The 61,558-nt window shown below is 41.8% G+C and overlaps 1 protein-coding gene and 1 long non-coding RNA gene across 2 annotated transcripts; both read left to right on the top strand.

The window, feature by feature from the left end:
* The first annotated feature begins 325 nt into the window (after window positions 1–325).
* LOC109212546 (E3 ubiquitin-protein ligase ATL6-like) lies at window positions 326–1,176 on the top strand. The gene has a single exon (XM_019376196.1). It carries the CDS (start codon window positions 504–506, stop codon window positions 936–938), a length of 435 nt encoding a protein of 144 aa, XP_019231741.1. The 5' UTR covers window positions 326–503; the 3' UTR covers window positions 939–1,176.
* Window positions 1,177–42,606: 41,430 nt separating this feature from the next.
* Window positions 42,607–43,834, top strand: LOC109212551. Its single transcript, XR_002065885.1, has 2 exons — window positions 42,607–42,742; window positions 43,307–43,834. It is a non-coding gene; the product is annotated as an uncharacterized LOC109212551 (long non-coding RNA).
* The last annotated feature ends 17,724 nt before the right edge of the window (window positions 43,835–61,558 follow it).

Genomic DNA, 61,558 nt, shown 5'->3' with positions numbered 1-61,558 from the left:
GGGGAGGGGGGCACAGGGGACCGATATTGTGAGGGACATTTGGATTCGAATGAAGGGACGAAAGAATGGACGAGAATGTAACCATGTTTTGTAAATGGGATATAAGTGGGGGAAAAAAACAAATAGGGATACATCTTTTATATGTCATATTCATCTATTTCCCCAATGAAAACAAATCTTAATAAGTACTCCATCCTGATTTAAATGGAGAGTTTGAATTTTGAAAGTCAAATAAATATGTAAATTTTATTTCAAATAACTTAAATTTTTTATGTCTAAATATATAGTCAAAATTAAGAAGTTTCCTTACTCACGTGAGGGAGTAGTATTTTATGGGCAACCATATCCATCCATTTAATTTCATCTGCAATTTGAAAGCCGTACTTGGAACCTTTATGTGTATTAAATGTCAACGTACTCCCATTATAGAGAGAGTATTGTAGTGTCGGCAATAACGTGCTCCGGAAACACACACACAGAGAGCACGATTACAGAATAAGGGCATGGATTTTCGTTTTGAGCCATTAGCGACAGTCACAGCCGCCGCCACCACCCTATTCTTGATTTGCACTATCAAATTCCGGTGGTTCCGCCCTGATAATCACCTACCGCCGCCGTTCTCCGTAGAGGCTAACTACGATGGAGGTAGTTCCTGTGCGGTGTGCCTCAACGACGTGAGCGGCGGCGACATGTGCCGGAAACTGCCGAAATGCGACCATGTTTTTCACTTGGAATGCGTCGACGCTTGGCTACAGTCTAATTGGACGTGCCCACTTTGCAGAAGGCAAATTACAGATGATACTCCTAAGCAACAACGTGAAAACACCATCTTCTCTTTACTATTTTCCCGCTGTGAAGATTTTCTGGCCAAGATTAATGCTCATGCCGAACAACTCATGACGGTTTTGTTCGACAGCGGAGTTTTTGTCCATCCTTGAATTTTTATTCGGGTTTTAAAGTTAAAGGTCCTAAAGTTGTCGCCATTGAGGCCAAAAGAAGAAAGAGGAGCTCTAATGGCTTATATTAGCTTAACAATAATTGTAATAAATCATGTAATGGGGTGTGACTCTTTTGTACTACTCCTAAGAAAGTAGTGAAAAGTGATGAAGAAAATAATGTAATTGTAGTCATAATTGGGAAGCATTATCATATTTGATCAGTTTTTTTCTTTCTTTCTTGGATTTGTCTTCTAATTGTCAAGTTCTATTCATATTTTTTTTCACGAATTACTACTTTTCAAAAGCTCAAGTCGCAACTTTCTGCTTGTAGTTATGTTAATTTGAGCTAATCCCAGCAATTAATGATCAACTCAGAGGTTGTTTGAGGACAAGTTGTTGGTATTAGTTATGTTGAGATTAGTTATTCTCGTATTATTTCTTATTGACTGTGTGGTTGTTGACCCTTATAATCGGATAACAATTAAAGTTATAAGTAGTTTTAAGGATATGTGATTTCACTAGCACCAATTGATAAATACAATGATTAATAGCAGAAATAAACAACAAAGTAAACCAAACCAGTATTGAAATGCAATTCAGCCCTCGAGCTGGGTCGCCCTCGAACTGAGTGGGTAAGAGTAGAGTTATGAAACCAACTGATGAACAAGAGAATATAAGAGAAAAGAGTATTGTATTGCTTTTATATGCGTGAATGTAAGATGGTTACAAAATGATAGGACCCTCTTTACATAATAGAGGAATCCTATTTATGGTACAATTCTAATTACGAAAGTAAATCCCAAGATGGGCTAAATAACCACTTTTGATTTGATCCATTCCGAGATTTTCGCCCCGATCCTCGGCCAATCACGGATATCTCGCCCTTTCGTTATTATGTTATCTTCGATTTTGCTCGATGTCTATCCTTCTCGATCTGCACCGGTCTCGACCTCGACAGGTTCTCCGAATCCCAAACTTGGCGCCTTATCCTCGTTTCCCAGTCTGATGTGCTACGGGGCCGGTCCTCGATCCATCCCCGGTCTCGGTCAATTAGCAAAATCATGCGGGCATAGTCCCCTCATTTTTTGGAGTGCAATGACAAGAAATGACTTGAGTTTTTGAACTTTACCCCGATTTATCATGACGTCATCACCGTGACGTAAGTGCCCGAGATGACCGAAACGTCCCATCAATGCAGTTCCCCAGGTCATTAATGTGTGTCAGTTGATGGTCGGCCACTAGTCATTTCGAACCGTCGCCCGTGAAACCCATAAGTATGCCCTTTTTCCACTTTTCAAACATTACTTTGAAGCTCTCTTGTGCTAATCTTCAAAAACCCTTTGCATTCTTCAAGTTCATCTGCAAATCTTCAAGTTTCATTGATAACTTCTTTCTAAAGCACCAAATACTATCACCGTCTTCCTTCTTTAATCTCAACCACATGGCGAAAACATCTAAAAATGTTCCACAGAAGGAAAAAACTTCCTCGTCTAAGCCGGTCGGCGAACAACCAGCGGCGGAGCCGCGCCCTGAAGAATTTTTTCCTCCACCTTGCGTCCTTGACTCCGACTTCAAAGTCAAAAAGACCCCCTCGGTTCCGGGCCGATGTGAGCCAATGTCGAGGTACATGTGCACAATCACCAGTGGCCTTTTAAACCAAGTCAAAAAGGATTGCAACTGGGTAGACAAGCACGTGGTGGTGCCCTTGCCTGAAGAGTCAATCACTACGTATGTGGAGGGGTTTCTGAGTGTTTACACCTACCCTCTCACATTGGGTCCTCTAGATCCAATAATCTTGAACTTCTACAATAAATACGAGGTCACCCTCGGCCAGATTCATCCTTCTTTTTAGAGGATAGTGATATTGCTTCGATTATTTGTGAGCAAAGTCGAGGGGATTGCCTTCACCCTCGACCATCTCATTCGCCTGTATAGCCACCATCTTTATCTAGGAGGGCTAACAAAGCTTCAACGTCGGTCTTCAAAGGCAAATTTCTTGAGCATAGATGAGGACAAGGACCGGGAATGGATGGGCCGGTTTGTCCGAGTAAAGACCTCGGACCTGATCCCGGCTGAAAGCATGTCATTTCCAGAGAAATGGAATATGAAATGTGAGTATAACTCCACCTTTTATCCTCTGTTTATTATCTCCGCTTTTTCATCCTTTCTTACTGGCATTTTATTGGTGCAGCCGTTGCCTGGATGCCGGGTGCGATTCCCCATCAAGAGAACTAGGTCAGGAGCCTGGTGTCGACATCGACACACGCTGAGCGCGCATGGCGCGAATTGTTGAGAGGTCGATGGGAAGCTCGAAACCACGGTAAGTTTTCCTATAATCTGATAACTCCGACTCTTTCGCAGGCCTTTGGAAGGACATGCCAATGAGGGCCCCATCAGGTGATGAAGAAAACCTTCCCCAATCGTTTGCTCAGAAACAGAAGAAATAGCGGAAAAGGAGAGAGGCTTCGAGGTCCACGACGTTGGACGAGCAAAAGCCTAGAAAGAGGCGGACCCGTAGGGGGAATGTCATCGCTTTGACAATGGACTCGGTCCTCTGGCTTCGAGATGATCCCGAAGAGGGTGAACAGGAAGAAGAAAAGGATGATGATTCAGGGCTGATAGCCCGTACACGAGCTAGCACGAGGCTCGGAAAGCTTCGGAACCAGTGGAAATCGATGCTGACCGGTCTAGGCCCGATGAGGTCGAGGAGGAGACTCTGCCCAAGTCCCCGAGCCGAAAGGAATCGAAGGCGTTATGCCTCAGGGAAAAGAGGCCAATAAAGAGTCAATGGATGCCGGCGTAGAGAACGAGCTCGAGACTCCCCAAGATGGCGGCAGTGCTTCAAAAGATCCTCGGGGGGCCAATAGAGAGTGGGGATTCCCCCTTATTTCCTTCAGCCTCCGATTCTTTAATACGTGATGCTCAAGCCGTGGAAACTGATTGTGGGGAAGGATCTCACGGAGAGGAGGATCTCTTCTGTGGTTTATTTGCCGGGATAGAAGACGTCACCGGTTTGGGTGAGCCCGAGGTTCCGAGAGAAAGCTCGGGTGAGGATTCCTCAAGTTCCAAACTGATCGATTAATTCCCGTATCCCAGTGTAGATCCCGGGTGCAAACAAACCATCATGATCGCGGTCCCGGAAGATGCTCGTGTTCTTGGTGCCCCCGTAGGGGTGGCCAGCTACCTCCGGGGTTTGGTCACATAAGAGGATCGAGCACACATGGACGTGGTGGGAGCGCCTTGTCTTTTCAACGAACCCAACAAGCTTTAAACTAGGTAATCTCCGATTCTTCTATCCATTTTTGTACTTAGGTTTTTCTCCCTTAGTATAATTTTTCCCTTCTATGCTTACAGGCTTCGGTGCTTCATCATGAGGCTTTCCTCCGATTCTGAGGAGAACTGAGCTGTTATGAGACTGATATCCAGGGGCTCACCGAGGAGAAGAATGCCTTTAAACTTTTCAGTGAGCAAAAAGAAGAAGAAATCAAGGGCCCCAAAGCTGAACTGGGCGCTGCTAAAAAAGAACAGAGCGAACTGAACGAGCAGGTAATAAAAGTCTTAGAAGCTCATGGCTTCAGTTCGGGAGTGGTGGCTAACAATTCGATCTCACAAGTCCAGCAACTGCACGAGACGATCGAGCAACTCCTTGGAGTGGTAAATGCGGTAAAGGCGGAAACCATAGCGTGGAAGAAAAATATGGACCGCCTTGCCTCAGAGAAAGAGACTGCTCGAGCTCAATTATCCTCGGCTGAGAGCCAGCTCCAAGGCATGAAAGAGAAGCACTTGGCACAAGCCAAGAAAATTGAGGAGCTCCAGGCTCGGTTGGTCACGGAACTTGCAGTGGCAAACTCTAAGGCTGAGATGGCTAAGGCCGATACTGAGGCAATCGTGGCCACCTACCGATTTGACGCTGAATCCGCTCAAGATTGAGTAAAGGAGGTTGTTGATACTTCTCAGACTCGAGCATACTGGGTTGCCGAGCTGGCCAAGTGCCAGTCTCGAAGGGAGACTCTCGAGGAGATTCACGCTCGTGGCTTTGACCTCGCTGCCGAGATCAAAGATGCAAAAGAGCTTGAAGCTGAAGCCAAAGCATTGGTCTCTTCTGATGATGATGATTCTGGGAGCATGAGTGGATCCGAGAGCGGAGAAGACCCCGAGGGTGAAGATGTTTCTCCTGGAGAAGATTCAGTACTTAGGATCTTTTTGGATTTTTTTGCATAGATTTCTGATCGGGCCATGTTGCCCTTGTAAATAACTTTGACATATATAAATATTTCTTGCTTATGAAATTTGTGATTTATTTGTGTTCTATGAAATTAATATTCATAGGTTCGAGATTCAGGTAACTTGGACCGAAACCGAACTAGTTTCGAGTAAGTGCTTGCCCGAATTCGAAATAGGGTAACCCTTAGGTTTTAATTGAGTGAAGATGATCCTTCGAACTTAAAACGAACGATGTCCCTTAGGCTTTCATATTAGGCCGATGTGGCATTGGTAGAAAGATTGGCCTTTTCCCCTTTTCCGCTTAAAAAGTTCATTGTTAATTATACAAAATTTGTTATGCCTTAGCACAAAATAAGGAATTGTTTGAGAGTTCGAACAATTTTGTATTCATTTGGGTTCTCGAGGCTTGATATCATCAAAACCCTTTGTCACTTTGCCGAGGGTAGCCTTTTTAACCGGTTTATAAGAATATTCAAAGGCCTATTTTATTACAGAATTCGAACGTCTCCGAACCATGTCAATTTGGCTGTAGCCTTTAGTTTGGGATTTGCCTCTTGGGCTCGTTTTCGCGTTATACTTCGAGCTTGTCCAAAGTGTCAGTTCCCGAATAGGGTGACCATGGCCTATAAAAATTGAGGGTTGCCTTTTTAAGGTCTTATAATCTTGAGATTTTAATGATCTCGTCTATTTTTCAGACGGCAGTCCCCGAGTGGGGGGTTAATTGTTCGAACTTCGGTTGCGATCGGCCCATAAGCCTGTTTACTTAATAGATCGAGTATGAAATTGTGAAATAGAAAATTTTTCTAAGGCATGAGATATTGGCAAGGAAAAATACTTCTTTCAATAGATGATTATACATGTGTACATGTTTGATGTTAGGGCTCGAGTGACCTATATGGGCACGGTTCATTCGACCGTTTGGCCCTTACACAATTTTCCTATCAAAACCCCGCTATTATGAAGTAATTTCCTTTCAACAAAGTTCACGTTCAAGGGTAATGCCTCCCAGTATTCGAGGTTGATTGTAAAGAAGCCTCGGATAATGTTGAATTGTTCTAAGTTAGCACAATCAATGGTTGCCTCGTTAAAAACCTCGTCGAAAAACCCAATTGGGACAAAATCGGTCTAAGGGAAAAAGAGTGCAACGCGTGCTTTCAGGCCTAAAGACTTCGTGCTGAAGGATCCATCGCCATTTCTGATCGAACACCTGCAATCGGTTAGCTTAAAATATAAATGAAAATAGAGGAGGTCGCACCTTAGCAGTAGTATCGCTTTAGGAGTGATACATTCCAATTGTTTGGTAGTTGCTCGCCGTTCATCGTGCCGAGTTTATAGGATCCTTTCCCGATAATATCGAGGACCTGATATGGTCCCTCCCAATTTGGACCCAGTTTTCCTTCATTCAGGTTTCGAGTGTTTGGGGTGACTTTTCTCAGCACCAAGTCCCCAATTTTAAAGTGTCGAAGGTTGGCTCTTCGGTTGTAGTACCTTTCGATCCGCTGTTTTTGTGCGGCCAATCGAACACGTGCGGCCTCGCGCCTTTCATCCAACAATTCTAGGCTCGTATTCATGGCCTCGTTATTCGGTTCTTCTGTTGCATATCGAAACCTGAGGCTAGGTTCCCCTACCTCGACCGGGATAAGGCTTCGGCACCATAGACCAAAGAGAACGGCGTTTCCCCTGTACCGGATTTCGATGTCATGCGGTACGCCCAAAGAACCTCGGGCAATATCTTTCTCCATTTTCCCTTAGCGTCAGTCAATCTTTTCTTAAGATTTTAAATGATAGTTTTGTTGGTTGATTCGGCTTGTCCGTTCCCGCTAGGATGGTATGACATCGGTAAAATCCTTTTAATCTTGTGATCCTCGAGAAATTTAGTCACTTTGCTGCCGACAAATTGCTTTTCGTTATCGCATACAATCTCACCGGGCATCCCGAATCGACATATAATATGGCCCCAAATGAAGTCTATGACTTATTTTTCTCTAACTTTCTCGAAGGTCTGTGCTTCAACCCACTTAGAAAAATAATCAGTCATAAACAAAATAAACTGAGCTTTACCTGGGGCCGATGGTAAAGGGCCGATGATGTCCATTCCCCATTTCATGAATGGCCATGGGGATAAGACTGAGTGAAGCTCTCCCCGGGCTGGTGAATCATCAGCGCATACCTTTGACATTTATCACACTTGCGAACGAACTCTTCGGTATCCTTTTCCATATCAACCCAATAGTACCCTCCTCTGATGACTTTGTGAACCAGTGATTCGGCACCAGCGTGATTCCCACAAGTGCCTTCGTGAATTTCCCGTAGGACGTAGTCGGTGTCTCCTGGCCCCAAACATATTGCCAATGGCCCATCGAATGTCCTCCTGAGTAGCGTTCCATCTTCGGCCTAAGTGAACCGGGCTGCCTTTGTACGTAGAGCCCTTGACTCCTTCAGATCTGATGGGAGCTTCTCGTTCTTTAAGTATTTAATGTACTTATTTCTCCATTCCCAAGTCAAATTTATTTCGGCGTGGCCTTCTTCGATTACTGATCTCGAGAGTTGTACGACGATCCCCGAGTTAAGCTCCCCATTTTCGACCGATGACCTCAAGTTTGCAAGGGCATCGACCTTGTTGTTTTGTTCTCGAGGTATGTGTTGTAGGTTCCATTCCTTAAATCGATGTAAAGTTACCTGTAGCTTGTCCAAGTATCTCCGCATTCGATCTTCTTGGACTTCGAAAGTTCTGTTGACTTGGTTTACCACAGTAGGGAATCATATTTGGCCTCGATGACCTCTGTTCCCAGCCTTTTAGCCAGTTCGAGACATGCAATCATGGCCTCATACTCGGCCTCATTTTTAGTTAACTTCGAAGTGTTGATATACTGTCTAATTATGTTACCCGTGGGTGGCTTCAAAATGATGCCCAGCCCGGACCCTTTCACGTTCGAAGCACCGTCCATGAAGAGGGTCCATCCCCCCGATGATGTACCCGATTTTAGTAGCAGTTCCTTTTGGACCTCGGGTACGAGGGCTGGCATAATGTTAGCCATGAAGTCCGCCAAGATTTAGGACTTGATGGCTGTTCGGGGTTGATAGTCAATATCGTACCCGCTGAGTTCCACGGCCCATTTAGCCAATCACCCCGAAAGTTCGGGTTTATGCAAAATATTACGAAGGGGATAGGTAGTTATAACACATATTGGGTGACATTGGAAATATGGTTTTAATTTCTTAGAGGCGCTTATTAAATCAAGCGCTAATTTCTAAGTGTGGATATCGGGTCTCGGCCTCACCTAAGGTCCGACTAGCATAGTAAGCATGGAATTGCGTACCTTACTCTTCTCTAACTAGGACCTCACTTACTGCTATTTCTGATACCGCCAAGCATAAGTAGAGTCGCTCGTCCGCTTTCGGGGTGTGAAGCAGTGGGGGGCTTGATAGGTATCGTTTTAGTTCTTCTAAGGCTTGTTAGCATTTTGGGGTCCATGCAAAGTTGCTCTTCTTCTTAAGTAGTGAGAAAAACCGGTGACTTCTATCTGAGCACCTCGAGATGAATCGCCCTAGGGCGGCTATGCGCTTGGTCAGCCTCTGCACGGCCTTCACAATATCTACGACTTTGATATCCTCGATAGCTTTGATTTTATCGGGGTTGATCTCGATCCCCCGATTGGACACCTGAAGCCGAGAAACTTGCTAGAGCGGACCCCGAATGCACACTTTTCTGGGTTGAGCTTCATGTTGTACCTCCTTAGTATATCGAAAGTCTCCTGCAAATGTTTCAAATGGTCCTCTGCTCGCAGGGACTTAACTAGCATGTCATCAATATAAACTTCCATAGATTTCCCTATTTGTTCTTCGAACATTCGATTTACTAGGCGTTGATAAGTTGCACCAGCATTTTTTAATCCGAACGGCATTACGTTATTAATAATAGGTGCCGTATTTAGTGATAAACGAAGTCTTTTCCTAATCCTCTGGGTTCATCTATATTTGATTGTACCCAGAGTAGGCATCGAGAAAACTGATAATCTCGTGGCCGCCCGTGGCATCAATCATGCGATCGATGTTCGGCAAAGGAAAAGAATCCTTAGGACAGGCCTTGTTCAAGTCCTTATAGTCTATGCACATTCTAAGTTTATTTCTCTTCTTAGGGACTACCACTACGTTTGCTAACCATTCGGGATATTTTACTTCCCGAATGGACCCTATTTTGAGAAGTTTGGTTACCTCGTCCTTGATAAATGTATGCTTAACCTCGGACTGGGGTCTTCTTTTTTGCTTTACTAGACGGAACTTCGGGTCCAAGCTTAGTCGATAGGTGGTGATCTTTGGTGGAATCCCTGTCATATCGAGATGGTACCAAGAAACAAATCTATGTTATCTAAAAGGAATTGAATAAGTTTTTTTCCTGAGCTCGGGAGTTAACCCCGTGCCCAGGTATATCTTTCGATCGGGCAGATGCTCGATCAGTATGACTTGTTCCAGCTCCTCGACCGTCGACTTAGTTCCGTCAGAATCATTGGGGATTATGAAGGTTTGAGGTATCATATAATCATCATCTTCAATAATTTCTTGTTCCTCCGATCGGGCTGAGGCCGGTGACTGTGGTTGCTATTTGACTTCCTACTTTCCCTTCGATTCTGATCCCTTCGTTGATGAAAGCGCCGATACCGGTATCACTTCATCGATTGCAAAAATTTCTTTGGAGGTGGGTTGTTCACCGTACACCATTTTGACTCCTTTCGATGGTTGGAACTTCAGGACTTGATGAAAGGCCGAGGGCACTGCCCTCATGTTATGGATCCAAGACCTTCCTAGCAATATGTTGTACCTCATATCACCCTCGATCACATGGAACTTCGTTTCTTGGATGGTCCCGGCCACATTTACTGGAAAAATGATTTCCCCTTTGGTGATCTCACTTGCCATGTTGAAGCCGTTAAGTACTCGAGTTGCAGGCACAATTTGATGTTGTAGGCCGAGCTGCTCTACAACCCTTGATCGAATAATGTTTGCCGAGCTACCTGGATCAATCAACACACGTTTAACTTGAATTTTATTCATAAGGATAGATATTACCAGTGCGTTGTTGTGAGGTTGTTCGATCCCTTCTGCATCCTTATAACGACCCGGCCAGTTGTTTTGGGAATTTACACCCCGATCCCCTATTAATTGCTTTCCCCGTGTTTATTTTTGCTATTGTGAGTTGCTGGGAGGATTTGTGTGGAGTTTCGGAGTGTTTTGGGGCACATAGTCCCTAAATGAGAGCTTAAGCTTTAGAATTTGGATCGTAGTCGAAACAGTGTGAAGACGGCCTCATAACGGAAGTCTGTGGATTCCGTTAGCTCGGTTAAGTGATTTCGGATTTAGGGGCGTGTTCGGATTATGTTTTGGAGGTCCGTAGCTTATTTAGGCTTGAAATGGCGAAAGTTGAATTTTTGAAGTTTCCGGATCGATAGTGAAATTTTGATATCGGGGTCGGAATCCAATTCCGAAAGTTGGAGTAGTTCCGTAGTGTTGAATGTGACTTGTGTGCAAAATTTGGGGTCAATCGGACTTGGTTTGGTTGGTTTTATCATCGGATGTAGAATTCTTAAGATTTCAAGTTCATTAGGCTTGGATTGGAGGATGAATCGTGGTTTTAGCGTTGTCTGATGTGATTTGAGGATTGGACTAAGTTCGTATGATGTTTTAGGATTGGTTGGTATGTTTGGTTAAGGTCCCGGGGGCCTCGGGTGAGTTTCGGATGCTTAACGGAAATTGAATTTGGACTTAGGCTGTTTTGATTTTTGTTGCTTCTGGTTTTTTCGCACCTGCGGTGAGGAGCCCGCAGGTGCGGCCCGCAGAAGCGAGGAAGGAGGCTGCAGGTGCGATTTGAGCATTAATGGCTAGTGACCGCAGATGCGGTTATAGGACCCTAGAAGTGGAGCGCATCTGCGGAGAAGAGAGCGCAGGTGCAGTATCTGCTCGTCTAATGAAATCTCGCAGGTGCGAGTCCCCAGCCGCAGAAGTGAGACCGCAGGTGCGGTCCCTTGATCGCAGAAGCGAAAATCACTGGGCAAAATATGAAAATCGAGGGTTTGAGTTCATAACTTGGAAAACCAAATTTGGAGCTCGGGGTAGGGCGATTCTGTGGGGTTTTTGAAGAGAAATCATTGGGTAATGATTCCTAATCCCTTTTTGGTTGTATTCCATTAATCTAAGCTTAGTTTTGTCATCTAATTTCGGATTTGGGGTGAAAAATTGGGTGAATTGAGGAAAAGTTCCCCAACCAAGTTTTTGGGTTTTGATTGGGTTTTAGTTGTCGGAATTGAGTGATTTTTGGACGAGTATTCTCGTGAGTGATTGGGTGTTCTAAATTGGTAACTTTTACCCGATTCCGAGACGTGGGCCCGGGGAGGATTTTTGTGCGTTCTTGTATTTTCTTGCCTTAGCTTCGATTTCTTTAGCTAAATTAGTTGTTTGTAGTTGTATTTACGTTATGATATTGATTTGATTAGATTTGGGCCACACGGAGTTGGATACTCGTGGCAAGAGCATGATTTCGGATTGATTTTTGAGCTGGTTCGAGGTAAGTGGCTTGCCTAACCTTGTGTGGGGGAACTCCCCTTAGGATTTGGTACTGTTGTTGTTATATGAATGCCATGTACGTGAGGTGACGAGTGCGTACACGTGCTAATTGTTGGAAAACCCCGTTTTCACTAAGTAAATAATTGTGTTTCCTTTTTGTTGAATACTACTTGTAAGTGAAAGCCTACTGTTTAGCTTAGGTAAGCATGCTTAAGTGATTTAATTGTTCTATCTGCTTAAACTGTTTACTTGAGATTTGTGCAGCATGTTTAGAATAGAAATATCTGTTTTATTGGTACGAACTTGGATAGAACTGTAGCTTCTTTCTCGAGACTATTGTGTGTTTACTTTGGGACTACGGGACGATATCCCGAGAGATCCCCCTGCATGTTTACTTTGGGACTACAGATCGGTATTCCGGGAGATCCCCCTGCACATTTAAATTTGGGACTACGGGACAATATCCCGGGAGATCCCCCTGTACTAGATATTTATGTTTGGGACTACGGATCGGTATTCCGTGAGATACCCTTCACATTTATGTTTGGGGCTACGGGACGTTATCCTGGGAGACTCCCTTTCCCTGCTGTTATCTCTGTATATATACACACTCTCTCTCTCTCTCTCTCTCTCTATATATATATATATATAACCAGTAGGGCCCTGACCTTCCTCGTCACTACTCGACCGAGGTTAGGCTCAGCACTTACTGGGTACCGCCGTAGTGTACTCATGCCCTTTCCTACACATGTTTTTTGTGTGCGGATCCAGGTTCTTCTGCTCAGCTGTTCTACCAGTGAGGCGGGCGATATCAGAGACTTCAAGGTATATATGCCGCGTTCGCAGACCTAGAAGTCCCTCTCCATTCTTCCTTTAGCCTTAGACTTCCTGTATTTACTTTTGATTAGACATTTTGGAGTTAGAACGGAGTGTAGTTTCTGTAGCTTGTGATTTCATGAGATTCCGGGTTTTGGGAGTTTTGTTTTAGTTTTGAGAGTGTGTATTGTATATGCCGAGCGGCATTCTAAACTTCTTTATTATATTTTACTCGTAACTTGCTAGTTTTGTATTTTATTTTTCCTTTTTCCGCAATTTGCTAGGCTTACATAATCGTAGAGACTAGGTGCCGTCACGATAGTTCATGGAGGGAGAACTTGGGTCGTGACATGTTGGTATCAGAGCTTTAGGTTCATAGGAGTCATGAATCACAAGCCAGTTTATTAGAGTCTCGCGGATCGGTGCGGAGACGTCTGTACTTATCTACGAGAGGATATGTAACTGTTAGGAAAATTCCACTTCATTTGATTTCCTTGTCATGCGAGATTTTGATATCACAATTCTAAATCTCTGTCTTCTATTCTCTCACAGATGGTGAGGACACGTGCTACCGAAGATGACCAGGCACCCGTGCCCCCTGCTAGAGCCGTTAGAGGTCGGGGCTGGGGTAGAGGCTGAGGACGCGCACGTGGTGCTGCCAGAGCACCCACGCAAGCGTCCACATAGGAGCCACCAGCCGCTCCAGCCGGAGCCCAGGCACCTGATATGCCTACTGCTACTACTACTCCAGCTCTCCAGGAGACTCTTGCACAGTTCATGAGTATGTACACCACTCTAGCTCAGGCGGGGTTGCTTCCCCTTGCTGCAGCCACATCTCATGCCGGGGGAGGAGCGCAGACTCCCGCCGCCCACACTCCTGAGCAGGGAGTATAGGTCGGCCAGGTCCCAGAGGTTATACCGGTACCGCCTGCAGCCCCAGTTCAGCCCGAGGATAGGGCAGTAGCTTTAGAGGAGGAGCAGAGGAGGCTTGAGATGTTCAAGAAGTACCAGCCTCCTACATTCGGTGGTCTAGCATCGGAGGATGCCTAGGGATTTCTGGAGGAGTGCTATCGTATCCTCCGCACTATGGGTATATCAGGATCGAGTGGGGTTTATTTCACTGCCTTCCAGCTTCGAGGAGCAGCCTATCAGTGGTGGCGTACTTTTGAGATGGACAGTCCAGCTGAGGCAGCTTCCCTGTCATGGACTCAGTTTTCCGATATATTCTTGAGAGAGTATGTCCCTCAGAGCCTCAGGGATGCATGGCGCACAGAGTTTGACATTTGCGCCAGGGTACTATAACTGTTTCGGAATATGCTGTCTGCTTCACTGACTTGGCTAGGCATGCACCAGCCTTAGTTTCTACGGTTTGCGAGAGAGTTCGCCGGTTTATTGAGGGTCTTATTCCCAGCATCAGATCTAGCATGGCCCGGGAGTTGGAGATGGATATCTCTTATCAGCAGGTGGTGAGTATTGCTAGGAAAGTATAGGGCATGCACGCTCGGGATAGAGAGGAGAGGGAGGCCAAGAGGTCTCGAGAGTCGGGTCATTATTGTGGTGCCCGTACCCTAGCTGCAGTTCGTCATGGTAGGGGTTATATGAGTCACCCCATTCAATCAGCTCTTCCAGCAGCCAGTGGTATTCCAGCTTCTCCTAGACCTCAGGAGCCTTATTGTGCACCTCCAGTATCTAGTGCGCCTCCTGCACGGGGTGCTTTCAGTGGTCAGTCCAGCAGACTTGGCCCGAGCCAGTCACAGCCGCCACGTCCTCCTAGAGCTTTTTTTGAGTGTGGCGACACACGTCATATGGTGAGAGATTGCCCCAGACTTAGGAGGGGTGCACCTCCACAGACTTCTCAGCCACAGCGTGCCCCGCAGAGTTCCCAAGCTATGGTTACAACACCAGTTGCTACCCCACCCGCTCAGCCAGCTAGAGGTGGAGGTCGGGGAGGTAGAGGTCTCCCTAGAGGGGGAGGGCAGGCCAGATATTATGCTCTTCCTGCCCGTACTGAGGCTGTTGCCTCTGATTCTGTCATCACAGGTATTGTTCCGGTCTGTCATAGAGATGCATCGGTTCTATTCGATCCAGGCTCCACTTATTCTTATATGTCCTCTTATTTTGCCCCGCATTTGGGCATATCTCAGGATTCTTTGAGTTCCCCAGTTTATGTTTCTACTCCTGTGGGAGATTTTCTTGTTGTGGACGGCGTTCATCGGTCGTATTTGATTGCTCTTAGTGATTTTGAGACTAGAGCCGATTTATTATTGCTCAGAATGGTAGATTTTGATGTTATCTTGGGCATGGACTGGTTGTCGCCCCATTATGCTATTCTTGATTGCCACGCCAAAATCGTGACGCTGGCTATGCCAGGTGCACCGCGAGTAGAGTGGAGGGGTACTTTAGATCACACTCCTAGTAGAGTTATTTCATTTCTTAAAGCTCAGCGAATGGTTGAGAAGGGGTGTGACACGTATCTAGCTTATGTGAGAGATGTCAGTATTGAGACCCCTACAGTTGATTCAGTCCCAGTAGTACGGGATTTCCCTGATGTCTTTCCAGCTGATCTTCCAGGTATGCCGCCCGACAGAGATATTGATTTCGGCATTGATTTGTTGCCAGGCACTCAACCCATTTCTATTCTTCCGTACCGTATGGCTCCTCCTGAGTTGAAGGAGAAATTGCAGGAATTGCTTAACAAAGGTTTTATTCAGCCCAGTGTATCACATTGGGGTGCTCCTGTCTTGTTCATGAAGAAAAAGGATGGTTCTATGTGTATGTGCATTGATTATCGCCAGTTGAACAGAGTTACAGTGAAGAATCGGTATCCTTTGCCTCGTATTGATGATCTGTTTGACCAGTTATAGGGTGCACGAGTGTTTTCGAAGATTGACTTGTGTTCAGGTTATCATCAGTTAAAGATTCGGGAGCCAGACATCCCGAAGACTGCCTTCAGGACTCGGTATGGTCATTACGAGTTCCTTGGTATGTCATTTGGGCTGACCAATACCCCAACAACCTTCATGCATTTGATGCACAGTGTATTCCGGCCATATCTTGACTCGTTCATCATTGTCTTTATTGATGACATTCTGGTATACTCCCGAAGTCAGGAAGATCATGAGCAGCACCTGAGGACAGTGCTTCAGACTTTGAGAGAAGTTGTATGCAAAGTTCTCGAAATATGAGTTCTAGTTGGATTCCGTGGCATTCTTGGGTCACGTGGTATCGAGTGAGGGGATAAAGGTGGATCCGAAGAAGGTGGAAGCAGTGCAGAGTTGGCCCAGACCATCCTCAGCTACAGAGATCCCAAGTTTTCTTAGCTTGGCAGGTTACTACCGTCGGTTTGTTGAGGGATTTTCATCTATTGCAGCACCTATGACCAGGCTGACCCAGAAGGGTGCTCCGTTCAGGTGAACGGATGAGTGTGAGGAGAGCTTTCAGAAGCTCAAGACAGCTTTGACTACAACCCCGGTATTGTTATTGCCTACATGTTCAGGGTCTTATACTGTCTATTGTGATGCCTCGAGGATTGGCCTTGGAGCGATATTGATGCAGGACAGTAGGGTGATTGCCTACGCGTCCAGACAGCTGAAGGCGCATGAGAAGAATTATCCTGTCCATGATCTCGAGTTAGCTGCTATTGTTCATGCCTATAAGATCTGGCGTCATTATTTGTACGGCGTGCCTTGCGAGATCTATACTGACCACCAGAGTTTGCAGCATCTGTTCAAACAGAAGGACCTTAATTTGCGCCAGAGGAGGTGGCTAGAGCTGCTGAAGGACTATGATATCACTATCTTGTATCACCTGGGCAAGGCCAATGTGGTGGCCGATGCTTTGAGTCACCGGGCAGAGAGTTTGGGGAATTTGGCTTATCTTCCAGCAGTAGAGAGGCCTATGGCGATGGATGTTCAGGCCTTAGCCAGCCAGTTTGTGAGACTGGACCTTTCGGAGCCCAGTCGGGTCCTTGCTTGTGTGGTTTCTCGGTCTTCCTTGCTTGATCGTACCCGAGAGTGTCGGTTTGAGACCCTCATTTGCTTGTCCTCAAGGACAAGGTTCTCCATGGTGATGCTAGAAATGTGACCCTTGGTGATGACGGGGTATTGAGGATGCAGGGTCGGGTATGTGTACCCAATGTTGATGGGCTTCGAGAGTTGATTCTAGATGAGGCCCACAGTTCGCGGTATTCCATCCATCCGGGTGTCGTGAAGATGTACCAGGATTTGAGGCAACACTATTGGTGGAGGCGGATGAAGAAGGATATAGTTGGGTTTGTAGCTCGGTGCCTTAATTGTCAGCAGGTGAAGTATGAGCACCAGAGACCGAGTGGCTTGCTCCAGCAGATAGAGATTTCGGAGTGGAAGTGGGAGCGTATCACCATGGACTTCGTAGTTGGGCTCCCACGGACTTTGAGGAAGTTCGATGCCATTTGGGTGATTGTGGATCGGCTAACCAAGTCCGCGCACTTCATTCCTGTGTGTACTACCTATTCTTCGGAGCGGTTGGCGGAGATTTATATCTGGGAGATTGTTCGTCTGCATGGTATTCCAGTTTCCATCATTTCAGATAGAGGTACTCAATTCACATCACGATTCTGGAGGACCATACGGCATAGATTGGGTACTCGGGTGGAGTTGAGCACAACATTTCACCCCCAGACGGACGGACAGTCCGAGCGCACTATTCAGATTCTTGAGGATATGCTCCGTGCGTGTGTGATCGAGTTTGGAGGTTCTTCGGATCAGTTCTTGCCACTAGCGGAGTTCGCCTACAACAACAATTATCAGTGCATTCAGATGGCACCGTACGAGGCTTTTTATGGTAGGCGGTGTAGATCCCCGGTGGGTTGGTTTGAGCCGGGCGAGGCTAGATTATTGGGCACAGACTTGGTTTAGAACGCTTTGGAGAAGGTTAAGCTGATTCAGGATAGACTTCGCACAGCCCAGTCCAGACAGAAGAGTTATGCGGACCGGAAGGTTCGTGATGTTTCCTATATGGTTGGAGAGCGGGTCTTGCTTCGGTTTTCGCCTATGAAGGGCGTTATGAGATTTGGGAAGAAGGGGAAATTGAGTCCGAGGTTTATTGGTCCCTTTGAGGTATTGCGACGTATTGGGGAGGTTGCTTATGAGCTCGCCTTACCTCCCAGCCTGGTAGGAGTTCATCTGGTATTTCATGTTTCGATGCTCTGGAGGTATGATGGTGATCCATCGCACGTGTTGGATTTCAGTTCAGTCCAGCTGGACAAGGATCTATCTTATGTTGAGGAGCCAGTGGCTATATTGGACAAGAAGGTTCGAAGGCTGAGGTCAAAGAATATTGCATCAGTAAAGGTTCAGTGGCGGGGTCAGCCAGTCGAGGAGGTAACTTGAGAGACCGAGCAGGATATGCGCAGCCGTTACCCTCATCTTTTCACCACTTCAGGTATGTCTCTATGCTCGTTCGAGGATGAACGAATGTTTCAAGAGGGGGAGGATGTAACGACCCGGCCGGTTGTTTTGAGAATTTATGCCCTGATCCCCTATTAATTGCTTTCCCCGTGTTTATTTCTGCTATTGTGAGTTGCCGGGAGGATTCGTATGGAGTTTCAGAGTGTTTTGGGACACTTAGTCCCTAAATGAGAGCTTAAGCTTTAGAATTTGGATTGTAGTCGGAACAGTATGAAGACGGCCTCGGAATGGAATTCCGTCGATTCCGTTAGCTCCATTGAGTGATTTCGGGTTTAGGGGCGTGTTCGGATTGTGTTTTGGAGGTCCGTAGCTTATTTAGGCTTGAAATGCCAAAAGTTGAATTTTTGAAGTTTCCGGATTGATAGTGAAATTTTGATATCCGTAGTGTTGAATGTGACTTGTGTGCAAAATTTGGGGTCAATCGGACTTGGTTTGGTTGGTTTTGACATCCGATGTAGAATTCTTAAGATTTCAAGTTCATTTGGCTTGGATTGGAGGGTGAATCGTGGTTTTAGCGTTGTTTGATGTGATTTGAGGATTGGACTAAGTTCGTACGATGTTTTAGGATTGGTTGGTATGTTTGGTTGAGGTCCCGGGGGCCTCGAGTGAGTTTCGGATGCTTAACGGAAGTTGAATTTGGACTTAGGCTGTTCTGAAGTTTGCTGCTTCTGGTATTTTCGCACCTGCGGTGAGGAGCCCACAGGTGCGGCCCGCAGAAGCGAGGAAGGAGGTCGCAGGTGCGATTTGGGCATTAATGGCCGATGACTGCAGATACGGTTATAGGACCGCAGAAGCGGACCGCATCTGCGGAGAAGAGAGCGCAGGTGCGGTATCTGCCCGTTTAATGAAATCTCACAGGTGCGAATCCCTAGCCGCAGAAGTGAGACCGCAGGTGCGGTCCCTTAATCGCAGAAGCGGAAATCGCTGGGCAGAAATATGAAAATCGAGGGTTTGAGTTCATAACTTGGAAAATCAAATTTGGAGCACGGGGTAGGGCGATTTTGTGGGGTTTTTGAAGAGAAGATCATTCGGTAATGATTCCTAATCCCTTTTTGGTTGTATTCCATTAATCTAAGCTTAGTTTTGTCATTTAATTTTGGATTTGGGGTGAAAAATTGGGTGAATAGAGGAAAAGTTCCCCAACCAAGTTTTTGGATTTTGATTGGGTTTTAGCTGTCGGAATTGAGTGATTTTTGGACGAGTGTTCTCGTAAGTGAATGGGTGTTCTAAATTGGTAACTTTTACCCAATTCCGAGACGTGGGCCCGGGGAGGAGTTTTGGGCTTCTTGTATTTTCTTGCCTTAGCTTTGATTTCTTAATTTTCTTTAGCTGAATTAGTTGTTTGTAGTTGTATTTACGTTATGATATTGATTTGATTAGATTTGGGCCACTCGGAGTTGGATACTCATGGCAAGAGCGTGATTTTGGATTGATTTTTGAGCTGGTTCGAGGTAAGTGGCTTGCCTAACCTTGTGTTGGGAACTCCCCTTAGGATTTGGTACTGTTGTTGTTATATGAATGTCGTGTACGTGAGGTGACGAGTGCGTACACGTGCTAATTGTTGGAAAACCCCGTTTTCACTAAGTAAATAATTGTGTTTCCTTTTTGTTGAATACTACTTGTAATTGAAAGCCTACTGTTTAGCTTAGGAAAGCATGATTAAGTGATTTAACTGTTCTATCTGCTTAAACTATTTACTTGAATTCTATGCAGCATGTTTAGAATAGAAATATTTGTTTTATTGGTACGAACTTGGATAGAACTTGTAGCTTCTTTCTGGAGACTGTTGTATGTTTACTTTGGGACTACAGGATAATATCCCGGGAGATCCCCCTGCATGTTTACTTTGGACTACGGATCGGTATTGCGGGAGATCCCCCTACACATTTATATTTGGGACTACGGGACGATATCCCGGGAGATCCCCCTATACAGGATATTTATGTTTGGGACTACGGATCGGTATTCCGGGAGATCCCCTGCACATTTATGTTTGGGGCTACGGGACGTTATCCTGGGAGACCCCCTGTTGTTATCTCTGTGTATTGCGTTGTTTCTTCCTGTGATTTTATCCTTATTGACTGTTAGCATCTTTAATTATACTGTCTCATTTTATGTTATTTACCTTGTTATATATATATAACCAGTAGGGCCCTGACCTTCCTCGTGACTACTCAACCGAGGTTAGGCTCGGCACTTACTGGGTACCGCCATGGTGTACTCATGCCGTTTCCTACACATGTTTTTCATGTGCAGATCCAGGTTCTTCTGCTCAGCCGTTCAACCAGTGAGGCGGGCGATATCAGAGACTTCGAGGTATATCTGCCGCGTTCGCAGACCTAGAAGTCCCTCTCTATTCTTCCTTTAGCCTTAGACTTCCCTTATTTACTTTTGATTAGTCATTTTGGAGTTAGAACGGTGTGTAGTTTCTGTAGCTTGTGATTTCATGAGATTCCGGGTTTTGGGAGTTTTGTTTTAGTTTTGAGAGTGTGTATTGTATATGCCGAGCGGCATTCTAAACTCCTTTATTATATTTTACTCGTAACTTGCTAGTTTTGTATTTTATTTTTCCTTTTTCCGCAATTTGCTAGGCTTACATAATCGTAGAGACTAGGTGCCGTCACGATAGTTCATGGAGGGAGAACTTGGGTCGTGACAAGTTGGTATCAGAGCTTTAGGTTCATAGGAGTCATGAATCACAAGCCAGTTTATTAGAGTCTCGCGGATCGGTACGGAGACGTCTGTACTTATCTACGAGAGGATATGTAACTGTTAGGAAAATTCCACTTCATTTGATTTCCTTGTCGTGCGAGATTTTGATATCACAATTCTAAACCTCTGTCTTCTATTCTCTCACATATGGTGAGGACACGTGCTACCGGAGATGACCAGGTACCCGTGCCCCCTGCCAAAGCCGTTAGAGGTCGGGGCTGGGGTAGAGGCTGAGGACGCGCACGTGGTGCAGCCAGAGCACCCATGCAAGCTGCCACATAGGAGCCACCAGCCGCTCCAGCCGGAGCCCAGGCACCTGATACGCCTACTGCTACTACTACTCGAGCTCTCCAGGAGACTCTTGCACAGTTCATGAGTATGTACACCACTCTAGCTCAGGCGGGGTTGCTTCCCCTTGCTGGAGTTAGAACACTGTGTAGTTTCTATAGCTTGTGATTTCATGAGATTCCGGGTTTTGGGAGTTTTATTTTAGTTTTGAGAATGTGTATTGTATATCCCGAGCGGCATTCTAAACTCCTTTATTATATTTTACTCGTAACTTGCTAGTTTTGTATTTTATTTTTCCTTTTCCCGCAATTTGCTAGGCTTACCTAGTCGTAGAGACTAGGTGCCGTCACGATAGTTCGTGGAGGGAGAACTTGGGTCGTGACAATCTTCGTCGTTGAAAGACAAGGTCTCTTCTGGTAAGTAGTCCCGAGTCCGTTTTTCTCTTGTGATCGTCACCTTGGTGCATTTGAATACCGGTTCCTGAGGAATATCGACCACTCCAACGATCATGTGAATCACATGCTTTGGCTGTTCTTGCTCATTCTGTCTGTTTGAATCTCTGTTTTTTAAGTGGTTCTTGGCCCGATCACTTAAGAATTCTCGAAGGTGCCCCTCGTTAAACAACCGGGCTACTTCCTCCCTTAGTTGTCTGCAATCTTCTGTTTTATGGCCATGGTTGCCATGATACTTGCATATTTGGTTTGGGTTTCTCTAGCCCGGATGTCTGCTGAGGTCGAGGCCACCTGGTATCTTTGATATGCCCAATGGCCGATTCTGTGGCAGAAGCATCTACGCTGAAGTTATATTCTGACAATCGAGGTGCTTCTTTAGACCCGGTATCCCTATCGAAACCACTCTTGATCATGAGCCCTCGGGAGCTCTATCCCCGATCATTCCTTCTATCATCCCGAACGTGGTTGCACCCAGGCCCGTTATTTCTTCGGTCTCCACCGTATGGCTGATATCGGTCTCTGTTCGATCGTGGTTCCCGGTCGACGTCCCTTTTAACTCTGTCCACGGTCCTGTTGGGATAAATCGCACCGATTAGAGTCCCCTGTTGGCCATCTTTGACCGATATCGATTATGTACATCATACGAAGTGACGCCTGGATATTCGATCAAATTCTGCTTTAATTGTTGCGAAGTTATTGAACTCCGTTCATTGAGACCTTGAGTGAACGCTTGAACAGCCCAATCATCGGAGACCGGTGGCAAATCCATCCGTTCGATTTGAAATCACGATACGAATTCCCTGAGCATCTCGTTGTCTTTTTGCGATACGTTGAATAAGTCCGGCTTTCTAGTTGCAACCTTAATGGCTCCAGCGTGCGCCTTTACAAAGGAATCTACAAGCATAGCAAATGAATCAATAGAGTTAGGTGGTAAATTATGATACCATATCATAGCACCCTTTGATAGAGTTTCCCCGAATTTCTACAGTAACACGGATTCAATTTCATCATCTTTCAAGTCATTTACCTTAATAGCGCACGTATAAAAGGCAAAGTGTTCGCTTGGATCTGTCGTCCCGTTATACTTCGGAATCTCGGGCATACGAAACTTCTTTGGGATTGGCTTTGGAGCCGCACTTGGGGGGAAAGGCTTTTGGACAAACTTTTTGGAATCAAGTCCTTTCAGTACTGGTGGTGCCCCCGGAATTTGGTCGACCCTGGAGTTATAAGTTTCCACTTTCTTGTCATTTTCCTCGATCTTCTTTTCCCCTATCTCGACCCGTTTGGTCATTTCCTCGAGCATTTTTATGATGGAGGGATTAGTCTCCGGTTCTCCTTCATTCGATCTCTTTGGCACTGATTCGGCCCTATGAACAACTTCCAGTGATGGCTCGAGCTCGATCCTACTTGGTGCACGATTCTGATTTTGGAGTTGTGCTAGTGCAGCTTGTTGAGTCTTTAACATCTCGAATATCATTCGAAGGATAATTCCTCCTTATTCACCGCTCTGTGTGTTCTGATCGGGTGTTCGAGCATCTCTACAGATGCTATTTTCAGGGTCGGCACCCAAATTCCTATTAATGGCAATATGGGAGCTGACATCGACTGGGTCTATGGCCGGCGGTCCATCGGGGTTGACTAGAGGTGCTCCGTTTCCCGGGGCGGCTATGTTTTCGTTCTCGCCATGAAGACCAAGACCATTGTCTGTGTGAGTGGGTGCTACTTGAGAGTTTGACATGTGATTCCTGAAATCAAAGACACTTACGAGAACAAGTGTAAATCAGTGTGTGTTATGAGAACTAATACCAGGCAATCACTATTATCCTTAGCCCCACGGTGGGTGCCAAACTGTTGACCCTTAAAATCGGATAACAATTAAACTTATAAGTGATTTTAAGGATATGTGATTTCACCTAGCACCAATTGATAAATACAATGCATAGCAGAAATAAACAACAAAGTAAAGCACACCAGTATTGAAATGCAATTCAGCCCTCGAGCTGGGTCGCCCTCGAACTGAGTGGGTAAGAGTAGAGTTATGAAACCAACTGATGAACTAGAGAATATAAGAGAAAAGAGTATTGTATTGCTTTGATATGAGTGAATGTAAGATGGTTACAAAATGATTATGACCCTCTTTATATAGTAGAGGAATCCTATTTATGGTACAATTCTAATTACGGAAGTAAATCCATGAAGGGCTAAATAACCGCTCTTGATTTGATCCATTCTGAGATTTTTGCCCTGATCCCCGGCCAATCACGGATATCTCGCCCTTTCGTTATTATGTTATCTTCGATTTTGCTCGATGTTTACCCTTCTCGATCTGCATCGGTCACGACCTCGACAGGTTCTCCGAATCCCGAACTTGGCGCCTTATCCTCATTTCCCGGTCTGATGTGCTACGGGGCCGGTCCTCGATCCATCCCCGGTCTCGGTCAATTAGCAAAATCGGACGGGCCCAATTTTAACCGTATACAGTGGTATATTTTATTAATTCTAGAATTGTCAATTTTATTATTTTATCTTGGAATATATAATTTATTCATGAATTACTATTCCATTCTCTAATAGGTACTATAAGTTATCTTGATACTATTTTAAATCGTAAAATAACTTATCTCAAAATTAATAACCAAATAAAAGACAAGGTGATACTAAATTTTTATCGCAAAATTATTTTACTCTCCATCGTACCAAACGACCCCTGATGCCAATAATTGTAGAACATTGACAGGAAAGAGAGGTGGGCATTGACCTTTTGACCTTTTCTTTTGGTGATTGATATCTAAACCTTTTTGTTTTGTTCGTTGTAACTATAATGTAGTGCCAGGATAAGACGTGCTTATTAGCAACCAAAAAAGAAAAGAGAGAGGAGAAGACATGTCCCTAGTCCAATTCAAAAATATCTAATTACACATATGCTCCTTTAATGTTGCCAATACATTAATATGATGTAAATTATATACAATCGGCTATAACAAGTTTCATTTTAGTTTTTGGATTATCATATTAGACTTGATAGGAATAATTTATCTATTGTTGTAGCCTAAAATTTCTATTGTTATAGTCTAAATTTTATTTGACAGTGTCAATGAACATAACTTAAACTCTCAAGTAAAGGCAAATTTTTGGAGATTCTAGCACGATTTATGTTAACAACTAAATTTTAGCTATCATTCGGACATATTATATTTTTTAAAAAAAAAATTAAAAATATTATTTTTCATGAATATAAGTTTTTGAAAATGAAATTGAAATTTTTTTTATGAATAAAGACAGACTTGACCAATTAAATAGGTTTTCGATCTTTTTATTTTAGAAAAAGTTCAAGATTACATAGTATACACTTAATATTTAATGATTACGAAAATTACTTAAAGCGCTTTAAAATAATAAGAGTGATGAAAATGAGATAAGGATATACCGTCTTAATTAGAGTTTTAACAATTAATTTAACTTAATCTTTTTTTAAATTTTGTGGAAGGTAAATAAGAATGAAACTCTGCTTAAAAATTTCAAATTTAGATTAAAGTTACAGTTATCTCAAATCTTTTATTAATATTTCTCATATCTGATTATTGTTACTTTAATAATATGAATGTACTTTAAAATTTAAATGATAAAAATGATACGCCAAGAAAGTACTCAAGTAATGATGCTGATGGATAATTAAATACAATTTGAGAACGGTACAATTGACTTTTTATATATACAGTCAGATCTCTCTATAACACATTCCTATAAAATAGTTATTCACTATAAAAGGCAAGTTTTTCGCATAACCGATTTTTAAAGTTATATTTTACCTCTTTATAGCATTTTTTTTACCTATAATAGCAACAACCATATTTATAGTAGAACGCTCTTCGTAAAATTACCTCCCTATAACAGCCATATAGAATTTTTAAGATTACTAATAATAATTCTAAAATATGCAAACAGTCTTTTCCATTAAACAAAGTCTCTGTCTTGCATAAGATACAAGATTTGAAGATTTGCACGTGATATCTTTTCCATTAGACAAATTTAAAAAAATATTTAGATAAAAAAATTTAACTATTAAGCTCTTAGATTGTCTTCGAGGGAAAGCTATTGGATACTTTTTTGCTGAAATTTTGAACACGAATCTTCGCCAAGTCAAGCATTATATCGATATTAAGAGAAAGAAATCTACAAAACAAGCTACAGTCAGAAAGTGCTTCCATCAATCTTGAAAGAATTTATATTTCTAGGTAGCTTTAAAATATCTGCCTTAGAGTTTAAACTTTTATACGTTTAGTTGTGAATTCGTTAATAATGTATTAGCTTTTTTCAATATTTAACTAGTGAAATATGCATATCTTTTAAGATTTTAAATTTAAATAATTTTCATATCTTTTATATGTAACATTAAAAAAGGAAAAATAATTAATTTTTGGGTAATTTTTATCTATAACAGCCAAATATTTAAACATGAAATGTCGTTATAGGTGTATAACAGTCATTCGCTATATAAAAAAAAATCAAAACATATCGAAACAAACGAGGCTGTTATAGAGAGGGTTGACTGAATTTCCATCTTTTTCTCTCCTTCCCCTTCTTTCGCCCCAAAGTTAATCCAAACAACATTAAACTCACACTTCTTTCGGAATTAAAATGTGATTCTTGTCACGATCCGGATTTCCCACCCTCGGGAGTCGTGATGGCGCCTACTAGTGAAAGCTAGGCAAGCCAATCAACTGAATTATTTGCCTTGTTTCTATTTTTTTTTAAATTCGTTAACAGTTATAAAACAACAGTTAATAATCAACAAAATTTAACAAGCGGAAGATTTAATTTCACGTTTTAATAATACTGCTAATACCATTCCATAACAAATCTACCAAAGACTGGTGTCACAACTTCACAGACCGCCTAAGATTACTACAAATAAAGGTCTGAAAGAAATAATACAACACTGTCTCTGGAAATACAAGAAGGAAACAGGAATAATAGATAGAAGGAGACGCCAAGGCCTGCGGACGCCTGCAGGACTACCNCGAAGTAGTGACGAGGCTAGGACCAGACTACCAATTAAACCTATGCAGTTAAATCAATATACAACGAAAAATAAAAGCAGAATGTACAGTTACGGATGGGAGGGGGAAAACATGTTGCGGGGACATACGAAAATAGCAGAAGGACAACAAGTAAATATAAGGATCACCACAGTTCGATTGAAGATAGACAGGGGGAATCATGCTGCGGGGTACAACAAGTATCACAGAAAACCAACAATTTAATGTAGAGAAATCCATAACTCAGTTATCAATAAAAATCGGGAAATCAAAGACAAGTGCACGGCATCACCCTTCGTGCTTTAACACTCTCTTACCAACACAATGCACGGCATCATCCTTCGTACTTTAACACTCTCTCACAAATATCATACACGACATCACCCTTCGTGCTTTACACTCTTCCTCACCCAAGCAACAATCACAGAGCAATTTGGGCAAGGGAATAAATAACATCACAATAAAATCAAGTAACAATAGGAAATCAGTAAGTAAATGTAAAGAACACCATAACTCAATTATCAGTATAATCAGGAAAATCAAGGACAAGTACACGGCATCACCCTTCGTGCTTTTACTCTTATCCTCACCATGAAAATCAATATAATTGGCACGACATCACCCTTCGTGCTTTTACCTCACATAATCACTCATATAAAGGCACAGAATTGTACATCGTGCGGCACGGCATCACCCTTCGTGCTTTACACTCTTCCTCACAAAAACAATGCACGACATCACCCTTCGTGCTTTAACACTCTTCCTCACCCAAACAACAATCACAAACAATAAGGGCAAGGAAATAAATGAAACCACAATAATATCACAATAAAATCCCGGCAAGGGAACAATACCAAAAAAAAATAACAACATCCCGGCAAGGGAACAATATTAAATGCAACAACGTCCCGGCAAGGGAACAATATCATAATCCTCTTCTCTTTTTCACATTTACTTCACAACTCGATTCACAATTTGAGCCAATACTCCATAAGGTTCAGTTGCCAATTATTCTTTCATAATTCGCTTCACAACTTGGGCCAAAGCTCTTCACTGTTCAAATACCAATATTCTTTCCACAAACCTTGCTCAACAATAGCAATCATCACATTACACGTGAACAATACAAATGGAGTCACATTAATCATAACATAAGACTCACGGGCATGCTTGACACCAACGTATAGATACTCGTCACCATGCCTATACGTCGTACTCAACAAATAACACATAGCAAATAGGACGCAACTCCTAATCCCTCAAGCTAAGGTTAGACCAAACACTTACCTCGATGTCTCGAACACAATTCAAGCCTCAACTATCGCTTTACCTCTTGATTCCACCACCAATTCGCTCGTATCTAGCCACAAGTTACTTAATTATATCAATAAATGCTAAATGAATCAATTCTAATGCATGGAAATAAGTTTTCTAAAGTTTTTCCAAAAAAGTCAAAAATCGACCCCGGGCCCACATGGTCAAAACCCGAGGTTCGAACCAAAACCCGATTACCCATTCACCCACGAACTCAAATATATAATTTGTTTTGAAATCGGACCTCAAATCGAGGTCCAAATCCTTAAAATTTGAAAAACCTAGGTTCTACCCAAAATACCCATTTTCCCCCATGAAAACCTTTGATTTTGAGTTGAAAACATGTGAAAAGATGTTAAAGATTGAAGAAAACGAGTTAGAAATGACTTACAATTGATTTGGAAGAGAAGTTGTCTTTGAAAAATCGCCCAAGAATGTTTTGCTTTTGAAAGAGTGTGAAAAATGGTTCAAATGCGTCTAAGTCATGAATTTACAGGTGTGATGACCTTAAAGGTCATCACTTGTTTTAAAAGTAAATTCTGCATTCCGCCTTAAAAACTTCTTTTTGTCTCACCTCGATTTGCGTGCGCAGTCCGGGTGCGTAGCCGGAAAGCCTATATGTGAAAAATCTGTGAAAATTGGTGAATTTTGACTTTAAAATGAATTAAGTTGACTTCGGTCAACATTTTAGGTAAACGGACCCGGACCCGTGATTTGACGGTCCCGGAGGGTCCGTAGGAAAATATGGGACTTAGGCGTATGCCCGGAATCGAATTCCGAAGTCCCAAGCCCGAGAAATGAATTTTTAAAGAAAATTGTTTTCTGAAATTATTTATGAGATTTGGAAATGAATTGTGATTAGAACTTGATGGTGTCGGGCCCGTATTTTGGTTCCGGCGCCCAGTACAGGTCTTATATGTGATTTATGATAAGTGTGTGAAATTTGGTAAGAAACGGACTTGAAACGACGTGAATCAGATCGTTTTTGAGAAAATTGGAAATTTGAAGTTCTTAAGAAAATTTCATGATTTTGATGCTAAATTCATAGTTGTTGATGTTATTTTAGTGATTTGAATGCACGAGCGAGTCCGTATGATGTTTTTAGGTTGGTGTGCATGTTTGGTTTGGAGCCCCGAGGGCTCGGGTGAGTTTTGGATAGGCCACCGGGTGAAATTTTGGACTTAAGGAATTGCAGGCCTGCAGGCTTCGCATTTGCGAAGCCTGTCTCGCAAATGCGAGTTCACAAATGTGAAGGCCTCGTCGCAAATGCGATCAAAGGCCCAGGCCGGCTACCTCGCAATTGCGAGGAAATCCATCGCAAATGCGATGCCTCCCCTCCTAGCCAGTAGTCGCAAATGCGACGCAATCTTCGCAATTCCCTTCTCGCAAATGCGAGAGGTTGTTCGCAATTCCCAACCTAGCAGAGGTCGGGGTTCGCAATTGCAAACCCTGTTCGCAATTCCCATAACTGCAACCTGCAAATTTTTATACTTAGCCGAAAATCAACCATTTTTCACATCTCTTCCAAACATAAACTCCCTAGGGTGATTTTTCAAGAACAACTCTTCTTCAAAATCGATTGTAAGTCAATTTTAACTCGTTTTCTTCAATCATTAACATCTTTTAACATAATTTCAACTTAAAACCAATGATTTTCATGGGGGAAATTGGGTGTTTTGGGTAGAACCTAGGTTTTTCTAAAATTGGGGATTTGGACCTCGATTTGAGGTCCGATTTTAAAACAAATTATATATTTGGGTTCGTGGGGGAATCGGTAATCGGGTTTTGGTTCGAACCTCGGGTTTTGACCATGTGGTCCCGGGGGCGATTTTTGACTTTTTGGGTAAAACTTTAGAAAACTCATTTTCATGCATTAGAATTGATTCATTTAGCGTTTATTGATGTAATTAAGTAACTTGTGACTAGATACGAGCGAATTAGTGGTGGAATCAAGGGGTAAAGCGATAATTGAGACGTGAATTGTGTTCGTGGAATCGAGGTAAGTGTTTGGTCTAACCTTAACTTGAGGGATTAGGAGTTGTGTCCTATTTGCTATGTGTGATTTGTTGAGTTCGACGTATAGACATGGTGACGAGTATCTATACGTTGGTGTCAAGCATGCTCGTGAGTCTTATATTATGATTATTATGACTCCGTTTGTATTGTTTATGCCCTTTTGTGATGATTTCCATTGTTGGGCAAAGTTTGTGGAAGAAATGGTAATATTTGAACATTGAGGAGCGTTGGCTCAAGTTGTAAAGTGAATTGTGAAAGAATAATTAGCAATTGAACCTTATAGAGCATTGGCTCAAATTGTGAATCGAGTTGTGAAGTAAATGTGAAAATGAGAAGAGGATTATGGTATTGTTCCCTTGCCGGGACGTTGTTGCTTTTAATATTGTTCCCTTGCCGGGATGTTGTTGTTTTGATGTTGTTCCCTTGCCGGGATTATATTATGATTCACTTAATTCCTTGCCCAAATTTCTTTGTGATTGTTGCTTGGGTGAGGAAGAGTGTAAAGCACGAAGGGTGATGCCGTGCATTGTTTTGGTGGGAGAGTGTTAAAGCACGAAGGGTGATGTCGTGCCGCACGATGTACCATTCTGTGCCTTTATACGAGTGCTTATGTGAGATAAAAGCACGAAGGGTGATGTCGTGCCAATTATACTGATTTTCATGGTGAGGACGAGAGTAAAAGCACGAAGGGTAATGCCGTGCACTTGTCCTTGATTTTCCTGATTTTACTGGTAATTGAGTTATGGTGTTCTTTACGTTTACTTGCTGATTTCCTGTTGTTACTTGATTTTATTGTGATGTTATTGATTCCCTTGCCCAAATTGCTTTGTGATTGTTTCTTGGGTGAGGAAGAGTGTAAAGCACGAAGAGTGATGCCGTGCATTATTTTGGTGAGAGAGTGTTAAAGCACGAAGGGTGATGCCGTGCACTTGTCTTTGATTTTCCTGATTTTTAATGATAACTGAGTTATGGTTTCTCTACATTTAATTTCTGGATTTCTGTTGATACTTGTTGTACCCCGCAGCATGATCCCCCTTCCTATCTTCAATTGAACTGTGGTGATCCTTATATTTATTCGTTGTACCTCTGTTATTATTCGATGTCCCTGCAGCATGTTTCCCCCTCCCATCCTTAGCTGTTTATTTCTGTACTTCTTTTTCCGCTGTATATAGTTGAATTGCACAGGTTTATTTGGTAGTCTGGTCCTAGCCTCGTCACTACTTCACCGAGGTTAGGCTAGGCACTTACCAGCACATGGGGTCGGTTGTGCTGATACTACACTCTGCACTCTTTTGTGCAGATCCCAGTGCTGTAGATTTCGGACCGCAGTGGGATTGTTGTTTCGTGTTCATCAGGCGACCCGAGGTAGTCCGGCAGGCGTTCGCAGGCCCTAGGCGTCTCCTTCTATCTATTAATCCTGTTTCTTTCTTGTATTTCCAGAGACAGTGGTGTATTATTTCTTTTAGACCTTTATTTGTAGTACTCTTAGACAGTCTGTGGAGTTGTGACACCAGTCTTGGGTAGATTTGTTATGGATTGGTATTAGTAATATTATTAAAACTCTGCAATGCAGTCTTCCGCTATCAAATTCTGTTGTTTATTAAATGCTGGTTTTTAATTGTTAACAGATTAAAAATGGAAACAAGGTAAATAATTCAATTGGTTGTCTTGCCTAGCTTTCACTAGTAGGCGCCATCACGATTCCCAAGGGTGGGAAATCCGAGTCGTGACAACAGGTCTCTGATGTCGCAATTGCGACCGGGGTTTGCAATGGCGAACCCTTCAGAAAACTGGCAGTTTCGCATTTGCGAAGATAATGTCGCATTTGCGACCAAGTCAAATTTCCGATCATCTTCGCATTTGCGATAGACCGTTCGCAAATGCGAAATCGCATTTGCGATTGAAGAGTCGCATTTGCGACTAAGGCTGCCCAGGTCCAATTTCGCATTTGCGAGGCTTTGTCGCATTTGCGAGCTCACAACTGCGAGCGAGGCTTCGCATTTGCGAAGCCTGCAGACCTGATCATACCGGCTGAAAAACCTGCAATTTCCTAAGTTAAAATTCCACCCCGTGGTCTATCCAAAACTCACCCGAGCCCTCGGGGCTCAAAACCAAACATGCACACCAACCTAAAAACATCATACGGACTTGTTCGTGCTTTCAAATCACCTAAATAACATCAACAACTATGAATTTAGCATTAAAATCATGAAATCACTTAAGAACATCAAAGTTTTTCCAATTTTCTAAAATAAGGTCCGATTCACGTCATTTCAAGTCCGTTTCTTACCAAATTTCATAGACTCAACTTAAATCACATATAAGACCTGTACCGGGCTCTGAAACCAAAATACGGGCCTGATACCATCAAATTTCAAACACATTTCATTTCCAAAAACTCATATATTTTCCCAGAAAACAATTTTCTTTAAAAATTCATTTCTCGGGCTAGGGACCTCGGAATTCGATTCCGGGCATACGCCCAAGTCCCATATTTTCCTCCGGACCTCCCGAGATCGTCGGAACACGGATCCGGGTCTGTTTGCTCATAATATTGACTATAGTCAACCATAATAAAATTTTAACTCTAGAAATCTCTATTTCTCATATTTTCACATGGAAGGCTTTCCGGATATAGGTCCGAACCACGCACGCGAATTGAGGTGAGGTAAAAAGGAGGTTTTTAGGCCTCGAAACACTGAATTTGTTTCTAAAAAAAGTGATGACCTTTTGGGTCATCACATCCTCCACCTCTAAAACAACCGTTCATCCTCGAACGGACATAAGAAGGAAGTACCTGAGTCGGGGAAAAGATGGGGATAACGGCTCAGCATATCGGACTCGGACTCCCAGGTCGATGCCTCAGCAGGCTGACCTCTCCACTGAACACGAATAGAAAGGAAACTCTTCGATCTCAACTGACGAACCTGCCGGTCTAGAATAGCTATCGGCTCCTCCTCGTAGGACAGATCCTTGTCCAACTAGACAGTGCTGCAATCTAACACGTGGGAAGGATCGCCATGATACTTCCGAAGCATGGACACATGAAACACTGGATGTACAACTGATAAACTCGGCGGCAACGCAAGTCTATAAGCCACCTCCCTCACTCGATCAAGAATCTCAAATGGGCCATTGAACCTAGGGCTAAGCTTGCCCCTCTTCCTAAATCTCATCACGCCCTTCAAAGGCGACACCAGTAGCAACACCCGCTCACTGACCATGAATGCCAAATCACGAACCTTACGGTCGGCATAACTTTTTTGCTTGGACTGAGCTGAACGAAGCCTATCCTGAATGATCCTGACCTTGTCCAAGGCATCCTGCACTAGATCCGTACCCAACACCGAGCCTCTCCCGGCCCAAACCATCCAACCGGCGACCGGCACCGCCTACCATATAAAGCCTCGTAAGGAGCTATCTGGATACTCGACTGGTAGCTGTTGTTGTAGGCAAACTCTGCTAAAGGCAAGAACTGATCCCACGAGCCTCCAAAGTTAATGACACAAGCTCGGAGCATATCCTCCAAAATCTAATAGTTCGCTCGGACTGCCCGTCCGTCTGAGGATGAAACGCTGTGCTCAACTCAACCCGTATGCCCAACTCACGCTGAACTGCTCTCCAGAAATGTGAGGTAGACGTACTTCGGTCCGAAATGATAGACACGGGCACACCATGAAGACGGACAATTTCACGGATATAGATCTCAGCTAACTTCTTGGAAGAATAGGAGACTGCCATAGGAATGAAATATGCTGACTTGGTCAGCCTATCAACAATAACCCACACTGCATCGAACTCCTTCTGAGTCTGTGGGAGTCCAACAACGAAGTCCATAGTGATACGCTCCCTTTTCCACTCAGGAATCTCAATCTTCTGGAACAGACCACCAGGTCTCTGATGCTCGTACTTTACCTGCTAACAATTCAAACACCGAGCCACATATGCAACAATGTCCTTCTTCATTCTCCTCCACCAATAATGCTGCCGCAAATCCTGGTACATCTTCGCGGCGCCCGGATGAATAGAGTACCGGGAACTATGGGCCTCCTCTAGAATCAACTCCCGGAGCCCATCCATATTAGGCATACAAACTCGACCCTGTAGCCTCAAAAATCCACCATCTCCTAATGTAACCTGCTTGGCACCTCCGTGTAGCACCGTGTGTCTGAGGACACACAAATGAGGATCATCATACTGCCGATCTCGGATACGCTCCAATAAAGAAGAGAGAGCAACTGTCCAAGCTAATACACGACTGGGCTCAGAAACATCCAACCTCACGAACTGATTGGCCAAAGCTTGAACATCCAAAGCAAGCGGTCTCTGACCGACCGGAAAATACGCAAGACTGCCCATACTGGCTGACTTCCTACTCAAAGCATCGGCCACCACACTGGCCTTTCCCGAATGAATATAAGATGGTGATATCATAATCTTTTAACAGCTCCAACCACCTCCTCCGCCTCAAATTTAGCTCCTTCTGCTTGAACAAGTATTGCAAACTCATGTGATCCGTGAACACCTCACATGCCACACCATACAGATAATGCCTCCAAATCTTCAGCGCGTGAATAATGGCTGCTAACTCCAAATCATGGACTGGATAGTTCTTCTCATGAATCTTCAACTGACGCGAAGCATAAGCAATTACCTTGCCACCCTGCATCAATACCGCACCAAGTCCAATACGAAATGCATTACAATAAGCTGTATATGGCCCTGAACCTATGGGCAAAACCAACACCGGCGCCGTAGTCAAAGCTGTCTTGAGCTTCTGAAAGCTCGCCTCACACTCGTCTGACCACCTGAACTGGGCACCCTTCTGGGTCAACCTGGTCATCGGGGCTGCGATAGATGAAAACCCCTCCACAAACCGACAGTAATAGCCTGCCAAACCCAAGAAACTCCAGATCTCTGTAGCTGATGTGGGTCGAGGCCAGTTCTTGACTGCCTCTATCTTCTTCGGATCTACCTGAATACCCTCTGCTGATACCACATGACCCAAGAATGCAACTGAACTCAACTAGAACTCACATTTCAAAAACTTGGCATACAACTGACTATATCTCAAAGTACTCTCAGATGCTGCTCATGCTCCTCCCGGCTGCGGGAATAAATCAAAATATCATCAATGAAGACAATCACGAAAGAATCTAAGTAAGGCCTGAACACTTCATCAAATCCATGAAAGCTGCCGGGGCATTTGTCAATCCGAATGACATCACCAAGAACTCATAATGCCCGTACCGAGTGCGGAAAACTATCTTAGGGACATCGGATGCCCTAATCCTCAACTGATGGTAGCCAGATCTCAAGTCGATCTTAGAAAACACCTGGGCACCCTGAAGCTGGTTAAACAAATCATCAGTCCTCGGCAATGGGTACTTATTCTTGATTGTGACCTTGTTCAATTGCCAGTAATCTATACACATTCCCATTGATCCGTCCTTCTTCTTAACAAACAACACCGGCGCAACCCAAGGCGAGACACTAGGCCTAATGAAACCCTTATCAAGCAAGTCTTGCAACTGCTCCTTCAACTCTTTCAACTCAGGCAGGGCCACACGATACAGCGGAATAGAAATGGGCTGAGTGCCCGGAGCCAAATCAATGCAGAAGTCAATATACCTGTTGGGTAGCATACCCGGCAGGTCTGAAAGGAAAACCTCAGGAAACTCACGAACAACAGGGACAGAATCAATAGAAGGAACCTCGGCACTAAGAATCACGAACATATGCCAAATAGACCAAACGCCCCTTCTTGACCCATGCGCCGAGCCTTCATATATGAGATAACACTATGGGTGGAATGACCAGGAGTCCCTCTCAACTTAAGACGAGGCAACCCCGGCAAGGTTAAGGTCACAGTCTTGGCATGACAGTCCAAGATAGCGTGGTAAGGTGATAACCAGTCCATCCCCAATATGACATCAAAATCAACCATATCCAAAAATAACAAACCTACTCGAGTCTCAAGACCCAAATCACAACTACACAAGAACGATGAACACGATCTACCACAATAGAATCACCCACCGGTGTAGACACATTAATAGGAGCACTCAAAGAATCACTGTGATAACTGCATTGGAAGCCCCAGCCTCAGGTCTGGCTGGAAGAGCATCACATCGGGGCTGGGCCCCACCACTCTGAACTACATCTCTGGGACGGCCTGCTGCTGGCTGGCCTCCACCTCTAGCGGCCGGACCTCCACCTCTAATACCTCTACCTCCACCTCTAGCACCTCCACCTCCACCTCTAGCTGGTTGGGCGGGCTGACGAGTCCCCCAATAAACCTACTCACTCACTCTCTCTCTCTCTCTCAGTGGGAAGTATAAGAAGAGCATGACGGGCCAAATCAATAAACCTGGTCTCGTACTGAGTAACAGTCATAAAACCCTGCTGGAGACGCTTAAACTGCCTTCGATAACTCTCCCTCAGAGTGATAGGAAGAAACTTCTCCAAAAACAACTGAGAAAACTGATCCCAAGTCAAAGCTGGTGACCCAGCTAGTCTAACCAAACAATAATCTCTCCACCAAGCCTTGGCGGATCCAGACAAACGAAAAGCAGCAAAGTCGACCCCATTGGTCTCCACTATCCCCATGTTCCTGAGAACCTCATGACAACTGTCCAAATAATCCTAGGGATCCTCAAAAGATGTACCACCAAGAGTAGTAGTGAAGAGCTTGGTGAAACCTATCTAACTTCCACAAAGACTCCGAAGACGTAGCTGATCTAACACCGGTCTGTGCTGCTGCTCGGCTGAAGAAGCGGTACGTTCCCTCGCCACTCGTGAAGGAACAAGAGTGGAAGTTCAACTAGTATTGAGAATTCAAGTCGCACGACAGGAAAGAATGGATGTGAAGTTTTTCCTAACTCTGTAGCCGCTGGGGGATAAATAAGGACGTCTCCGTACCGATCCCTCAGACTCTACTAAGCTTGTCTGTGAATTGTGAGACCTATGTAACCTAGAGCTCTGATACCAACTTGTCACGACCCGGATTTCCCACCCTCGGGAGTCGTGATGGCGCCTACTAGTGAAAGCTAGGCAAGCCTATCAACTGAATTATTTGCCTTGTTTCCATTTTTTTAAATTGGTTAATAGTTATAAACCAACAGTTAATAATCAACAAAATTTAACAAGCGGAAGATTTAATTTCAAGTTTTTATAATGCTGCTAATACCATTCCATAACAAATCAACCCAAGACTGGTGTCACAACTTCATAGACTGTCTAAGATTACTACAAATAAAGGTCTGAATGAAATAATACAACACTGTCTCTGGAAATACAAGAAGGAAACAGGAATAATAGATAGAAGGAGACGCCAAGGCCTGCGGACGCCTGCAGGACTACCTTAGGTCGCCTGATGAACAAGAAGCAGCAATCTCACTGCGGTCCGAAATCTACAGCACTGGGATCTGCACAAAAGAGTGTAGAGTGTAGTATCAGCACAACCAACCCCATGTGGTGGTAAGTGCCTAGCCTAACCTCGGCGAAGTAGTGACGAGGCTAGGACCAGACTACCAATTAAACCCTTGCAGTTAAATCACGTACAACGGAAAATAAAAGCAGAAATGTACAGTTACGGATGGGAGGGGGAAAAACATGCTGCGGGGACATCGAAAAATAGTAGAAGGACAACAAGTAAATATAAGGATCACCACAGTTCGATTGAAGATAGACAGGGGGAATCATGCTGCGGGGTACAACAAGTATCACAGAAAACCAACAATTTAATGTAGATAAATCCATAACTCAATTATCAATAAAAATCGGGAAATCAAAGACAAGTGCACGGCATCACCCTTCGTGCTTTAACACTCTCTCACAAAAACAATGCACGGCATCACCCTTCGTGCTTTAACACTCTCTCACAAATATCATACACGGGATCACCCTTCGTGCTTTACACTCTTCCTCACCCAAGCAACAATCACAGAGCAATTTGGGCAAGGGAATCAATAACATCACAATAAAATCAAGTAACAACAGGAAATAAGTAAGTAAACGTGAAGAACACCATAACTCAATTATCAGTATAATCAGGAAAATCAAGGACAAGTACACGGCATCACCTTTCGTGCTTTTACTCTCATCCTCACCATGAAAATCAATATAATTGGCACGGCATCACCCTTCGTGCTTTTACCTCATATAATCACTCATATAAAGGCACGAAATTGTACATCGTGCGGCACGGCATCACCCTTCGTGCTTTACACTCTTCCTCACAAAAACAATGCACGGCATCACCCTTCGTGCTTTAACACTCTTCCTCACCCAAACAACAATCACAAACAATAAGGGCAAGGAAATAAATGAAATCACAATAATATCATAATAAAATCCCGGCAAGGGAACAATACCAAAAAAAATAACAACATCCCGGCAAGGGAACAATATTAAAAGCAACAACGTCCTGGCAAGGGAACAATACCATAATCCTTTTCTCTTTTTCACATTTACTTCACAACTCGATTCACAATTTGAGCCAATTCTCCATAAGGTTCAGTTGCCAATTATTCTTTCATAATTCGCTTCACAACTTGATCCAACGCTCTTCACTGTTCGAATACCAATATTCTTTCCACAAACCTTGCTCAACAATAGCAATTATCACATTACACGTGAACAATACAAATGGAGTCACATTAATCATAACATAAGACTCAAGGGCATGCTTGACACCAACGTATAGATACTCGTCACCATGCCTATACGTTGTACTCAACAAATAATGCATAGCAAATAGGACACAACTCCTAATCCCTCAAGCTAAGGTTAGACCAAACACTTACCTCGATGCCTCGAACACAATTCAAGCCTCAACTATCGCTTTACCTCTTGATCCACCACCAATTCGCTCGTATCTAGCCACAAGTTACTTAATTATATCAATAAATGCTAAATGAATCAATTCTAATGCATGAAAATAAGTTTTCTAAAGTTTTTCCCAAAAAGTCAAAAATCAACCCCGGGCCCACATGGTCAAAACCCGAGGTTCGAACCAAAACCCGATTACCCATTCACCCACGAACTCAAATATACAATTTGTTTTGAAATCGAACCTCAAATCGAGGTTCAAATCCCCAAAATTTGAAAAACCTAGGTTCTACCAAAACACCCATTTTCCCCCATGAAAACCTTTGATTTTGAGTTGAAATCATGTGAAAAGATGTTAAAGATTGAAGAAAACGAGTTAGAAATGACTTACAATTGATTTGGAAGAGAAGTTGTCTTTGAAAAATCGCCCAAGAGTGTTTTGCTTTTGAAAGAGTGTGAAAAATGGTTCAAATGCGTCTAACTCATGAATTTACAGGTCTCTGATGTCGCAATTGCGACCAGGGTTTGTAATTGCGAACCCTTCAGAAAACTGGCAGTTTCGCATTTGCAAAGATAATGTCGCATTTGCGACCAAGTCAAATTTCCGGTCATCTTCGCATTTGCGATAGACCGTTAGCAAATGCGAAATCGCATTTGCGATTGAAGAGTCGCATTTGCGACTAAGGCTGCCCAAGTCCAATTTTGCATTTGCGAGGCTTTGTCGCATTTGCGAGCTCGCAATTGCGAGTGAGGCTTCGCATTTGCAAAGCCTGCAGACTTGATCATACCAGCTGAAAAACCTAAAATTTCCTAAGTTAAAATTCCACCCCATGGCCTATCCAAAACTCACCCGAGCCCTCGGGGCTCCAAACCAAACATGCACACCAACCTAAAAACATCATACAGACTTGTTCGTGCATTCAAATCACTAAAATAACATCAACAACTATGAATTTAGCATTAAAATCATGAAATCACTTAAGAACATCAAATTTTTTCCAATTTTCTAAAATAAGGTCCGATTCACGTCATTTCAAGTCGGTTTCTTACCAAATTTCACAGACTCAACTTAAACTACATATAAGACCTGTACCAGGCTCCGGAACCAAAATACAGGCCCGATACCATCAAATTTCAAACACATTTCATTTCCAAAAACTCATATATTTTTCCAGAAAACAATTTTCTTTAAAAATTCATTTCTCGGGCTAGGGACCTCGGAATTCGATTCCGGGCATACGCCCAAGTCCCATATTTTTCTACGGACCTCTCGGGATCATCGGAACACGGATCCGGGTCCGTTTGCTCATAATATTGACTAAAGTCAACCATAATCAAATGTTAAATCTAGAAATCTCTATTTCTCATATTTTCACATGGAAGACTTTCCGGATATAGGTACGGACCACGCACGCAAATCGAGGTGAGGTAAAAAGGAGGTTTTTAGGCCTCGGAATACTGAATTTGTTTCTAAAACAAGTGATGACCTTTTGGGTCATCACAGTTCTTTTGGACTCAAAGAACAAAAATATGTGGAAAAAAAAATATAGTGACCAAAATATATATGGCGTCTTTTTAAAAGACGCTATACCTTAACGGCCGTTTGGCCAGTTAAGTATAGCGTCTTTTAAAAAGACGCTATATATATGTCATTTTTCACTAAGACGCTATATATATTATGTGGGCCCACAAATAATTCGTCTAGGCTTAACTGAAATAACAACAATTCAACTGGGTATAGCGTCTTAAGCTAAAACGCGATACCTCAAATAATTGAACCCCCGGACTGGGTTTTCCCTTATTTAAGGACGTTAAGGATTTTGTAAAAATCCATTCAGAAATATTCTAAGTCTTGTGAAACTTTTCTTTGTTAAGTTGTTTTGCATTTTGTAATAATGTCTGAAGAGCGAAGAATTAGGGTTTCATTATATTGAGGGGTGGGGGTGAGGCTGTGGTGGCGAATAACTCAGTAAACTATAGTTTATCTCCACGATCTCATGTTAAGTTGTCACTTACAATGGAGTACGATATATTGGTATTATTATTATGTAAAAAAATGAGTGTGAGCAAACGTTCGGTGAATCTTAAAATAACCGGAAGATATCCGTATTCTGTGACTCCGCAAGGGGTTGATTGTTATGCTGAGTTTAACATCGAAGTCGATGAAACTCTGAGAGATTTTTTAGGACTCCAGATGAATACGGGAATTTATTGTGATAAAACTATTGGAAATGTACGTCAAGGCTGAATACATTCGCAATAATGAGGTTGCGCAAAGTAGGGAAATCCCTCAATAATCGGGTGGTTATATTGGAGCAGTTTTAGCCGAATAGGTTCCGGCTGAAAGTGTTTTGCTGGATCTAAACTTATCTCCATGGGCGAATGAGGAGCGAGGAAATAATTTCTCCCCTAGTATACATAATCCACAAGCTGAGTGGTAAATTTCAATTTCCTTTGTGTTACGATGTATATTTTTATGTATTGTATTTGTATTAACACTCATATATTCCACAGGGGGTACCGACCAGATATGAATTTTACAAGTTATGAACCAACGACCAGTTGGAATATGCCTAGTTTTGATGTGTTGGATCATAGTGGTCCAACCGGGAGTCAGCATCAACAAGATAATGTGCATCATGTGATATCAACATATTATAATTTGTAAGTGAATATATAAAGTTATATGTATTGTTTGGACCAATTTCAGTAACTCATTATTTCATTGGTTGTGTAGTGAAAACGAGCAACTTGATGGTCCTGTCCTTACTCAATTGCCCGAAGACGACGTATTTACTTGGGATCTGGCAGATGCACAGAGTCAGGAAGAGAATAGTGATATGACAACAATGCCGATGAGTCTGGAGATAACACACCCTTCCCTGACGAGGGTGATGGTAAGGAGGAAGAGAATGTCGAACCTGATTTGACTAGGGAGCATGCTCCACCTCCCGTTAGACCAAGAGTGTACGAGTCCCACGTGCCATTTCTGATGTTTTATACGTCAATACCACACAAGAGGGGGGGGGGGGGAGGGTGATTTGTGTGGTACCCAATTTTCACTTAACTTGATTATAGAAGGACCTCGTTCTTCTATGTGTTCCAAGTACTACTGTCGCGAATAATAACTACAGAAAATAAAGAACACAAAGATTTTACGTGGAAAACACCTGGCTCAAAAGGTGAAAAAAGCACAACCTACCTTCCAGTAGGATTTTCCCAAACTCTCCACTAAAATCACTGAGCCAAAAACTGCATTTACAAAAACTCTTTTGTAAACCTAGGATTAACTCTAATCCCGTTGCGGCACACAGCCTCAACTGTTGTGACAACTTCAAGTTAACTCTAACTTGAAAACTCTAAGTACCTAATACAATTGCTTCTAAATAAGCTGAAAGGTACAATGTAAAATCAGCTACTACAATTGAACTAGAATAAAAGATAGACACTTGGAACTGGTTCTTCTATCTGGTTCAAGTAGCTTCACGATTGCACGCTTGAATCACACATAAATTGCTTGCGAAATTGCCTTGCTATTTTGCTCTCAATTCACGTTTAACTTCTACTTATGTGCATTGCCTGTAAAAGAGAACAACACTAATATTTAAGGAGTTAGGAATTAGAGATTGACTAGGATACAGACGCTACTCTTCCATGGTGGAAGAGTTCTAGTTGATCTCATACTCTAACTCTATCATTTTCCTAAACCGTGTTCTTTTTGTGTAAGGAGTCTTTCTCCTTATCCAATATGCAACCTTTTCGATCATGGTCAAGAGATATTACTTCTGACAAGTTAGGTGTATCTCCTTCACGTGCATCTCACATGTTTGGGTTGATCACAACTGTGCTGCACAAGATGGACTTGGTCCATGTCTGAGTTCTTTTGTCAGTCTTCAAAACTTCATATTTACTTGGGCCAACAATCTTTGTGTGAAAATCACTAATATTACTTTTTCTTTATGGTATTATGCTCACTTAAACTATATTTCTGCTTCTAGGTTGTGAAATTGAGCTTGCAAACAGGAGTACCTTCGGAGTATACCAACTTGATTTTGGTAGAAAATAAAAAGGAGAGGCAGACCTCTAAATTAGAGGTAACGGATGAGGTATGCTTTGGTTTGATTGGTTTGTCAATATCTAGTTTGACTTTTGCTTGATTTAAAGCCCTTTATCATTTAAAAATGATCTGATTCGTATATCATTTTGACCAGTATGAGGTAATTATAACTGGACATATACTTCTGTACATGTAAATTAGCTTTCTTGTGTTTTCTGTATGTCCATGATTATCATAATCTTCTAAACTGCAATAATGCATTAAGCTTACATAAGGAATCTGTTAATGAAAATTAAGCCTCTCGCTTTAATTGACGAGACCAGAATTTTGTGGTAGTGATTAGATTTAAGTAAACAACAACAACAATCACTCAGTATAATCCCACAAGTGGGGCATGGGGAGGGTAGGATGTACGCAGCCTTACCCCTACCCTGGAAGGCCAGGATTAGATTTAAGCAAACATCTATAATATAATACTCCTAGTTTGCTCGAGGAGATATAGTGATAAGTGCAAAACACACATCCGACCCGTCTTCCACCAATTCTTTAGCCTTCAAATGCTGATTTGTTCCTGCACTTTTCATGAAACTATGGTGATGGAATGGATATGCAGAAGACCTCGGACTTGAATGTCAAGAAAGTCATATACCTTCGAGCGCTAGGTTTGGGTTTCGGCAACTTGAAGGCCACAGTAGACAATCTTCCTGTGGAAGCAGCAGAACCCAAATTGCATGAAACTTCAGAAATGGTATTTGCAGCTGCTTCAAGCTTATGCGGCAAACTATGTGACTGTTGCTGTTGCATGTGTTTCATACAGTTCTGTTCTCGGGTAAATGATCGATGTGCTGTTACTTTAGCACAGCTTTGTACAGCACTTGCTTGTTTTGAGTGTATTAGTTTTTGTTGTGAAGTCTGTGGAGAATGCGGCTAATGGCAGCAACTACATAACCAGAGGTGTATCAGATATGTAGTTGGGTCGTCATTTCTTATATGTATATAGTTGTAATAAGATACTTGAAGAAATAAAATATAGAAGCTGAGAGTGTAAATTTACAGCTTCAAGTGCGAGTCGGACTGCTGCAACAGTGGTCACTTAACTAGTCGTTTCTTGTCTTATATTGACGTATAATCTTTGTCCCTTTTTTTTTTTGTGTGTATAATCTTTAAAATGAATGAGACTTGTAGCAACGGAAAAATTATCTCCGTGTAACTAATAGTTCACGAGATCGAGTTATGAAAATACCTGTGTCTGCCTATAGTACATCTCCTTGGGGTGTCACCAGACGCTTCATGCTCTGGCCTACCTTTTCTTATAATCTTTTTCAATAGACGAATCGATTACATGGTAGGATTAAATTATAAGGGTGGTGATGTTGTTGAATGGCCAAATGCCCAAAATAAATTTTGAATGTGTTAGAACTCTTTTTATAGACAATCACGTAAAGTCCATTTTACATTACAAAAACGTTATACAAATTTTAAAACTATTGTTCGACGAAGTTTTTTCGTCCATCCATCATATTATCGAAGGCAGTAGGGCTTGAGTGGCAGTATCAGTGGAGTAGGCAGAATTTCTACCAAAGAGAATAAAAAATAAAATAAACATATAGAGAAGCCAATAAAAATTTGTCATCTAATATATAAATATATGTACAGAATTTAACCTTATAAAAATAATATAATTTTCGACGAAGAGTGTTCGAATTTTCGAACCCCCTTCCCTCCGCCCATGTTGATGTTAAGTGTTTGTCCAGATTTTCTTACCATAATTGGTTTTCCTATCTCATGAAGGAAAGGACAACATATTTACCATAATTGGGTTTTTCTTTTCCTAGAGGGAAAATATAATTCTTCCATATTTGGCTAGTCCCTTTTCTAGTAGGAAAAGGTTTGGAGTTCTATAAATTGAAGATCCGTCCTTCTCATTCAGTATCATCCACAATGTAGCCATATGGGGGCTTGAGAGACTTGTTTAGGGGGGAACTTTACGGAACAAGAGTTAGTGTGTCACTTGTGTTTGCCTCTTCGTGAGGTTGTTCTCTCGATATTTGTACTCTCTTTTATTATAATGGATTGCTCATCTCCGCCGTGGACGTAGGTCAATTGACCAAACCACGTTAAATATTTGTGTCTCTTTTGGTAGATTTCTCTTTGTTGTTGGACTTATCGTCGTTCAAGGTTTGCTTTGCTATCTTCCGCATGACACCTGATTTTTTCGGTCCTACAAATGGTATCAGAGCGAGGTTCAAGACAGGATCATCTTGGCGGGTTCAGTTCTAGCCGCAACATATTTGACGATAATCGTGATTTTGTCTGAGAAATTTGACNACTAATATTTAAGGAGTTAGCAATTAGAGATTGACTAGGATACAGACGCTACTCTTCCATGGTGGAAGAGTTCTAGTTGATCTCATACTCTAACTCTATCATTTTCCTAAACCGTGTTCTCTTTGTGTAAGGTGTCTATCTCCTTATCCAATATGCAACCTTTTCGATCATGATTAGGAGATAACACTTCTGATATGTTAGGTTTATCTCCTTCACGTGCATCTCACATGTTTGAGTTGATCATAACTGTGCTTCACAAGATGGACCTGGTCCATGTTTGAGTTTCTTTGTCAGTCTTCAAAACTTCACCTTTACTTGGGCCAACAAATTCCCCCTTTTTGATGATTAAAAACTCTGTGCTTCTCACTCACTTAGGCCCTGTCATAACTCAGCTGATTCATCAATACAAAGTTAGAAAAATTTACTTATCATCAAGGACCGGGTTCATTAGGTTATAAACATCACTTATTCAAAATATACAAAGCACAATATCTCTTCCCCCTTTTGGCATCATCGAAAAGTTGCATAAACAAAGTGTGAGTCCCAGAATTTTAACAATTACTCATGGCCACTGGGGCAACTGCAAGTGCAATCATGGATTAATCATCAGTAATCAAGCAAACATTTCAAACTATCAAGGAAATATTAACAATCAACAAGAGCAAAAACAGTAGATATCATTGGTAGAAGATATGTTGCTACCACAATCCACAAAAAGAAACCAAAAATATTCAAAACATGAGCAAAAGAAAGAGAAATCCTTAATCTGGGTCACTGGTGGTACTAGACAGGTTCAGGAGATGAAGGCTAGAAGTCCTAAGGCTTGGGGGAGCTAGAGGGTTGGTTTTGGGCTTGGAGAAGGTTCAACATATTTTGAAGAATGCCACCATTCTTCTCATTTTCCTTGGTGAGCTCAGTTCTGAGAGCATCCCTCTCAGATTCAACCTCTGCTAAGCGAGCCTTTAGCCTAGCTATCTTAGCATCCTTGGCCCCACTTTCCTGAACCAGAGCCCTGATTTTACTATTGATAGGTGTCTTCTTGGATGAACCAGGTTCATTGGGAATGGCAGTGACTAGATAGTCACAAGCAATCAAAGTATTTATGCCAAAATGGTCCTTGCTTGTGGCCATTTCCCACTTCTTCAGAGGCACCTTGCACCGATCCAGAACAGTAGTCAGAATAAATCCATAAGGGGTGACATGGGCCTTGGAGCCATTGATAACCCTGTCCAGTAGCTTGATGATGAATGCAAACCAGTTGATTTGTCTTCCACTTTCAAGACACTCCATCAGAACTAAGTCCATATAGTTGGCAATGTGCCTTCTTTTCTGTCTGGGTAGTAGGAACTTGTTGACAAATTCAAAGAGGACTTTATGTTGTGGCTTCATTTCACTCTTGTGCACAAACTTGGCCTCATTCACTTCTTCAACATCACAGAATCTTCTAGTGATTTCAAGGGCAGAAGTAAGGGAATCCATACTGGGCCATCTTTGCCTAGTGTAGTCATCATATCCCTCAGCAGGGATGTCAAGAATCTCACCCAGCTTCTCTGCATCGAAGGTCACCAGAACTCCTTTCACTTGGCTGGTAACTCTGCCATCCTTGACCTCTACATTGGCCATGAATTCAGTGATTTCATTTCTAGCTAGCCTTCCATCCATCTGAAGGACCATGTCCTTCCAGCCCTGAGCAGCTAGTGCATCAATCAATCGAACCATTCCTAGTTCCACCAATCTTTCAGCAATCTACCCTTCAGAATTTTTCTCTTGCCAAACTTGGCAAGCTTGTCCTGTTCACCATCAAACTCTCTCTCTTCTTCACCACTTCATTCTTCATCCTCAGCAATTTTAACTGGTTTGTTTTTCACTGCAGACCTTGTCCTTTTGGCCAATGAAGATTCAGCAGCCTTAGACTCTGATGGAGACTTCTTTGAAGAGGTCTTGGTCTTTTTAGGCTTGGGGGTCTGAACCTCCACAGTTGTAAGTTCCTCCTGATGGACCTGTTCCATCTTCTCAACATCAACACCCTCAGAAGGCTCTACAACCTTGGCTTTTCCTTTATCTATCATCTTCTTCTTGCTTTCAGCCAAAGCCTTTTGTAATTCACTCTCACTCTGTTTCACCATACTTCTTGTGGCTCTCCCCTTTGGCAAGGGAATTTCAGCAGTTGTTGGGGAATTGGCCTTTCTTTTCTTGGTGTTCTTTGTAGTGCTTGAAATCTTAGGCGTTGGAGTTCTCCTTTTCTTGGGATTATAACTAGCACCTACTTTCTTCAGAAGATCTGGTAGGGTTTCTTCAACAGATGAACCAGGTTCATCCACATGAGAACTTAAATTTACCAAATCCTCAGCAGCCTCTCCTAATCCACTTCCCCCTGTTTTCTTGCCACTTTTTCCTACAATTTCATCTTCAGCCCCACAAATTGCTGGTCTAATCGTCTCAGAGGTGGGTGACGAAGCAACCACTTCTACCCATGTTCCCCTCACATCACAGCTTGCACCTTCTTTCTCTTTTTCTTTTTCACTTTTATTTTTACCTCCTCTCCTTCTCAATTTAGGCATTTTCACATCTCTAACAGACCCAACAAGAACAAACCTATTTTCTACACTTTCAGCAATACAGAACGTACCTCAGAAGGGGAACTCGGAATCCTCTCAAAGTCAAAAGACGCAGGTCCTTCCCCCTCAATTGCAGACTTGAAGGAATCGTCCGAGTGTTCAGATTCTTGGGCTTAGGTAGCCTTCAATTGTGTGTTCAATCTCTTCGACAGTGCACCTGTGGCTACAGTTTTTTGAGCGAGCATTTTAACACGTCTTTTCTTAGGCTGGGGGTTTGTACTAGGTGGAGGAGGTGTGGAGGAACCAGAAGGGGAGGGTGGTGGAGGAGTGCCTGGATTGTCTTGAGGGTTGGACACTGTAACTGATTTCGTGAGAGAGTTTGTGAGTTAGGCTTTTGGAAGAGAGAACAATTGAGAGTGAAAAATTTTTGACGGTTTGGAATAATGAGGGTGATGATGGCTATTTAAAGAGAGAAACTTATTTAATGACTAACGGTAGCTTTTTGCAATCAATTAGAGGTCTAATCAACCTGAAATTTCAGGTTGAATGAACGGTTAAGCTTCCCTATATTTTAGGCATTTTATGTGGTGAGAATTCTAGTAGAGACGGAACTGGTTAAAAAATAAAAGGATAGGATTCTCTGATGTTTTTTGAACATAGGTAGGACTCTGCTCATGATTTAAATATTTATATTTCTAATTGTGTAGAGTATAGAAAACATACCTCGTTATTCAAATGAACCAATACTGATGAACCAGGTTTTTTATTTAGAATCCTCTTGATCATGCCTCAATTTACCAAAATAGAGAAAATTTTGTTAGAGATCAGTGAGTCATATCAACACATGTCACAGGAGTATACTATTTACAGTATGAAACTGAGTAAAAATTAATCTAGATATTTACACAAGTTCCAGATTTCCTAGACAAAAAAGATTTTTTTTTAAAAAATTTTTGTTCATTGTGCATTTTGAGCTGGTCCCATTAGGTGATCTTAATCATCCATAATTCTAACTTGTTCCTTTCAAAGCTTTCTCTACTCAGTGCTTTAGTAAATATGTCTGCAATTTGTTTATCTGTAGCATATAATTCTATAGTAATCAATCCTTTCTCATAGTTGTCCCTTAAGAAGTGATGTCTAACATCTATGTGCTTAGTCCTCTTATGATGAACTGGGTTCTTAGTCATACTAATAGCACTAGTGTTATCACAAAAGATAGGGATGCAACTAACTTCAATGCCAAAATCCATCAGCTGCTGTTTGATCCACAACAGTTGAGCACAATAAAAGGCAGCAGCAACATACTCAGCCGCAGTGGATAAAGCCACTAAATTCTGCTTTTTAGTGGCCCATAATACCAAACATGAACCAAGAAAATGAGCCTTACCTGAGGTGCTTTTCCTATCCACAAGGAAACCTACATAGCCAGGATCAGCATATCCTACTAGATTAAAGTTACTACCTTTAGGGTACCAAAGGCAAAGGTCAGTAGTGCCTTTCAAATATCTCAGTATCCTCTTGACAACAGTCCAATGGGATTCCTTAGGATTTGCCTGAAAACGAGCACAAAGCCCTACACTAAAAACAATGTCAGGTCTGCTAGCAGTAAGATATAGAAGTGAACCAATCATACCCCTATACAACTTCTGATCAACAGATGAACCAGGTTCATCTATGTCTAATTTGGTAGCTGTTGCAATGGGTGTGTCAATTTCTTTTGATTCATCCATTTTAAACTTCTTAATCAACTTTTTTGCATATTTCTGCTGATGGATCATGGTTCCATTTGGGTTTTGTTTGATCTGTAAATCTAAGAAGAAGTTAAGTTCACCCATCATACTCATTTCAAACTCACTCCCCATTAATTTAGCAAATTCCTTACTCAGTTTTTCAGTGGTTGCCCCAAAAATTATGTCATCGACATATATTTGTACTACTAGTAGATCCTTACCTTTTTCCCTCAAGAATAGAGTGTTGTCAATCTTACCTCTTTTGTATCCATGTTCAAGCAGGAATTTGGATAGGCTTTCATACCATGCTCTAGGAGCCTGCTTCAGTCCGTATAGGGCCTTGTCCATTTTGTATATATGATCTGGACACTCCTTACTTTCAACCCCTGGAGGTTGTTTGACAAAGACTTCTTCCTTTAAGTAGCCATTTAGTGCCAATGATTGATCTGTCCTTGGGTCTTGTGACCGGATACCACACTTGACTTCTTTCAAACTGATTGAGTTCATCTTGCATTGCATTCACCCAGTCTGCATCCTGCAAAGCTTCAACAACATTTTTAGGTTCAATAAGAGATAAGAATGCATCGAAAGCTCACAGATTCTTTAATTGAGATCTGGTCCAGAAGTTGGATCAGTAAGGACGTTCTCAATGGGATGAGAATTTTGATACTTGTAAGGTTTCACAACCAACTTATTTCTGTTTGGAGTTTCTCCCATGTTCTGTTGCTGAGGAACAGGCTCATGGACAGGCTCCATTTGGAAATTAGATTCACTTCTTCTTTGTTCAGTTCCCCCTGTCAGGTTGCCCTGGATGGAAGAACTTGTTCCTTCTTTTGGTGCAGCTTCAGCTTGAGCTGTGACTTAACTCAATTCTTTTACCAGCCCAATAGCTTCATCTTTATGTTCCTGTCTCTCAGGAAGAATGTTATTTTCATCAAAAACTACATGTACACTTTCTCCTACACACAAAGTTCTTTTGTTGTACACTTTCTAAGCTTTGCTATGTGAAGAATATCCCAAGAATACTCCCTCATCACTTCTGGGATCAAACTTACCTAGGGAGTCATTTCCATTATTGTGCACAAAGCACTTGCATTCAAATTCCCTAAGATGGGATATATTTGGTTTTCTCCCTTTAAGTAACTCATAGGGAGTCTTCTCTACAAGAGGTCTAGTCATGCACCTATTAATGATGCAACATGCAGTATTTACAGCTTCTGGCCAGAAGCTATGGGGCAGTTTACTAGAAAGAAGCATAGTCCTAGCCATATCTTCAAGAGTCCTATTCTTTCTTTCAACTACTCCATTTTGTTGAGGAGTCCTAGGGGCAGATAAATTATGATCTATACCATGCTCATCACAAAATTCAACAAACTTAGCATTTTCAAATTCAGTTCCATGATCAGACCTAATTGATGCAAGTTGATTACCTAGTTGTTTCTGAGTTTTTCTAACAAAAGTAGTAAACATGTCAAATGCTTCATCCTTAGATGTTAAAAACAATACCCAAGTAAACCTAGAGTAATCATCAACAAGTACCATCACATATTTCTTACCACCTCTGCTTAATTTCTCATTGGACCACAAAGATCCATATGAACCAGTTCCATCGACCTGGTCGTGCTTACCACTTTCTTGCTTTTAAAAAAGGATCTTACCTGCTTTTCTCTTGCACAAGCCTCACAAACTTTGTCTTCCTTGAACTTGATGTTAGGTAATCCTATCACCAGGTCCTTGGAGACTAATTTGTTGAGTTGATTTAGACTTGCATGACCAAGTCTTTTCTGCCATAGGAGGGGATCATTGTCCAACACACTTAAGCAAGTGAGTTCGTTTTCTGAAAGAGTGGACAGATCTACAATGTAAATATTGTTAACTCTTTTTCCCTGCAAAACAATCTTGTCAGTGGTAAGATTAATCACAAAACATTTGGTAAAGGTGAATGCTACCAGGTTACCTCTGTCACACAGTTGTGATACACTTATTAGGCTATATTTCAAGCGATCTATCAAGTAGACATTCTCAATGGAATGTGAGTCTGTCTTACCTACCTTTCCAACCCCAATGATCTCACATTTCTTCCCATTTCCAAAGGATATATTACCTCCTTTTAGGTCCTCAAGTGAAAGGAACTGGTTCTTACTTCCAGTCATATACTTTGAGCAGCCACTATCCATGTACCATATTTGGCTACTTCCCTTCACTTGGACCTGCAAAACGAGATCAGGGGTTAGTCTTAGGAACCCAAACTAGTTTGGGTCCCTTTCTATAGGCAAAGGGGTGAATTAAATTCTTTATAGCCCATCCAGGCAGCCCATTTTTCTCTTGAACAAAGATTTTGTTCTTTTGACTGGCCTTTTCTTTTGCATTACATTCACTTTTGTAATGACCAGTCTTGCCACAGTGTGTGCAGATTTTGTTTTCAGGAAGTGTAATGTACTTACTTTTGGGATCCCACTTAGGTGCTGGGGTCCCATAGCCAAGTCCTCTCTTATTGCTACTGCGGTGCTCTTGTAGCCAGGATAGTGTATCAGAGGACTTATTCCATTTGCAAGTTCTGTCTAGTTCATGATTCACCTTGCCTAGATCTTCTTTTAGGACTCTTATCTGCTCATCTCTCTTGTACAACTCATCCTTCATTTTTCCTAGATTTTCTTCTAAGGTGAGGTGTGTGTGATCAGCTTTCTTTTTACCTGTTCCTAATTTCAATTTTAAATTTTCAGATCTAAGTTCTAAGATAGTGGTGTCAAGTTCATGAACCTAGTTCTTCAACTCAGTATTTTTACTATCACTTTCACTAGCCCCGAGTTCCAGATTTTTGCACTTAGCTTTTAGGATCACACATTCCCTAGACAGCCGTTCCTTCTCATTGTTTATGACCTCAGACTCATCAATGAAGTCTAGCAGTAATTCAGATAGCTTTTCTTTAGACAAAAATTTAATCTTGTCTTTGAGATGAATCACACTTACCTCTTGTTCATCGTCTGATTCTCCAATGACCATAAGTGCTTGTTCATCTCCAGCTTCATCTTCTGAATCCTCATCTGAGCTTTCTCCCCAAGTAGCAACCATAGCCTTTGTTGATCCTTTGTTCTTCTTGGGTTGACCTGTTCCTTCTTCCTGTTTCTTCGTTCAGCCCTTTCTTTCTTCCATTCAAGTTCCCACTGAGGGTAATTCTTGAGCATGTCGTCAGTCTTATCACATTTGTAGTAGCCCTCGTTGGCCTGTTTTTCAGGAGCCCTTGGTTTGTTGAAGGTTGCACCTCTTGAGGAACCCTTTCCTCTCATTAGGTACTTCTTGAAATTCCTTGTGATCATTGACATTTCATCATCCTCTAAGTCTGCACCTTCAGCTATTCTGAGAGCCAGGCTTCTTTACTTCTTGGGTGCATCCATCTTCATGGTTTGCCTTCACAGTTCATAGGTAGTGAGATTTCCAATCAGCTAATCCAACTTGAGAGTAGCAATGTTCTTTGATTCCTGAATAGCAGTGATTTTGCTTTCCCAAGTTACTGGCAAGACCCTTTGTCAAGATTTTCTCAACCTTGTCTTCTTCAAGGATAATTCTTCCAAGAGACTTAAGTTCATTTGTTAGTGTTGTGAACCTTGTGTAAATTTCTTGGATGGTCTCTCCTTCCTTCATGGTGAAGTTCTCATATTGAGAATACAGCAGTGTTCCTCTTGATCTCTTTAGTTGAGGAGTTCCTTCATGGGCCACTTGTAGAGTGTCCCAGATCTCCTTAGCAGTAGTACAGCTTTGAATTTTGCTGTACTCGTCTGGACCTAGTCCACACACAAGCCATTTCTTGGCCTTGGCATTCTTTTCCCAATTCTTCAAATCTTCAGCAGTACAGTCAGCTCTCGTCTTTGGCACGTCCACTCCTTCAGCATTCTTCTTTGTAGTAGCCAAGGGACTATCAGTAACAATATTCCAAAGTTCATAGTCTTCTCCTATGATGTGGTCTCTCATCATGTTCTTCCACCAGGAATAGTACTGGTCATTAAAGAGTGGAGGCATAAGAGTGGATTGTCCTTCCCAGTTTCCAGGTGGTGCAATCATCTTGATCTGTTCCTAAGGTGTTAGCCTCTTCAAGGATAACCCGCTCTGATACCAATTGATGTTTTATACGTCAATACCACACAAGAGGGGGGTGATTTGTGTGGTACCCAATTTTCGCTTAACTTGATTATAGAAGGACCTTGTTCTTCTATGTGTTCCAACTACTACTGTCGTGGAATAATAACTATAGAAAATAAAGAACACATAGATTTTGCGTGGAAAACACCTGGCTCAAAAGGTGAAAAAACCACGACCTACCTTCCAGTAGGATTTTCCCAAACTCTCCACTAAAATCACTGAGCCAAAAACTGCATTTACAAAAACTCTTTTGTAAACCTAGGATTAACTCTAATCCCGTTGTGGCACACAACCTCAACTGTTGCGACAACTTCAAGTTAACTCTAACTTGAAAACTCTAAGTACCTAATACAATTGCTTCTAAATAAGCTGAAAGGTACAATGTAAAATCAGCTACTACAGTTGAACTAGAATAAAAGATAGACACTTGGAACCGGTTCTTCTATCTGGTTCAAGTAGCTTCAGGATTGCACGCTTGAATCACACATAAATTACTTGCAAAAATGCCTTGCTATTTTGCTCTCAATTCACATTTAACTTCTGCTTATGTGCATTGCCTGTAAAAGAGAACAACACTAATATTTAAAGAGTTAGCAATTAGAGATTGACTAGGATACGGACGCTACTCTTCCCTGGTGGAAGATTTCTAGTTGATCTCATACTCTAACTCTATCCTTTTCCTAAACCGTGTTCTGTTTGTGTAAGGAGTCTTTCTCCTTATCCAATATGCAACCTTTTCGATCATGATCAGGAGATAACACTTCTGATATGATAGGTTTATCTCCTTCATGTGCATCTCACATGTTTGAGTTGATCATAATTGTGCTTCACAAGATGGACCTGGTCCATGTCTGAGTTCCTTTGTCAGTCTTCAAAACTTCACCTTTACTTGGGCCAACAGTTTCATTAAAGGCATATTCCCTACCTTGATCATTTGCCAAGTATGCCGGATGTGGATGCCCTCACAAGGGATATTGACAAAATTCGGACAGTAATGTGGGATAAATCTAGACCAACAGTGTTGTCAAATGACATGCTTTTTCCTGATAAGGCACGCCTAATCAGGGCAGTGAAAATGCACAGTGTAAAAGAGTGCCGTGAGATGTTGGTATGAGAGTCATCTCTGGATGTATACAAGGTTGTTTGCCATAGATGGTTTACGGGTTGTAATTGGATGCTGCGTGCGAGGAAGAAGAAAACAAATATGTGGGTTGTGGGTAAATACATTGGCACCCACAATTGTAAAATGGACACATTCAGTGGGAATCACTTTAACTTGGATGTTGACTTAATTTCTCTTGTCTTGATTCCACACATTGAAGGCTCCATAAGGTACAAGATCAAAGAGTGTATTACATCTCTCCACCAGGAATATAGGGCTACCATTACAAAAAAGAAAGGCATTTCTCGGGCGCAAACATGCATTTGAAATTGTTTACGGTGACTGGGATAAGTCATTTGCATCTCTACACAGGTACATGGCCGCATTGCAACACTTCAACTCCGGGACTGTTGTTGAATGGAAGCTTGAGCGGAATCCGGGAATACCGAAATATATATTCAGATACGTGTTCTGGGCATTCAAACCAACAATTGATGATTTTGTGCATTGCCGGCCGGCAATATCCATAGACGGCACTCATGTCTATGGAAAGTATGATATTAGGCTGTTGATCGCCGTTGCAGTAGATGGTGTCGCGCCCCTTTTTCTCGCGAAATCGGGTTTCAACATTGACAACTCTTTTAAGGAAGCGTGTTAAAAGAGAGAGTCGACACCTAACGGATTAAGGTGCGATAGGGCACCTATTTTGCAGATAACTCTGTTTGACTAGTTGCGCCACCAAAGATCGGGTAAGGGCTCAAAATTACCTCGAAGAGAAGGTGTTAGGCACTCTTCGAGGTCTACAACTGTGGGTCCTGGCCGAACTCAATTATGTGAATTAGTCTAATAAAGAAGCGAGGGAATTATTTAATAGGGATTGGGGGGTCCTAAGTTTTTTAGCCTAAAGGATCACCCCATGCAACATAAATAATACTTCGTAACTCCCACAAGGTGAGGTGTTACTCATATTATTCAGCGGGCACAGACTATCATCTCCTGCTACCCGATTACTATCTTTAAGTTATTTACTTAAAGCGCTCTAATCATTTCTAGCTCGTATCCTATGCGTGCACTATCCGTCCTTTACCTATGGTCCTGGAGGCATTAGGACTTCTATTTTGGATGGTTTAGACTCATCTTAGGTTGCTCAAAATTGTAAAACTAGGCGACATACAAAACAAGTTGGATTTTTCATACAAGAGCAGATAAAGGCTCAATTTAGCCTCCACACGTCAGGCAGCAAATGCACGCAAATAGATTGGCATAACAGTTAAGGTTGTTAGGATCCTATAGACATGATTTCTACGTGATTTTGGATATTGAACATGCTGACAAATTATGAAAGTAATTTCTAGGTGATTCCGTAATTGCCTATTGATTTCAATTATAAGCGTTTAAACCTATAGGCAGGTTATCTATGTGATTTTCTCGACAGTTGACAACAGAAATACTCAGATTTAGTTACTCCTATAAGCATGCTTCTAGTGGTACTTAGCAAGACACCATGTTGAATCCAGTTTTAATATTTGGCACAAGTGATAGTTATCCCTATAGGCATGTATTCTACTTTGAAACTACCATTATAGATATGCATGTTAGCCAGGCGAGTGTGACAATTAATTAAAACCTATAGCCATGATTTCTACAGAAGCAGATTTAATATGTTGCAAGTTGAACTTGATTATTGTACTTTCTATAGGCATGGTATCTAATCAGGCGAAGCAGAATAGACAGTACTTATTTGATCCAGAACGAAATCCCTATAGGCAGGTGATCTAACATGCGATGACAGACGTAAATATTTTGACAAGTTTTCAGCGTATAATTTCTGGGCGTAAAGTAAAACCTATGAGCATGTTATCTAACATATAATAGTAAAAAACCTATAGGCACGTTATCTACCCATTTTATACAGAATATCAAATAAACCCATTTCCCAATTTTATTATAACCCCCAATTTTCATTACAAATAATTATTACAGACCATAATCAAATGAATAAATTATAAAGTGTGTAGACTATAGGAAGCTTGCAGCAGGCCCAAAAACATCTGAATAGGCCAGGCCTTTCAATCCACAATAACTCCAAAAAAGCCAATGTTCATAGTGACCCCAGTGACTGAATCACCTTTGTTTCAAGGATAAGCAGACCAAACCCAATTCTCTAGTGTGTCAGAGTTCCCAAGGGCTTCACGAACCCCGAGTAGTGCTCACACTAGAGTAGAAAGATCAGAATCAATTCAAGGAAAATTATGGACCAAATCCTGGTGTGTCAGAGTTCACGAGGGTCTCATAGGGACCCTGAGCAGTGCTTACACCAGAAAGGCCAAGGGATAGAATCACACACAGAAACAGAGACAAACACTTTAAAACTAAACAGAAATGAAACTAACAAGTTTGAAACAAGATGATAAAGACCAATCTCTAAACATGCTTCACAAAGGCAATAAAGAATTCAGATTAGGATAAGTCATGCGAGATCAATCATGAGTCAGTAGGCACATAAGTTATCAATAAACATTAACAAAGAGGATACATCATGGTGAGCACAAGATCAATTAATAACATGACAACTGACTTAGCAACAAAATAATGAGTCTACATGGTGAATCAGTGTCAAAACACAATTAATATCAAATAGCAGTCTTAAATTACACACAATTAAATAGGTTTCATCAATTATTTCACTGAGTTTAAACATATCTAAACACACAGAGCAATGAGTCTAATAATAGTAGCATATTGAACAAGTGACACGGTAGGGAAGTTTCAATAACATACTAGGTCAGATGAAACGGAAAGAAGTTTAATGATGCAGCAATGATCATCAACAGCAGCAAATAATGAAAGATTTTCTGGCCTTGGCTTCCAGCCGGCCAGGAATCAAAATAGAATAACAGTATAGTATATAGTTTTCAGTAGTGAGAAATACTCGAGTTCTTAGTTTGTCTAAAGGGGAATGGGGGAGGGGTTTAAATAGCACTGGACTAGGGCACACAAATATGGCAATAATCAATCAAGGAAAGCATCTAACAATTAACTTAAGGAAAGAAAACTCGAAACTCTATTTACAGTAAGCCATAGGTAAAGAGACGCGTATAAGCATATAGACGGAGATTTTATCAAGCAATTAAAGAATCAAACAGATTTGAAGAATCGAAAACCTCTTAAGTTTAGGGTAAGTAAAATTAGTCAACAATTAACGGCAAGAGTTGTAATGAAGATGCATAGAAATAGATAGGCGGAATCATTGAAAGAAAAGTATAATCGAAAACCCTAAATTTTGGGTAAGTAAAATTAGTCAGAAATAATCAAAGGAAATTCAAAATAAAATGCGCATAGACGGATATACGAAACATTTAAAGAAAAAATGTTTAACAGAAATAAGAACCATAACAGATCTGAAAAGATCTGAGCCCTAATTTTAGGGAAAATAAAATAAAAATCACAACAAAATGCACATAGATAGATATACGGGAATAGTAAACAAAATAGAAAAACTATAACAGATCTTGAAAAGATCTGAACCCCAGCTTTGGGGTAAATGAAGAATCGAACCAAATCTCAGAGATTCATACCATAAAGAGGCGAAGATGAACATAGATGAAAAATGAGTGAAGGTTCGAACCAGATTTGGTCCGCAATGAGGAAATTCGGCTTGCCATGTTAGGCAAGCAATTATGTTATGCCATAAACGAGTAGCCAATAGCGAGAAAGGATCAATAAGGTAAGAAAATCCCCGATTGAATCCATATCTGGTTGGAATCAAAAGGGATTAGGGGTGACGGCGCTAGGGTTTCAGAGGAGAGAAGAGGAGTGTTTGAGGGCGGCGGGTTTAGAAGAATGAGGGGTTAGGGTTAGGAGTGGTTAATTAAAAGGGAAGGATGAATGGGGGTCGTTGATCTCGAAAAATCAACAGTCAGGATTAAAAGGGGTTTGGGTCGGGTATAGAAACGGGTCACCGATTGGGTTATTGGGTTAGGGGGTCATTTGGTTTGGGCTGGTGCATTTCAGGTAATTGGGCTAGGGGTTGGTCCGATTTTAAATATAAAAAAAGTGGACCATATTTTAAAATCCAATTTTAACAAATAAATAATTTATAAAAATGATAAATGAGTACCAAAAATACTCTTTGTGCACTAAAATGATTTAAAATAGTCATTTAACGTTTTAAAAATATAAAAAATTATTTTATGCATAAGTAATGTAATTATACACTAATATGGGTTATTATTGCAAGGATGTGCAATTTAGCCAAAAATGCAAATGTAATTATGAAAAATACAATAAAAATATTTAAACACTATGTTGGCATAAAATGGTGAATTTAGATGATTAAATCATCATAAAATAATATGGAGGATAATTATTGGATATTTATACAATAAGAATTCAAGAATAAATTGATTTAAAGCCTTTAAAAATTGTAGAAAAAATTATGAAAAATACTTGTGCATGCTTGTAAATCCAATGGCAATGCATGTACACTATTTCGAAAGTATATATGTATAATTAAAAATATGAGGGAAATATTTTGTATCAACAGATGGTAATGGACAAATATTTACCCTAGCTTTTGTTATTTGTGACAATGAAAGCCAAGAGACGTGGACACTATTTTTGAACCACTTGAAGGAGCATGTTGTCAAACAACGTTCAGGTATTTGTCTAATATCTGTTCGGCATGGCGGTATTTTAAGTTTTGTACAGCATTTGCCTGAATGGCAAGAACCGTATGCATACCACCGTTACTGTGTGAAGCACCTGAAGTCCAATTTCCAGAAGGCACATCCCGTCAAGGACTTGCATGATTTAATGTGGATGGTTGCAACTGATCACCAGGAGTGCAAATTCAGGAGGCGCATGGAATCGATCAGGCAGGAAGACGAAAGAGCCTACTATTGGTTGATGCGACATGAGCTTGACAAGTGGACATTGCATGCAGATGGCGGCAGACGATGGGGAACCCTGACTACAAATGTGTCAGAGTCTTTCAACGGGTTATTGAAATCTGCACGTGGATTGCCTGTCACTGCCATGGTGCGGATGTCATTCATACAGATGGCGGAGAGGTTTGTTGAAAGGCATAGAGGTGCATCAGAATTGATGGAGAGGGGTATTGAATTTATGCCAATACCAATGAAAAAATTTGAGAAATACAGGAGGCGAGCATATTAGCATTCATTTTTACAGTATTGCAACGATCGAAATATTTTTGAAGTTCGCACCGCTATCCATCAAAACCGGGGGAATAATACATACACCGTAAATGAAGCTAGCAGGTTGTGTTCTTGTGGTAAATGGTCCATCTACCACATGTCGTGCTCACATGCCATGAAGTACTTTCAACATACAGGTTTCGCGGCAACCCGGTATGTTACTAAGGAATATAGTCTTGCTGCATACTTAAAAACATATAGTGGGCAGTTGCAGCCAGTGGGTGTTGAGCATTATTTGGCCGCCGAAATCATTTAAAATGGTGTGTAACAATGAGTATTTGCGTAAGCTTCAAGTGCAAAAAAGAACGCGTATACGGAACCAAATGGATGTTGGTGATACCGTTTATGCACGTAAACGTGGCATATGCTCGCAAACAGGATACGACCGTCGTAAATGTCCTTCAGCTGGTTTAGGTGGCGGTGGTAATCCAGCTCCTGGTGGAAGTTCATCTAATGTGCCCAACTATTAAGGATACACGTAGTGTTTGTTTCCGTAATGTGGTTGTAATAAGTGTATGTACTTGTTTATCTTGAAGAATGTATGAAATAAAATTATGTTTCCATTGCTGTTAAATCTTTTTGATATTTAACATTAATACTTCAGTACAACAATCTAGCATAAATCCATTTAAAAAAAACTTCAAAATAATCTTTTGATATTTAACATTAATACACGTAGTGGCATTTTTTAATGGATGTTGTAATGTTTATTCAAAAGGTCTTTGAAATACTTATGACTTGGTTTAGTTTAAGAAGCTTTCTTATACCCGAAATAATTATTATCACACGAAGCATAGGGCGGTTACATGTCGACCTGAAAAAGCTGCCGTTCTGGAAAAGTTGTCTTCTGGAAAAGCATTATTGTACTGTAAAGAATTATTAGCACACGAAGCATAGCGCGGTTACATACCACGTTTTGTGTATTGTCTTGTCGAACTGATAAAGCTGTCGGTCTAGAAAAGCTGTCTTCTGCAAAAGTTGTATTGTACCGTAAAGAATCATTAGCTTGCGGAGCATAGCACGGTTACATTACCACGTTATGTGTTTTTCTCTTGCCTATAAATGACTAGCGCATTTTAGTTATTATCTGCGCTTAACCAAAACAAATAGCAAAACTTTCCATAAATTTTTCATTTTTCTTGCATTAACAAATTTTGGATGCAATGACGCACCAAGGTGCTATTCTGGCACATGCGATTATGAAGGCATGTTGGTCCGATGGTAACGTTGGGCGCAGATACTGGATGTGTCTATACAGGTTTGGAGGCAACGACGGAAATCATTGTATATTTGAGGAATGGTATGATGAACCCATTAACTAGGATTACTACAAATCAAGTTTGCAGTATGTTTGGAATATGAATGCTGAATACCAACGCCAGATCTCTGAAATGCAACAAGAAATTGAAGCACTGCAGGAGAAACTACAAGAGGCGGAAGAAGGAAAAAATCAGATGGAAGAGAAATTTAAGTGGTTGGAGCAGAGAATAATGGGCGGTAGTGACTAAAAAACACATGTATGTGTTGAGTGAGTATTTTATCTTTGTGTTTTCCATGTCAAGTATTTTCATTAGTTGTATCGGATTTACATTATGTTAAGTTGCTACGTTTATTTTGCCCAGTTGTAGTATTAAAATAACAAGAAACCGAGAAATAAAACATAATGCGCATATAATGCTAAACCATAGATAAAGTTGCTATATTACTGACTGTCATATGTACATAAATTAAAAAAAACTCAATGTGTACCACCACAACCTTTATGCGTTAAAGCAGCCGTTAGCCTCAGGT

The sequence above is a fragment of the Nicotiana attenuata genome, unplaced genomic scaffold (genome assembly GCF_001879085.1).
Source record: "Nicotiana attenuata strain UT unplaced genomic scaffold, NIATTr2, whole genome shotgun sequence".
Lineage (NCBI taxonomy): Eukaryota > Viridiplantae > Streptophyta > Magnoliopsida > Solanales > Solanaceae > Nicotiana > Nicotiana attenuata.
Note: the sequence above shows the minus strand (reverse complement) of the source record. Positions and strands in the feature narration are given on the sequence as shown.

Coding starts and splice junctions, on each gene's coding strand:
- LOC109212546 (XM_019376196.1), top strand. CDS start 504: ATGGATTTTCGTTTTGAGCCATTAGCGACAGTCACAGCCGCCGCCACC.